Here is a 52,972-nt window from a genome sequence, read left to right as displayed (position 1 = left end):
CCCCAACCAGTCCGTGGCCAGTTAGGGACCAGGCCACACAGCTAGAGGTAAGCAGCAGGCGAGCGAGCATGCACAAGCAAGGTATCTAGGTTGTGTGTTCTCCTCCTCCACCCCCTCCCCCCAGGGTGGAAAAATTGTCTTCCACCAAACTGCAGCCTGGTTCCCAAAAATTTGGGGGCTGCTCTTTTCCAGTTCCCCCTGGGACTGACATGCACACAGAATGACTAACTCAGTGGTTCTCAACCTATGGGTCGGGACCCCATTTGGGGTCAAACGACCATTTCACGGGGGTCGCCAAACAATGCAGTCCGCCATTTTTTTCCCCCTTTTCCTTAGCTGTGCTACTCCCTTTTATTCTATTGGCTTTTGAAAGCCAATAGAAGAGAGTCTCTTGAATAGAGTCTAATTTTATTGGCTTTCAAAAGCCAATAGGAATTGTCCAGGCTGTCTCTGCCCTGCTGAGCCCGCCAAAAGTCCCATTCTGCAAACGGTGCTGCACCAGTTGAGCAGTCCTCGACTTATGACCGGTTGAGTAGTCCTCGACTTACGACCGGTGTGGGGGTCGCGGCATTAAAAAGGTTGAGAACCACTGGACTAACTGCTCAGAAATATCCCTGCCATCAAAATGGCCCAGGACTGGGCTAGAACTATATAAAGTTAGGTTTTATTAAAGTTTTTAATCTTTTAAAAATTTAAATTAATAATTTTCTCCTTTCTAATGCCTTCATTTCTGAGACGAAATGAGAAAAACTCTGCAAATCAAAGCAAATCAGTGCTCCTCTGGTTACTTCTTTCTCTATTAACCAATCAAATGCTCCAGAAATCTGCAGGTAGGGGGAAAAAAATGGAATAATCTGGAGTGGGAAAGAGCTGGCCAAAAAACTGAATAGGCTAATTGCATAGGGCAACTCTGCAATTGTCAACAATTATCTTTGTGTCTCAGCTTCCAATACCATGAAATGAAACTAGCAGGCTAAGAATTATGACAGGGATGTTACAATGTACCTGGAGGTAATCAACTGAGGAAGGCAGTTCTAGCTTTAAAGTTCATTTAAAATGGAGATGACAGGATTGAGCAGAGCTAAATGAGATCTCCTTGGAGGCTGCAGTTCAGCCAAACTGTGGCTCAAATGTTGGCAAACCGAGGCCTCTGCCGGCAAAAGATAAAAAGACATATGAGAAAATGGCTTATAGGCACCCTGGTCTCACTGTAGCTTCCTGCAGGGTAAAAATCCATGGGAGGATGTGTCATCCTTCCAGCTAATCACCAAACTAGCAAGCCAGATGTAATGCAGGCTGGTTACTTCTGTTCATCCTATAAGTAGTATTATACTAGAACTGTTGGGAGGAGGCTGGTGAAAAGATTGCAAAACGCTCCACAACCACACCAGGCCTTTGAGTGGGCATCATAACATGGAAGAACCCAAAATGTATACTTCAATATTTGAAATTATCAGAGTGGGCAATACTTAACACCCAGGAATGTAAAACTAGTTTGTTAAAAATAGCCAAATCGTCATTTTCCTCAGGTCAGTTTCCATTCCCTAGACCAGGGGTAGGCAACCTTGGCTCTTTTATGACTCATGGACTTCAGCTCCCAGAATTCCCGAGCCAGCTATGCTGGGAGTTGAAGTCCATGAGTCATAAAAGAGCCAAGGTTGCCTCCCCCTGCCCTAGACCATTGGCTTTAATGGAGAAGAATGTATGTTGATCTATGGTGTAGCAAAACACAGAACTCAAATCAGCCTTGTCCCCTTAGAGGTCTCTGAAGTTTAGATGACCTAAGCCAGGGTTCCCCAACCCCCAGTCTGTGGACTGGTACTGGGCCACGGCATGCCAGCAACCGGTCCGCACAAACAAGCAAAGCCCCATCCGCGAGATGCAGGCAGCACACAAAACCACACACTCTCTGGCCCGTGGAAAAACCTCTCTCCATGGAACCAGTCCCTGGTGCGCAAAAGGTTGGGGAACTCTGACCTAAACAGTCTAAAGGAATAAGCAAAATAATTGAGAAAAAAGGAGGACACTTGTCAGCCCATGTCTAGGTTGTTGAAGCTTAACAAACCAGCAAAAGAATGCACTTAAAGGACTCTGATTCCAATAAGGAAAGTCAAAGGCGTCAACGTAGTGGGAAAACTCTGGCTTTTGAACACCTTCAATGAATACCTTCCCCACCATCAATCATGTCCTGTGCAGTGCTGTCATTGCTCTCCCTCTTTTATGTTGTGAAGTCAATCTCTCCCCAGCCACTTCCTCTTTTCCTTTCAAAACAGTAAAGGTTTTTGACCCAGGGTCCAGGGAACTAACCAGAGCAGACTGGACAATGCGGATCATCCAGTCTGTGTAATTGATAGAGTTGGACACTTGGGTCCTGGAAATCATCATCATCGTCATCTCACTATTAATGGATTTGGAGATGGAGTGGGAGGAATCTGAAAAGTTAAAAAAAAAAAAAAAGAGGTTTATTCTAGTTCTCTCATATACCAGTGGAGGAAAGAGTCCTATAACAATCCAAAGAATTCATCTGGGAACTAGGCTGAAATATAAACAAAATCTATTTATCTCCAGTAGGGTTATTGTATGTTGATCTAGCATCTATTGACCAATGGAACCCACTGCTTAGAAATACATCTTTTCTCAGCTATGCAAGAATAAAAACTTCACAACCTTGAACATTGAAATGGTTCGGTTCAAGAGGAAGCATCCTTTTGATTGTCATGAAAAGAGTCGGCTTTTAAAAGATGACAGCATTTTAACTGGTCGATGCTCTTTTGCTCTCAGTAACACAGTCGCTTTTTGCTGCAGCCTTATGTCAGGAATCACACTTTGAGTCATTCTACCTGGGGCATCAGAAGATGTATGTTGAAGATTTACAACAGAACTAATGAAAAGGGTGGTTGCTTTAGTATAGAAATGGGAGCAAACACTTTTCAACTTCTGTATTTATTTTTTTTTTACTGGTGGTATCCAACATACATGTCAAGACCAAAATCCAGGATTCACCCAAACGGAATTTATAGCTTTATGACTGGGCTACCGCCCTTCTTGCTCTGATAATAATATTATTAGAAATGTTTTTTACTAATAACTCAGCCATTTCATCGCATGAACCTAATGCCTCCTTTGTGAGGGATACTGGGCCTCACAAAGTTGCTTCTGAAATCACGTCTACATTCGAAACTGAATTACAGAATTCATTACCACAGGTTGCAGTGATGGCCACTGCCAAGTTCATTCCACTGAAGAGCTATTCAAAAGTTATAGGACTTAATGGATGCTTGCTAATTCAAAAGAAGCAGACCTCAAATACCATCTCTCGGGTAGTGACAGTAGATGTGAGCAATTTTCTTCTGGTTGATGCTTGCTAGGCTCTCGAATCAATCTGGCTGGCCACTCTGGGACCCAAAATGTTGGACTAAATGATCTTTGGCTCTGTCCAGGCTGGCTCCTCAGTGCCCATGGACGAGTCATTTGCTCTGGTCTATAAAGCATCCTTCAACTCTATTTTATGGAATGCTAGAATGAGGCTGAAAAGCAGCCATTCTTCTAATGCCAGATGAAGCTCTGATCCAAAGTGGGTATGGCAGAGAGCAAAGGCCGGGCTAGATATTTCCATCAGACAAGGCATTCAACTAATTGAATCTCTCTTGCCTGCTCACTGAGGCGCAAAGGTGTGGGAGGCTGAAAGGCCTCCATCACTCAGTCGCAGCATTGGAAATCAATAGGTCATTCCTCCCTCCTCTACCTCCGCTCGTTATAAACTTGAAGGCTGAAGGTTCGGGGGAAAATTCATTGAGTCTTTGGTTATTTGGACTCACAGGGACCCACACAAGCAGAAGTGACAGGAAAAGTTAGGTTCCCTCCTTCAAAATCAGATGACTTTCAGCAAAACTACTCAGTACAAAAGAACAAGAAACAGAAATGAGAACGATTAAACCATTGTTCAGAGTAACATATTTCAGTTGCAACATGGCAGAAGTGGGTCAGGTAAGATGAACCTGTTGCACCTGATCAACCAAGCTCACGTGCCTTTTGCAACAGAAGAGATGGTGGGAGGGGGGGAGATTGACAGCAGCTTGCTAAGTCACAGTTTGGCATGAGTTTGAAACCCCAACAGCCGTCATTCTTTTATCTGAAAAAAGTTTTCAAAGCTTCAGAATCTCCCATTTCCCACTGACCACTTGCACAACAACTGCTAGGTGGCCCCTCCTATAAATAAAGGTAGCGATAAAGTAAAAAAATGCAACTGCTACTATTGGTTATCTAGGTACATTACAGACCTACATATACCCTACTTTGTCTCCTTCTCCTAGGCCTAGAGCTTCTTTCCAACTGACCAGAAATCTTGGCCTTAAAGTAATATTTGCCTGGTCATTTTCCAACTGATATTTCTCTGTCTGCATTCTCAGCTGGATACCATGTCTTTAGCACCAGTCAGAATGCAAACCAAAACATGTACCATTTTAAAGTCCTGGTTCGAATCCAAGTGACTTCAGCCCTGAACCAGAGCTGCTTTCTGACCAATTCCTCAATTTTAAGAGGAGACAGGCACAACTTGTTCTTTTCCACACCAAGAAATGCTACCTGGGCCTATTGAATTTTCCCAGGGAAGGTGGGTGAAAATTGAGTCTGGTTTCTTCTAAAAAAAATCAAATCAAAAATAGGATGGAAAGAACATAAGCATCTTCCTTTTCTAAAAAGATGAAAGTAGGCGAGTTGTCTGTTTCTACAGATGATTGGCAAGGACCACAGCTTTCCTGAATTAGACTTCTAGCACTGAAAAAGAATCCAAAATTCACCGCATCCCAAACACCAAACTCCAGCCAAAGCAGGAAAGCTACTGCTTTAGTATTCCTGGTAGATCGCCCTCCACTTTGGAGCAACAAGACTTGTCATTCATTCCCTGTTGGATAGAAGTAGGGACCAGCTGGGCTTCTTCTGGTGCAGCTATCCTGCCTTTTCCTGGCTTAACAGAAGCCTTCCAGTTCTCAGCTGGTTGCATATACTTGGTTTCCATCTCCTCCACCCAATCAGTGCTCCATTCCCACACAGGAAGGGGATGTGATCCAAGCCTCTGTTGCACTTCTTCTGAGCTCTTCATGGGAGCCTGGGGATGCAGGAGGCCATCCAGAGGAGATACAGGAGGCAAAAAACCTGCAGAGGAGAAGAGAATAGGCACATGATCACCACCTAAGCATCAGAAGATAAGAAGTGGAGCTTCCAAGAGCCCCAAAGTACCGTGAAAACTGTGATGTGAAGCCATGTCCTTTAGATTAGAATGGAGAGAGAGCCAAATCTTCTCTCCACCATGAAGCTTATGGATTGATTGACAACATGCTGCTATCTCTCAGCTCAGGCAGGATATTGCAAGTGCAAAATTAGTATGTCCACCACCTTGAGCTTCTGGAGGACATAAAAGCAACAAATAACTATAATGGCCCATTATAGCACAGGCGAAGCTTCAACTGTCTGCGTAAGTGCACCCAGGGGAAACACATGGTGTGTACAGAAATAGGCACTATTTTGTTTAGCCTTCAACAATCCAGTGACCTCAGGACTGCAAGTCCCAACATTCCCAGCCAGAGATGCTTTAGAACACTCTAGCTAATTTGCAAGGTTGACCAGAATTTTTGGAATAATTCCTGGAATGGGGGAAGGGCTAAATGTATGGAATATTTTGGGTGACCACGAATAGTTCCTCTATTTCTAAGGAGTGTTTCATGCAGAACATAAATTTATGTCAGCGAAAAGGCAAAAAAGAGAGAGAGAAAAAAAACCCACTGCAAAGTACCTTGAGTATCTTTAATGGATTCCAAATGGATATATGTGTGCATTTCAAGGAAATGATCAACAGGGTAAAATTCAAGTCACAATTAATTTATAGCTAGCAAATTACAGATGCCTGAGGCTTTCAGTTCATGCTTCCATTCCATTGATGGCCTCCTGTCTGCAGCTGAACATCAATTGGATGCCATCATGTATTATTATTATTTGTTTCATTTTCCTTTGTTTGGGCTGTGCGTAAACATGTGGACCAATCCATTGTTAATATATAGATGGAAAGACAATGATGCACTTTTCTGCAATTTGCAATACAGTTCTTGGCCCAGCAAGGGGAAAAAAAAAAAACAGGCACATTTGTGCTTTCAGGGAAAGGTGATTATAGAAAAAGTTACTTTAATATTTCCCCAGTTATTTCTCAAGTTACAAAGATATGGAAGCAGCAAGGCAAAGGAGATTAAAATGGAACCCCTGAAATTGCAATGGGTTGAAAAAGAGAGTGATCTAATGTCTTCTGAAAATGCAGCTAGTTCAGGTGATCCTGTCTAAAGTGGTTCTGGATAAAGAGACATTCAAAGGTTGAAACCCCTCATCCCCCCCCCCCTGGAAATTTCAAATTGCCCTGATCCTAAATCCTTTTTTGTTTTGCACTGCAGGAATTGGAACACAAAATACAGGAATCTGGTTGTGAGATAGAGAGGGCTATAAGGATCAAGCAGCTTAAGGCTGGATGACAAAGAGGGACCTGGCTGAGTAACTGACAGAGCCGGGAAAAGCTTCAAAGGAATCAATTAGAGAAGATGGAAATCTCATCTTAGTCTTTGAGGGACGGTACATAGGAGCAGCCAGCTGGCTGTTTTGCTCCAGGACTGCATATTTGTACCTGGAAGCCTTTTTGGTTTTTTTGCTCCTTCTCCTTCTTCTGAATTTGCCTTTTTTTTTTTTTTTTTTTTTTTTTTTTTTTTTGCTTCCTTGCTTGTGCCATCACTTTGGCATTCTCAGCTACACAATATGTAGAAGGAGAGAGGGGGGAAAAAAACCCAAAGCAAAATCCTTATTCTAACAGCAACAGAGAATTACTGCAGTGATAAATCAAGTTCTGCTTTCCCGGCTGCCTACATTATTATCAGGAACAGAGATTGAATGGAAGTGCCCAGACCTGAACAGAAGATACCATATAAATCAAATCTTCTGTCCTTTCTAGAGCACACACACACACACACACACACACACACACACAAACCCACTCCATTTCGCTCTCCCAAAGACCATCCTTGGGCAGGTCAAGGGAACTGACTCTGCTTCCACACTTGTAGGAAAAGGGGGGAAAGATCCTGGTTTCACCTGCCAATATCTTGGGCCACCAAGTTAACTAACAATTAATGGTGTTGCAACAACTGGCAAGGATCTCAATTTTATTTAACTGAACCGAACCAAAGTGCATTGAAATGTTTTACTTCTCAACAAGTTGCAAATCTTCAGCTTTTCTAGCACAAGAGAAGCCATATCTCTGTTGATAATCCAGCCTCGGTGATTCACGCTGGGTAAGAAGCCAGAAAACTTGCTTTCTGCTGGGTTTCTTTATCCTAATATTGTTGTGACTGACAGATAATGATTCTTCAGAATTTCAAGCAGGAGATTTATCTTAGATCCCCCTGGATGCAAAGTAAGTGCGCTTCGATCAAGCTTTCCTCCAATCCTTCATTCTGCTCTTGTTTTCTAGCACTTTTAACTTCTTTGAAAAAAAAAAAAAATGAATGCCATGCAGAAAACTTCTGAAAATGTTTTCCACTAGTTCTCATCCCTTAGATGAAAGTGAGCTTGCTTTTGACATTTTTTTTCAAAGGAACAGAGAGGGATGGTGAATTTCCTAGGACTGGAATTTGTTATTTTCTCACTTAGCAATGAAATGGACTAGAAATGAAACGTTCTGTTTTGCAATGGTCAATCTGCCACCCTGGATTTCCATACCTTCATTTTTTAAAAAAAATGAAAAAAAAAATATTATGAATGATGTCTTCTTAGAATTTTTGTTTTGCAGATTTTGTTTGTTTGTTTGTTTGTTTGTTTGTTTTAGATTTAGGGAACTTCAGAGAGTTGGAGGATGGATAATAGCAAAGCACCCTAGAGAAGCATCCTCCCCCCATCTCCAACCGTAATGTCTGGTCAAAAATATCACCAAGAGAAGTGGAAAAGTAGTTCTCAGTCCTATGGGGATTAAAATAGGAAAGAAGAAGCTTGTTTCTTAGGCACACAATTAGCACAGTCCAAAATTTAAAAGCGGAATGCTAGGATTAGCGTTTGAACTGGAAATGTGCTGAAGGCACATTCTGGAATCCCAGATGACCAAGGCATCATGCTCAATAGTAGTAACTGTGAGAGGGACTTCGGAGTCCTAGTAGACAATCACCTAAATATGAGCCAGCAGTGTGCTGCAGCTGCCAAAAAGGCCAACACAGTGCTAGGCTGCATTAACAGAGGGATAGAATCAGGTGAAGTATTAATGCCACTCTACAATGCCTTGGTAAGGCCACACTTGGAATACTGCATCCAGTTTTGGTCACCACGATGTAAAAAAGATGTTGAGACTCTAGAAAGAGTACAGAGAAGAGCAACAAAGATGATTAGGGGACTGGAGGCTAAAACATATAAGGAACGGTTGCGAGAATTGGGTATGTCTAGTTTAACGAAGAGAAGGACAAGGGGGGACATGAGAGCAGTATTCCAATATCTCAGGGGCTGCCATAAAGAAGAGGGAGTCAAGCTATTTTCCAAAGCACCTGAAAGCAGGACAAGAAGCAACGGGTGGAAACTAATCAAGGAGAGAAGCAACCTAGAACTTCCTGACAGTGAGAACAATTAATCAATGGAACAGCCTGCCTCCAGAAGCAGTAAATGCTCCAACACTGGAAGTTTTTAAGAAGAGACTGGACAGCCATTTATCCGAAATGGTGTAGGGTTTCCTGCCTGAGCAGAGGGTTGAACTAGATGACCTCCAAGGTTCCTTCCAACTTTACTACTATTACTAAGGAGGTCTGCTCCACAGACTCACCAACTTTGCAAGTATATATCTCTTGTCCTGTAATGGAGCACAGATAACATTCAAACAGAGTTTGGGGGTTCCCTCCAATGTGATCAAGGGAAGAGCCAGAGGCTATTACCTGTCAAAGGTCTGTCAGCTTCCTTCTTGGTCAGCCCAAAGCAGAAACTGTCCACTGCCACTGCCAGGGCTTGAGCAAAATTGGCATCTAAGAGGAAGGAACCATCTGAAGAGCTGACCAGGCTGCAGCGAGTGCTGGTGCCATTGTCCTCTGAAACAGATCCCCAGCCATTCACCAGGGAGCCTCCAAGGGAAGCCTCGTCTTCACTCAGGCTGGATGATGGAGTTTGACAGGAAGTGTGGAAGAATTTGGTGGATGAACAGGGACCTTCCACCATGTTGGGATCCTCATCTTCATCCAGCGCCTCATTTTCCAGCAGCTCAATGGCCAGAGGACCACAGATATATCCATAGCTATGGGATGGAAAGAGGATGTGGGAAGTAGTTGAGTCACTGTCATCCGGCTCCCTTGGAAGAAAGGGGGGACAATGCTGGTGTTAGAACCTGAATAATAATGACAATAATAGCAACAGCAGCAATAGCACTTAGACTTATATACCGCTTCACAGTGCTTTATAGTCCTCTCTAAGTGGTTTACAGAGTCCATATATTGCCCCCAACAGTCTGGGTCCTCATTTTACTGACCTCAGAAGGATGAAAGGCTGAGTCAACCTTGAACCAGTCAGGATCAAACTCCTGGCAGTGAGCAGTGAGTTAGCCTGCAATAATGCATTCTAACCACTGGGTCACCACAGCAGCCACAACAATTGCCCCAGCAAATGAACAAAGCAAAATCCCAAAATAACTGGAGCACCTCTTGAATACCGTCACTGACATTGAAAAAAAAATCAGTCAATTGCAAAAGGCATCTTTACTTAGAACAGCTTTTATCCTGCCACAATATCTTTGAACACCAACTTCTGAGAGCAACATTGGTCTAGTGCAGGTCCTTGGATAAGACTCGATAGATGGATAACAATGCCAAATCCAGTCTAAACATCTGCCTGATTGGGCCGCAAACCATAATAGCCAAAGCAGTAGCTACAACAGCTGCACTAGCAAATGAACAAAATTAGGGCAAAGAGTTCAGCATCCGATGAGGAAAGGCACTAAATGTGTTCTGGCACTGATTACAGTTTCTAAAAATGGCAAATGGATGGTGATGGGGCCTGCAGTGAATGCTGAGAGGGGAATTGCTAATTTTCATCCTTGCAGCAACCTGAGCTCAAACTTCAATCCATCGTTGTTGTTTTTTAATCCGGTCATAAACTAGCAAATAAAACAAGAAAATCGCAATTCATTAGGGTCAAAAGAAAAAAAATGCACTGTGTTGTAATACCACTGCATCAAGATTCATAACAAAATATAAACAAACAAACAAACAAGCACCCTGTGAATGCATCAGAAAAATAAAAGCTTCCAACTCTTCAATCAGAACTGAAGAAGCGTCTTCGATGAGAAGCGAAACATTTTCAAGGGAAAAAACCACCAAAGTCCAGTTGCCTTTTGGAAAAGCACCTTTGGGACAACCATGACCTGGATGATTGAGAGTCTTCATAGACATTTTCAAAGGAGGGCAGCCAAGTTAGAGGAAGAGATTTCAGCCTGGAAATGCTATAGTTGTATCCATCTGACTGCTCTTTAGAAGGCCAGATCCTGAAGGTGAAACTCAAGTACTTTGGCCACCTAATGAGAAGGAAGGACTCCCTGGAGAAGAGCCTAATGCTGGGAAAGATTGAGGGCAATAGAAGAAGGGAACGACAGAGAATGAGGTGGCTGGAGGGAGTCACTGAAGCAGTGAGCTTAAATGGACTCCAGAAGATGGTAGAGGACAGGAAGACCTGGAGGAACGGGGTTGCGATGGGTCGGACATGACTTCGCAACTAACAACATCATCCACCTATGATGGCAGTCATCACCAGAGAAAGAGGACTTTTCTGTGGCAAATCTTTCTTGCAGCTTTTCCACCACCATTTCTGATGTTGTCAATTAAAAGGATCCCTAACACACACACACACACACACACACACACACACACACCAGTTTCAGACAGGATAAGGGGTGTAGTAGTGAAGGGAAGCAGATGGAACCATCTCCTTCTTCCCACTTAATTGCTGGAGGTCTTCAGCCAGTGGTGAAGAAGGAACACACATCACTCCATGTGATGAGTTGTTTGGATTCATTCTGTCACAACTCCAAGAGTTAAACAACAGAAAATATAAGAAAGGAAAATCTGTTGTGCGTCTGTCTCCCATCAAACTGCCCAGTCATTTTCTCTCATGCAAGCCCAGACGAACTGAATGGATTAGGGATGTGTGTGTGTGAGTGTGTGTGTTGCTTATCTACAAAAATGGAATGAAACAATCCACAGCAGGTTACAGTGCTAACAAACAGCCTTAAGGGTTACTTGCTACTCCGATTATTTATTCTGTCCATACCAAGACTTTCCACCAACATACACTGCCATTAAAGTCATGCCATTAAAAGTCATGCTATTAAAAAGTACTATAGTAAGTACTTTGAAATCTTTTTTTTTTTTCCTTAAAAATTGTACCCTTTTTGCTATGGATCCTGGGCACAAACCCTCCTGACTAATGCTGTCCTTAAAAGCTTTATTGGAAAAATAATAATGTTTTTATTATATTGTCTGCTTAATCATCTTCATTTTGCCAATTGCTTTCTTTAGTCAATGCTGCCCAATAAATAACTGGTAAGCTGAGAAAGAATTTAACCTTTCTACTAAGCATGCATGATCTCTTAAACCAGTGTTTCTTAACTGGAAAATATGTGGACTTCAACTCCCAGAATTCCCAAGCCACCATACCGGCTAACTGGGGGAAGGGAATCTGGGAGTTGAAGTCCATGCATCTCCTAGTTGACAAGGTTGAAAAACACTGTCTTAAGCAAATGCAAATAATCCCATGCTAGAGACTGGCCACAGATCTCCATAGAAATAACATTGCTGTTTACTGTACTGAAGAGAGGAGAAATGTAGGTGAAAATGCTGGCTCAGCTACCGAGACCCAGAAAGGAAAACCAATATTATAGAGGACTATTTTGGCTAGCAACCATGTGAGAGTCTGGATTCCTCATCAGCTCAGTTAAAATACAAGGTCACCGAGGATGTTAAATTAACAAGATGGATGCCACTTAAACAAGGACATGTTGTTCTTCACTTCATTTCTTTATTTAGAAAATGTACAGGGCCACCCTTCTTCAATAAATAACTCTGCGAGGCTGGTCATCAAGACAGAAGAAAAAAAAACCTGCATGATAAAACTCTATAGAACAAAACAAAACTGCAATTAAAAGAATAAACAAAATATAACAAAGGCTTCGCACGACTAACCAACAAGATAAGAACGTACATATTTTTTTCCACTAACACCGTGACCGTAATTTCTGGGATAATCCATAGTTGAATACTCCTCAATATTTCTCTCATTGGAAAAGACTCTGATGTTGGGAAAGACGGAAGGCAAGAGGAGAAAGGGAGGATGAAGATGAGATGATGAGAGGATGATTAGAGAGTGTCTTAATTAGAGAGTGTCTTGATTAGATAGTGTCATTGACGCATTAGGCAAACTCTAGGAGACAGTGGAGGACAGTGGGGCCTGGCATGCTATGCTCCACAGGGTCACAAAGAGTCCGACACAACTTAGCAATTTAACAACAACAACAGTGTTTCTACATTTCAATCTAATTCACTCCATAATCATCTTGCTGTTCTGGTAAGGAAACCTTACCACTTACGGTACTCCACTTATTTATTTATTTATTTATTTATTTATTTATTTATTTATTTATTTATTTATTTATGAGACTTATATACCGCTTATGGAGCTGGGTATGGAAGACTTACAGAGTCCTATCCCCATTACCTTTCTTTAACAGGTAAATGTATTAGTTCACTTTAAATGTGGTAGAGAAATCCACCCAACGTGAGGGCCTTTGCTGAAGTAGAACCCGCTGGATATTTGCCCCCAAATCCCACCTAGAAAGAAAGAGCCCATCGCTCTTTTCATTCTGACCTAGGAGATCTTCAGTTCCTAGGTTCCAGACCTAACAAAGAATCCCACAAAATCCAAGTTAAAAGTTATTAGGTATTTCAGTCATCAAGGGAGGCATTTGCATAGCAACCAAATCCTCTCTCCCCCTGTCTTACCAATCTATAGGGCACAATATATGTATGAATAACTGTCTGCTGGGGTTTTTCACCACTCCATAACCACAGCTCAGATCTGACATTTTTGTCACCAGCCCTGAATGCAACTGCCTCCAGATCAAACACTGCACTCAACCCACATCCTGCCCTAAAGTTTTCAGAAATAGCAGACTAGCATTAAAAGAAGGTGTGGCGAATGCTCCAGAAAGCCCACCTCAGAGGTAAGGGGGACCACAAAGGCTTCCAAGACTGGGCCTATCCTCCTGAACACAAAAGGGGCAAACAAGTTGATGCAGATCTGCTTGTGTTGTGTCTCAGTACTTGGCCATGTGGAATTCTTCAAGACTTTGGGGTGAGGGACCAAGCCACAGATTTTTGCAACTCGTTCCAAAAAAATGTTTGGAATAAGAATAATGTGTTAAAATAAAATATTAGTTTTCTTATTGGGCAGTTGTATTTTGGAGACTGTAGATTGTAATGTAGTAAGGTAATTTAATGTAAAAAGAGCTCTGAGCGTGGTTGATCAAGTACCTCTCTTTTTTGCGGGTGCTCTGGAACTTCTGTTGCAAATGGATTGCACATATCCAGCGTAGAAAGAACACTTAGCCCAAGAACTCTAAGCAACTCTGGCTTCATAATGGCTTGGATTTCAGAACTGTGTTATTTTAAAATCCAGTTCTGCCTACTTACATGGATGCTTTGGATGGTGGCATCTACAGGCAGATGAGCACAAAAGATTGTCTCTGAAATTTCCATCATCCATGAGAAATTCATTAAAGCAGCCCATTTCCTACAACTGTATAGTAGAAGGAATGTAAAACTCCATGGCAGTGTTTTTCAACTGTGACAGCCTGAAGAGGTGTGAACTTCAAATCCCAGAATTCCCTAGCCAGCATGCTTTGGCTGAGGAATTCTGGGGGTTGACCTCCACACCTCTTCATGATGCTGAGGTTGAGAAACACTGGTCTATACGGGAGATGGAATGGGAAATCACAGACACAATAACTAATAGTAAGTCTTCTAATAGTTATAGTTCTATTAAATTGCAGGGGCAGTAGCAGAACACTAAAATGGGTGTTTTGCAGTAAAACTAAGTTAAGCATTTGGAATAGCTTTTGAATGCTTAGGCTACAACTTTAACAAGATTTTTTTTCTCTCGCATAAATCACTTAGCTTGTCCCTGCAGAAGATAGAGTTTTATATTTTTCAAAACTAAAATAACCCTGCCACTTCAGGCACAAAGGAAGTATACTAGTACATTTTTCTGTGCCTCAAGAGGAGATGTGGCTTGGAATGTCACAGGCGCCCAGAATCAGCTGAAGATTGTTAAACATTGCCGGAAACATTAAGTTGGCAGCCGTTAGCCTGCCTAGGGTTTACAAAGAGCTGTAATTATCTCAGTGGAGTCACTGTGCTTCCCATAAAATCTGCTACTTCGTGTCACAGCCCGTTACCAAAGTGTAAGGACTCAGCCTTATGGGACAAGCTTCCTCAAACCACCAAAGCAGCAGTTATTGGACATTTGTTTCAGCAGTTGGTAGGCTGGAGCTGGGGCTTTATGAGGTCTTTGGGTCTCCATGGAGTCTTGCCTGTCTACAAGGCGAAGTCCCAAAAGTGCTTTTTCAAAAGGCAACTGGACTTTATTTGTTTTTGCTTGAAGATGTTTCACTTCTCATCCAAGAAGCTTCTTGGGTTCTGACTGAATAGTGGAGAATGGAAGGATTTATATTCCTTGCAGTCATCTGGTCATTAGTATTCTTTCTGAGAGTCATTGAAGCTACTTGGAGGTTTACCTGTGCCCTCAGGGTCAGCTCAATAGTGCAAATGGGTGTGGAACCTTCTTAGAACTGAAGGTTCTGTATTGTAAATACTCATATTTACAACCATGACCTGGATGACTGAGAATCTCCATAGACATACAAGTTGAAGAGAAAGAGGCATAGAATCAGACCGGGATGTGGCCAATATTCACGGATAATCCTGAAGCCACAAGGCCAGATGTACCACTGACCACCTCTGCATTCTTTCATTAGGAAGAGCTTGACTCAACCACTACTTTGTGTTGAGAATGTTAAAGAATAACCAAGTTTCAATTTTAATATTTGCAGAGTTTCCATTTATGATTTCCATTTTTTTCTGACTATAAATACATATATAAATGGAATCTGCATGTAGGCACGTAACTGGGAATTAAAAATAACCTAAAAATTTATAGCATGCAAAAAAGGAGAACATATTGGGCAAAATAATACATTAAAATAAATATGCCATATGCCATCTTATGTGCACTTGTTTAAAAATAAAGCTCTTGAAGCAAAAATAGAATGATTCAAAATTAGGATTAGATGAAGGGGACACGGACGGAATACTAAATCTGAAAGATGCATCAAACTCCATGTTTCTAAACGCAAGGGGCCTACTGTTTAGGGTCTAGGACAATTCCCATGGCCAACTCAGCACAGGAACTCCACATGGCCAACTTGCCATGGCCAACTCACTGTGGCCAACTCACTGTGGGACAACTCTCCATAGCCAATTCAACACAGGACAACTCACCACAAAACAAGGACAGGACACTAACATCAAAGAAATGGGGGAATAGAATAATTAAAGAAACGATACAAAATGAAATGTGAATGACAAAAATTAAAATATTTTTTTTAAATTATTTTAAATACTTAAATTGAATTGTTGAATTGTCCCACCACACGTTGTCCTGCCTTGAGTTGGCCGTGGTGAGCTGACCATGGCGAATTGGTCTCATCAAGTTGTCCCATGCTGGACTATGCCTGTTCTCACATAAACTCTTCATACTGAACGTTGAACTTTAATGTTTGGTAGATGTTTACCTTTGACAATCAGTTTCTGTGCTGAGTTCTAGGTATTCTGCTACCTCTTCTGGGGTAAGAACTGTTTCCTGGTCATCGCTGAGAGATAGAGGGACTGAAACTCCAGAAAGCTGGTTGTAAGGCAAGGTGGGGAAGGATTGGTTTTCATCTGGAGACTCTTTGATCGTCTTCACAGAATCCTTATCCAACTGCTGATTCATGAGGTCCTCTGGAGGATCAAGATAGCATGTACAGGAGCACCTGAGAAACAGACAGTAAATAACTGGCAAATAATTTCTCTCTTTAAATCAATGACAAAACAACAAGTCAAAATATGACAAAAGAGGCCATTTCTCTATGCTTTCAGCTAATTTTGTTTTGAAGAGTATACATACACGTTTTGGTGCATGTGAGTGGGAATTGTAGAATTTGTGGTCTTGATTACAAACCTGAGGGTCCCAGGGAAGACTGATCTAGCATCTTAGAGTCCGGATTCCCTTCAAGTCCTCTCACTTATGAGCATTTGAATACTAGTAACTTAGAAATGTGAACATTTTTCATACTCCTTTTCTCCTCAGGGGTGGCACGATGGCTCAGTGGTTAAGATGCTGGTCTTGTCAGCTGGAAAGTCGACAGCCCAGGTTTGAGACCCGAGCATTGCACAATGGGGTGAGCTCCCGTTACTTGCCCCAGCTCCTGCTCACCTAGCAGTTTGAAAGCATACGAATGCGAGTAGATAAATAGGTACCACTTTGATGGAAGGGTAGCAGAGCTCCGTGATGTCATGCTGGCCACATGACTACAGAAAGGTCATGCTGGCTCAATGACCTTGAAATGGAGGTGAGCACTGCCCCTAGAGTTGGCAACAACTAGCGGAGTAAAATATGCAGGGACTCCTTTACCTTTACTCCTTCCCAGCATATCAAGCTAGGTAGCAACCACCTGACAGTGTATCCAGCCTACCATTTTCACCTCCTTGGCCCAGTTACATATTTATAGCAGATTTCCTGAACTGAAGATCTCTCTTTTACAAGTCTGCCAGGAGTGAGTGATTTCAGAATGGGAAGTGTGCCTGGCTGAGGAATTCTGGGAGTTGAAGTCCACAAGTCATAAAAGGGCCACATTTGAAGACCCCTGGGCTACACCATCACTTGTAAAGCTGTCCCTCAGCCCTTCTCTCTATCTCTCCCTACCCCTAAAGAGCAAAGTTAGCAACAGCCTTTGTCACTTGCACGTCAGTACATTGTGCCTGCCACCTTACACAAACCTGAAACAAGCACCTTAAAAATAACATTCCTGTGTGAAGTCCAATAAAAGGTTCCAGGTGTTGCCACAGTTCTATTCTCAAAGAACTGGAAATGATACTTTTCCAGTTACGCATTTCATTTACGTTGTTAGGAATATAGAATAACAGAGTGGGAAGGGACCTTGGAGGTCATCTAGTCCAACTCCCTGCTCAGGCAGGAGACCCTATACCATTTCAGACAAATGGCTGTCCAGTCTCTTCTTGAAAACCTCCAGTATTGGAGCAACCCACAACCCACAGGCAAGTCATTCCACTGATTAATTGTTCTAACTGTCACGAAATTTCTCCTCAGTTCTAGATTGGTTCTCTCCTTGATTTCCATCCATTAGATCTCAGAACTTAAAAGTCAGCATCTTGCTGGCTCACATAATGATGGGCAGCGGTGAAGATCATTCAGGCAACATAGACACTACCAGGCTGCTGTTATTACCTAGAAGTCATCTACTTGTTCTAACAAAACAAAACAAACATACCACTTAGTTGAGCAGGCAGACTGGGTAGCACAAAACCTATTCAAATTTCAGCTACAGCTGTCAACTTACATTCCAAGGGACATCACACAGATATCCACTCAACAAGACAATTGTTAGAGGAAATTAAAATGAGTCTGCTTCATCCTTAAGACACCTCTCTCTCTGCTCAAGCCTGTCTCTGGATATTTGTTGCTTGTCTTGAGTTTAGCAACATTATATGAATGCTTCTATTGGATTTTATGTAATTGCTTAACTCATGCTTTATATTTTTACTTGGTACATCACAAAGGATTTATGCTAACCATAAGTGACTTAGAAAGATTTTTAAATCAATAAATAAAATTAAGTAACTCCATTTCCTCTCTGCTACAAAATGCTGCAGTGTCAGAAAGCCAGAGGAGATGGGGCAGAGTCACTAAGAGGCAGCAGTATGTTCACTTCTAAACATCTTCTAGACAGTTTTAGAGAGAGGAGCAATCAAAATAGCTGTGACGCTTCTGTTCACATACCCTTTCTGTATATTAGAAGTATAGTTTTTAGGTTCTTACATTCAACACTCCCCTAATATTATGTGTTCTTAAATAGAAAGAAGTTTTTAAAAAGGAACTCCCATCATTCAATCTAACAATTATAACAGAATAACAGAGTTGGAAGGGATCTTGGGGGTCTTCTAATCCATCCACCCTAATAATATCTATTAGGGCAGAAAGTTCTAGTCTGGCAAGATTGCCATTAGACGTAGACTAATAAAGGAGGAGGAGGGTAGAATAACATGTTTTCAATCCAACTGGTCTTCACATCATAGACCTAGTGTAACACTGTGGATCTAAATTGCCTTAATGAGACAAAACATTCACTTGGAAATGGCCATCGCAGAATTTACACATGTAAGACAGATACCATGCTTTGTAAATAGAGAAGCAAGATGTAGAATCATGTTGACTTATTCTGTTTAACCTATATAATCCTAATCAGATATATAGACAGTGGAATTCATCCATCCAGCTCAGAGATTAGTTCCATACTCAACCAGCTCTTTGGGCAAGCAAACATATTTTGCCTGCTGAACAAAAGGGGCAAGCGTTTTATGTGAAATAGGATCTGTCCCCCTTTTTCTCTTACTTAAGTGTATCTGTAATCTTGGGATCATCTGAACTAGTGGACTTATCAACCTTTTCTTCTCCATGACCAGAAAGCAAAGTTTGGGACATGCGCAGCAGCCTGATGTCAAAGATAGGAGAAACCCCAGGAAATGTACCTCTGTCACTCCCATTACACAAGCCCTACTCTGCTCTCCTTTGCAACCAAATGAATTTTCAATAGAGTGGTCAATTATTGTGTAATTGCCCATAAATTTAGAATGACACCAAAATTATTTCATGCAAGATCCAAGGGCAACGTTTTTCTCTACATAAATGTGGGAATTCAAAGGGGCAGCAAAAAGAAAAAAGGATGGAGTCAGCTGATATTTCACTAATGGATTGATTTACACGCCTGGAATGATAATTGCCCATTTACTTAAATAGCTGGGCACTTGAACAGAGGGCTGCCCCGTCCAATGAGAAATGTTCCCTTCTAGCCAGGCAAGGATTCATCCCATGATTTGTAGCTTTTTAAGTGCAAAATAGGGAGACAGGATACTTGGGATTCATTTCCCAACCACATTTGTCCCTGCCACCCTGATGATCCATCATAAGGGGTGCCTGTGAATAATATGCAAAATATGTAGATTTGCCTACTTGGTGCTAGAGGAAGTAGCAGGCAATTTATTCTAACATCTGGCACAACCAGAAGATGAGTCAGCATAGGGTGAACTCTGGGTTTGCTGCAAGGTGGCTCTCTATCAAAAGTTAGATGAGAAGCAGAAAAGATGCTGTTCAGCAAGGAGTTGCAAGCCAGCCACCATCTTGTTAATTCTCACCTGAGCTTTCTTCAAGTATCATGAGCAAAACAGTGGAGTTGAAGTATTGGGTCATCAGTTGTTAGCCTAACTCAGATGTGTCAAACTCGCAATGTCACGTGATGTGTCGTGACGTATTGTGACTTTCCCCCCATTGCCGGCAATGGGGTAGGCACGGTTTTGGTGTGATGCATCCAGTTCATGGGCCAGCAATTTGACACCCGTGGCCTAACTGACTGGGAGGAAAAGTGTTTTAAAAACAATGTCTTCTTAGTGCTCTTTAACAGTTATTAACAGAATAACAGAGCTGGAATGGATCTTGGAGGTCTTCTAGTCCAACTCCCTGCTCAGAGCTTGGTTGTTTGCATGTAGATGTTTCATTACCAAACTAGGAAACATCGTGATTAGGGGACTGGAGGCTAAAACGTATAAGGAACGGTTGCTGGAATTGGATATGTCTAGTTTAATGAAGAGAAGGACGAGGGGGGACAGGATAGCAGTGTGCCAATATCTCAGGGGCTGCCACAAAGAAGAGGGAGTGAAGCTATTCTCCAAAGCGCCTGAAGGCAGGACAAGAAACTAACCAGAGAGAGAAGCAACCTAGAACTAAGGAGAAACTTCCTGACAGTTAGAACAATTAATCAGTGGAACAATCTGCCTCCAGAAGCGGTGAATGCTCCAACGCTGGAAGTTTTTAAGAAGAGACTGGACAGTCATTTGTCTGAAATGGTATAGGGTTTCCTGCTTGAGCAGGACTAGATGACCTCCAAGGTCCCTTCCAGCTTTATTATTATTATTAGTGCCAGTGAGTGTGAGGTTTGCTCCCTGTATGTACGGTAGCTTGCCTGCCAATGTTGGTAGGGATGTGGGTTTCTCCTTGATTAGCTCCTCCTCCTTATCAGGGAGAAAACAACGCCCTCCACAACACTGGTAGTAGGGTAAGCCACTGTATATACAAGGAGCTAACCCCACACTTACTAACACTGATGATGTTACCTAGTTAACTAATGAAACATCTGCAGGCAAACCACCAAGTTCAGAGAGCACCGGGGATTCCCATAATTTAACCCTGACCTATATATATTCACTTCTATTGATATCTTGATTTAATTCAAGTTCTTTTTTTAAAAAAATATTAATGTTGGTACTTGGTTTAAAAATGCAATCCGTAATATTTAGGATCCTGCTTCAGAGCATTCATTAATTGCTGTGAGTTCTACACTGCTCCAGTCTGAGATAATCCAGCATTTCTGAGGTTTACATCCTCTTAATGTACTATACAAGGTAGAACGAGGATTGCAGAAAGAGGCTCTGAGATTAAGATAAACAACCCAAACATTCAGATCCCGTCTTACTCTTGCTTGGTGCTGGAATCTTGGACAGCTTGGAAACCGGGTGGGACAGGAGGAGGCGGTGGCAGTGAAGTGCCGTTTTGTGAACTGCACAGCGAGAACTTTGAAGAGCTGTGGGTTTTTAGCACCTTTCTTGCCCTCCCTAAGAAGGAACAAAAAGAGAGAGAGAGAAAAAAGATCAACAAACTGCAACTTTTCCCACCATCCTCGCTTCACATTTGTCAGCTGGCTCAAACAATCAGCTCCCTTGCTGATATCCAAATCAAAATATACCCTTCCACTTTCGTGTCTTTAAATCATTACTATTATTCATGTATAATGGACTTTTTCCAAAATGATCAAAATGAGCAGTGCGCAATGGCTTAAAACAGTTTTGAAAAGGAGTAAACAATACAGGACCCCATACAATAATAACAACAGGTTGGGAAACACACACACACACACACACACACACACACACACTCATTGGAGAAGCACATAAATTGGTTTGCTTCCTTTCCACCTGCAGCAAATGAGAGATGAGCCAACTTGTAGAAAACGGCAAACGTATTTCCCTCTGAAAGTCTCATTAAATAGTCACCCAAAGCCTCTCTGGGTGGGTAGATCCAATCCAGATCAGGATAAATCTCATGAGTCCATCAAAGAAAGAAGAGGAGAGGTTCAAATAAATGCCAACTGGGTTTTGGACAAGCTGATCAGGCACATCATTTTCTGTAGCGATGGGGAAAAGATTAAAACCATAACACCTTATAGCATTACTCACAAGCTGGTTTTTACCATTAGGCGTCTTCTGTACGTCACAATTGTACAGAAGATGCCCATAGAGGCTCAAGAAATGGAAGGAAACATAGTTCAGGCTATAACTTATCTGTCATTGCTTGCTTGTTTGCTAAAGCAGATACAGTACCTTCCTTGATTTTTAAACCAGGGGACTCTCCCCTCATCCCACCCCACTCCCCAGATCAGTCCTGTCACAAATCAGGTCCATTATGTGCTCAGTTCTGGACTTCAGCAGGTAACTGGTGCTAAACAAGTTTTAAATCAAAAGAAGGAGAAGAAAAGAATGTGAGTCGTGCCTCGTGAAGGTTTTCTTTGCTTGTGACATTTAGGCTGAAATCACACATGCATTTTTAAACTGCTTTAATTAGCACTCCTACATGTCAATTAAGGTGTGTTGTCACCGTTTCCAAGTTCTGTTATCCCTGTTTTAGAAGGCACCAGGAAAAGATATTCCCTTGGCTATTCTACACCAGATGCTGACCCCAGATGCTTCATTACCTGCCCAGCCCTCGTGCAACACCCTGATGCAGTCCCCCGAGTATGTTTCAAATTGGTGTTAATTGCTGCTGTCTTCTCTCCCTATCTTTCTACTGGTCATCTACATAAACAAGGTCAAGGGAAAACCCTGTCAGTTTCCCTGGACAAGAAAGAAGGAGCTTGTTGGTAGAAGTCTGCACCAATGACAACGTCTGACAATGTTCTTCAACCATGTTTGGAACTGGAATGGGAGACAATCTAGGCTCAGCACTTGTTTACACAGCTAGCTGTCCTCCAAATGTCCAGACTGGAGCTCCTAAGAAGCAGATGGAAGTTGGGACTTCTCTTAGGTTCTCTCTAACACTGATTTGTCCCAGGTTATAAATGCAAAAAAAAAAAAAAAAAAAAAGCAGCAGTAACAAAAACATTACAACCTTGAAAACTAGAATAGTAAAGAGCAGATCAAAGAGAAAGAGAAATTTACTCATGACTCATGGAGTCATGCTGGCTCAGGAACTCTGGGAGTTGAAGCCCACAAGTCATGAAAGGGCCACCATTCCCTATCCCTGGTCTAAGGGATTGCTTCTCTTGTTATGAACCTGACTGTCCATTTACATATGCAGATGGTGATGGTGTCCTCTCAACACCAAGCTAATTCGTATCATCTACAGAAGATAATGCAGAAGATCTTTTCCAGTGTCCTTCCCAAACTATGGATTCTACCCTCTTGCCCTCTTGAGTATTCTTTCCGAAGGAAAAAAATAGTCATCTTCTAAGGAAATACATTTGTGAATACAAGCCCGAGACATTTCCTTAGCTTGCTTATCGGCAGAAGGAAATAAAATATGAAATATGTTAAATGGCGTGTGTAGGCAGGCAACTAGTATTAGAGCAATGATTTGGTCCACTCTGCTGCTTCTGACTGGGCTTTTGATTTGGCACCAGATTACTCAAAGAAGCACTTTCCTCTCTTCCTGGCTGCCCTTGGAACTCATCAACAGAGACCTTTTTAATCTGCCCCTTGCATCAGTGGGTCAGTAAAAAGTGGATCACCCTTTTTATAATGGCCCTAAAGTGCATCTGGGGAGGGTTCGCCAGCTTTGTTTTAGCTTTTCAACAAAACTCTGAAGATTCTATTATTCTTGTTGATTTAGGAACCACTCACTTTCTCATATCATTATCCTGATGGACTCTTTGGATCTTACCCTTAAATGCATCTTAAACATAATTTGGATTTGTCATTGTCTTCTTCATGGATGGATGGACAAACAGCCCAAAGTCACCCAGTTGGCTCCCGTGCCTAAGGTGGGATTAGAACTGGATCTCCTACTCCCACTCCAGCAACTTAACCATCATACCACCCTTCCTGCAACCTGAAAGAGTAAATTGCAAGGGCAGCTTTATTGCATGATTATCCTGCAAATAGAAACTGGTCTTTCATCGGGGCATTTGAGCACTTTGAGAGCACACACAATACAAACCAGCTATTTACAACTATTTGTAAAGCCCTTTTGGGAGTCACACCATCCAATACTTTCTCCCAGAATATCCAACTTGGCCAGATCGGCTGCTCATCATAGACACAACTTCATGAATAACTGAGAAGGATCTATGGACACAGGATACTTGGGAAAGATGTGATGGAGACCTTGCACATAAATTACAAGGAAAGTCCTCATCAGCAATAATGCCGGTGCCTCATTAAGCATTTGAAAGGGCTTCTGAGTGGCCTCTTGGTTGGAGAATCAACTTCTCAGCTCAAGGCTCATCTGGCAATGGGAATCCCATAATGAAGCAATGGCAGCAAAGCACAGAAGTACACAAGGAGTTGCATATATTTAGCACCAGAGCAGACTATATAAACACACTGTTCAAATAGTACCTAATAGTCTTACTTTCGGTTTTAGAGCTCTTTAAAGCTGAACTATTGAGAATCGGGCCAGTATTTAAACACCAGAGTTCAACAAACATTAAAGAGAAAGAAACCTTGGTTTTTTTCAGAGAATACAAGCTTTGCATTTAGATATATTCAAAAAATCTCATGCATTTTTTGCTTCCTGATCATTTTCTTTGGGTGTAGGTAGTAAAGGAAAGCCTTCCTTCCTTCCTTTCATCCATCCATCCATCCATCCATCCATCCATCCAACATATCAAGAACTGATTATCACCTTGGTTTTTTCAGAGAATACAAGCTTTGCATTTAGATATGTTCAACAATCCCATGGAATTTTTGCTTCCTGATCATTTTCTTTTGGTGTAGATAATAAAGGAAAGTCTTCCTCCTTCCCTCCCTCCCTCCCTCCCTCCCTCCCTCCCTCCCTCCCTTCCTTCCTTCCTTCCTTCCATCCATCCATCCAACCAACATATCAAGAACTGATTATCATGAATGGCCTACATATCACTGGCACTTGTGTTCTTGAGGGATATAGGTAGATGTCCTGTACAGTTAACTACCTAGCATTCTTCAGTCATCTTGACTTTCCTTGAATGAGCATCTTTCTTGGAGACTTTTTCTAGTCAGGTAGCAGAAGGTAGCAAGGGAAGCAATAGATGGATGGATGGATGGATGGATGGAAGTCCTTGATCACCTTGCAACAATGAAAGTAGCACAAAAACAATCTGAGAATGAGGTAAAGAAATAGAAACTGCTTTCATATCCTCTCCCACATGCTGTCAAAGATTCAGGAGAAAAAAAAGTGGTTGCCTGATCAATCCAGAATTGACCATTAAGCAAAGTAAACACATGCTTAGGGCACCAGGAAGGAAGCAAAGCACCACAGAAATTAGTTCTCCTGCCCTTACTTTTTTCACTGCAATGCTCAACTTTGGTTTTCAGCATTTATTGAAGAAGATTAATAGAAAAAGCGGCTTCTCTATAGGTAAAATCACATGGAGATATAGTAATAAAGCATCCAGGGTACCAGAATGAATAAAAAAACATTTGATGAGCCTGAGTTTAAAATTATTTTTCTCTCCTGCCTCTTCAAAAGAAGCATTAAAGAGAAAAAAAGTCCTGTCATCCTTTTCTGTTAAAATATTTCCAGTTGAATCTAAGACAACCCTCCTATTTAAAAGAAAGAAAGAAAGAAAGAAAGAAAGAAAGAAAGAAAGAAAGAAAGAAAGAAAGAAAGAAAGAAAGAATTTTTGGGGAAAGCTGAGCTTTCACTGAATATCCAGTGATGCTCTGCTGCTCTCTGCTGGAATGTAGAGAGAGAGAGAATCAGCTTAGAAGGGCACCCCGTAAGAAGAATGCTTACAAAAACAAGAAATGAGATGGCATTATTTTAAAAGTCTGCCAAACCAATCCCACCACCGTATCTTTACTTGAACTAGCCAACAGCTTTGCAGAGTTTCAGAATTTTAAATCAGGTTGCAAAGCACTAAAGCCAGGGGTGACTGTAGGAAAAATTAGAAGTATGCCAAATATGACTTTTCTTACCATTTTTTAAATTTTTCCCACTTAAACTTGGTTGTTTAGCCATGAAAACCCAGCTGGTTTTCATGGCTAAAGTTGGACTAGAATTCACAGTCTCCTGGTGATTGGGTCAGAATCACCCAGACAACTTCCATGCCTAAGGCAGGATTAGAATTCACAGTCTCCTGGTAATTGGCCCAAGATCATCCAGCTGGCTTTCATGGGACTAGAATGTATGGTCTCCCAGTTTTTAGCCTGATGTCTTAACCACTAGACCAAGCTGGTTCTATCACGCATACATTCATTTTCTTACCCCATGCACATACATACACTACGCACCCCAATTTTCTAGAACAAAGCATTCTTCCATGTTGTTAAAACTAACATCAGTTAATAATGGGTAACTTAGAAATAAAGTTAACCGTTATAACATGTAGGTTGTGGTACATCACTTTGCAATCTCAGGAGTTTTTCTAAGCCATCTTTTAAGCTGGAAAACCATACCACCAAATTTAGGGAAAACATTTGGAAAGACAGTTGGGTTTTACTTTGCCTTTTGGTTCCCTGACTACAACCAGGCTAGTGGTTCTGTTGCACCCATCAGAAGCGGGGCTCATTGCCCTGGCCTTCTCTCTGAGCAGCTTCTCTCTGGCAAGAGGTGAAAAGTAATCTTTCTCCAATAACAAAGCTTGTATCCGGAATGCAAATTCCCTTCCATTTTTTCCAGAAGGCGTAGGTGAAAATGAAATATTAAAGACCATATTAAGGGGCATGTCAAACTTTCTCTTTGAGCAAATTGCTTTCTGAAATACTAACTGCTCCTTTTCTCCCCTCTTTGCCTCTTGTGAGATTTAAAAGGTGCCCATTCTCTCAGCAGATGGAAAGGGAGGAATAGGGGACAGAAAGGGGATAGGTAATTGTAAAAGCTTACATCTGTCGGGATCTAAGTGTTTAAAGAGATCTCACCTGGAAGAACTAAGTGCCTATTATACCTGATTATGTCCCTAAGCAACAGAGGGCAAACACATGAGCCAAGGACCACGTTAAATGCATTGTCCTCAGTCCCTACCATATTCATGTTACTTCTTCCCATATATGAGCAGAATGAGCCGTGATGGCGCAGTGGTTAGAATGCAGTACTGCAGGCTAACTCACTGCTCACTCCAGGAGTTCGATCCTGAACGGCTCAAGGTTGATTCAGCCTTCCATCCTTCCGAGGTCAGTAAAATGTGGACCCAGATTGTTGGGGGCAATACGCTGACTCTGTAAACCACTTAGAGCAGATTCTTAAGCACTGTGAAGTGGTATATAAGTCTAAGTGCTATTGCTATTGCTATATATAATACTTGAAGAGGACTCTGCCTAGCCTTCTATCTTACCGAGATCAGTTCAAGCAAGTCATGACAATGTCTTAGAAATCAAACAGTGGATTCCAGTCTAACAAAATGTTTACAACGGATTGGATTTTTGCCCCAAACCATGAAGCAAAAGTTTCTTCTCCTACCATGGACTCTTGGATGCTTTCCAGAACTAACAACACTTCTTGGGCTACTAGCGTTGCTCCAATCTGCTGAGAATCCCGATGGGGACATGGGTGTGCTGTGCACCTGTTGCAGCTCTGAAAGAGAAAGGGATGTTTATGAGAGTATGTGCTTGTCAGATCAATCTGAATTCAAGCCGTTACAATGATCAACCATTGGTCAACCTAGGATGATCCAGATACTGAAGTTATTACTTGTCCAGGAAGATACTCCAAGTCCTAAATCTGATGGGTCAGAGGAAACTGCTGCCTATGAAACTGAAAATTTGGGGTCCACACCTGTTGACACTCAGCACTGTCAGAGGAGCATGAGCTACTTCAGTCAAATTGCATATGGTCCACAACGAGGTGAAAAAGCCTTCAATGAAATGTAATAGATGGGCACAGGCTAGCCAGCCCTTACGAACACATTCCTGCCAAATGTCAGATGGTATGCATTTCAAGGTCCCACCAAAGCTTCTATGGAGCTTTGAGCATAAGAAATGGGGGTGTGTATCATTTCTATGCAATCATGTCAATAAATGCATGTTTCTGAGTAGGCATATACCTTTATGGGTCCTACACATGCACAAATCTTACTCCCTTGAAGGCTCTGACATGGTAGAGATGACCATGAAAACCAAAGCTGTAACAGGCTCCCCAGATAGAGATGCTCTTTGAGCTGCCAAGTTAATTTCCGAGGGACTCAGTCCTTGCTGTGTCCTTAACAGAGGCGACGCTTCGCTCTGCATCGCTCCTGGCAATTAGCAGCTGCAGCAAGCAAATGAGGCTTTCTATTACATTCCACAAAAGCCATGGCATTAAATCTGTACCTGAACTTTGGAGATAATTCAATTAGGCCCCCTTGCAAAGAGGAAGCAGAGGGGAGAGATACAACAGCCAAGGGGAGTCAGGGGTTTTCCCATCTCCTGGCTACCCGCAGGAATTCGATTGACATTTAGACCGGTGCCCTTCTTCCTTTCATGATCTTGTGGGCAAAGGCAACAATCAGTGAAAGCACCTCTGACTTTTTGAATTGAACGAGACTTCTCGCAGAATCCTAACTGGCTCAAGAAGTGAAAGGACAGGAAGCAGATAATAAGGATTTCATTTCCCCAATGGAGAGATGCCTAGTGTATGGGCATCCCTCCCACAAAGATCTGCATTGGCACCAAAGCTTTTTCACTTATCTGGAGCTGAGCAGCTGCAGTAATTAAGTTGCAGATGATATCAACTTATTTGGGGCAGTAAAAGAGAAGGGAAAGAGTGCAAAAACCTCCCAAGGGGATGGAAAATGGCTGATTAGTTCAATGCAATGTAAAGTCACGCACATTTGATTAAAAGAAACCTCTCAATTTCAGACGCATACTAATGGAATCTAAGACGGCAACAGTGATTGGCCACAAAAGGGATATTGGAGCTATGGTGTAGAAGTAAATGTAGATGACAGTCCAATGCATAGCCTTAATGGGAAAAACAACAGGCACATTTCACTCTAGGAAGGAAATTGAAATGAGAACTAACATAGCAATGGCCTTCAATAATAATAATAATAATAAAAAGTTGGAAGGGAGGTCACCTAGTCCAACCCGCTGCTCAGGCAGGAAACCCTATACCATTTCAGACAAATGGCTGTCCAGTCTCTTCTTTAAAACCTCCACCTTTAAAGTGTTGGAGCATTCACCACTTCTGGAGGCAGGTTGTTCCACTGGTTAATTATTCTAACTGTCAGGAAGTTTCTCCTTAGTTCTAGGTTGCTTCTCTCCTTGATTAGTTTCCATCCGTTGCTTCTTGTCCTGCCCTCAGGTGCTTTGGAGAATAGCTTGACTCCTCTTCTTTGGGGCAGCCCCTGAGATATTGGAAGTCTGCTATTATGTCCCCCCTCGTCCTTCTCTTCGTTAAACTAGACATACCCAATTCCGTCCCTTATATGTTTTAGCCTCCAGTTCCCTCATCATCTTTCTTGCTGTTCTCTGTACTCTTTCTAGAGTCTCAACATCTTTTTACTGTGATGAGATTGTAGCTGGAATGACATTTCTGATCATTACACCTCAAAAAGCATATTGTAGAGTTTGACAGGGGTACAGAAAAAGACATTGAAGTTTATTTGGGGCTACAGCAGATATTCTATGAGGAAATACTGTAGCATTAAGTCTCTAGGCGAAAAATGACATTAACCATATATAAAATCCTACATACGTGAAAAGATGGATAGATAAATCTCACCGGCTCAAGGTTGACTCAGCCTTCCATCCTTCTGGGGTAGGTAAAATGAGGACCCAGATTGTTGGGGCCAATGTAAATATATATATATATATATACATTGCTTACTGGTGTACACCGCTTAGAGAGTGCTTGCACTTAAAGCGGTATATAAGTCTCATAAATAAATAAATAAATATGTTTCAGAATCTGGGATCATCAACTGAATCTGAACTGGCAAGATTTGGACTGCTATTTTAGAAAAATGTTTATTCATTTGCAAAACTGGTATATTGATCCCATCATTAGGTAGATGGAGGTGGTGATAGATACCAGTTTTGATTTCTTTCAAGGAAGCTTCTGCTAGAGATTTATCAATAGCCAGCTTAAGATAAGTGTCAGTTATTTGGTGAATGGGCTTTGCCTTACCCTTTTTGTCATATCTGGCCCAGGAGCCTCTGATGGTACGATTTGGGGAGAGAGAACCAGCTGCCTTCCATGGCCCTTGTTGAGTTCTTCCTTGGCCACTGGCACGATCAGTCCTCAGGTTCTGAGTACCGTGAGACATGAGCTCACCAGCTTGTGTTAATGCCATGCTTTGTAGGTTGGGATTGGAAAGGTATGGCAGAGAACTGTAGAAGGTCTTGAGATCTTTTGCTGGAAGGTTCACGCGGAAAGCTCCATATGGGCTACTGTTGCTGCTATCAGGCACCAAAGGAACAGTCTGGATTCGTGACCCTTGACTCTGCCTATCAAAGGACACCGCTGTGGGGATGAAGACACACAAGGCAAAAAGAGTTGCATGTGATTTTCTGACTTTGCAGTCAAATCCCTACATTAGTGAACAACTAATTGGCAGAATTGATAAGGCCCAATCCAAACTGTACAAGGCATTTACAAAAATGAGGAGAAGGTCAAAGAATGCAGGGTAGACCAGAAGAAGATGAAGAGACAACATGAAAGACACACTACAACAACTTGAGCAAGATAGCGAGGAGGAGGAGCAGGAGGAGGAGGAGGAGGAGGAGGAGGAGGAGGAGGAGGAGGAGGAAGAAGAAGAAGAAGAAGAAGAAGAAGAAGAAGAAGAAGAAGAAGAAGAAGAAGAAGAAGAAGAAGAAGAAGAAGAAGAAGAAGAAGAAGAAGAAGAAGAAGAAGATGAAGAAGAAGAAGAAGAAGAAGAAGAAGAAGAAGAAGAAGAAGAAGAAGAAGAAGAAGAAGAAGAAGAAGAAGAAGAAGAAGAAGAAGAAGAAAATGTATACTGGATTTGTGGAGTTCTTGGCTGTCTTTGGATTCCATCCATAGAAGTTGGCTACTGAGGCTGCTGCTGGTACTATAATTTTTGGAACCAGATGTGGATTTCCATGTATTTGAAAGCCAAGGGGAATCACTGGAGTCTACCCTATAGTTGAGGGGAAAACACATATAACTTCACTTACATGGTTCAGGATGATAGTTTTGACAGTTATTTCTTGCCCGGCCAAAGGAAAATAACCTAACATCAGAACAACCTGTTATCATAATAAGAGACAGATGTAAACCAGGCTTCCTTTCCCAAAGAGACTACTGTCCAGCACATTGAATAGCAGAGAGAACAAACATACACAACAATTAAACAATCATTTTACTGTAAGCAGGACAGACATTGATAAGAAGTAGTTGCTGGAATTCTATCATAATGGCTCTTAACTTTTCTTCAGTAAAACTACTTTTTTTAGAAGTTTCTGGATCCTTGTGCATTTCTTTAACTGTTTTTTTATCTAGTCTGCTAGGCAGAAGTTTGACAAGAGGATGAGTCATGAAATTAAATGCTGTATCTTCATCAATAGTTTGGCCATAAATGTCTGCAATATTTCTTTATTTATGCCCAGGAAACTGCTAAATTATAAAAAGTGTATGACATCTGTTTTAACTCTCAGGTTACATTGGATAATGACCAAGGTTCTCCAGTTGCATGATTGGGGAGAAGTCTCATAAATTTACCCTGATTTAACTTTACAAAAACAGAACAAAACAAAATTTAGAATCTTGTCTTTTCCCCAAAAACAGGACCAGCCATAACTCATTCCTGCCCTCCCTCTTAATAGCATCATACATTTTTTTGACCCCAGGAATAAATACTCAGAAGGAAACAAGCATCCAGAATCCTTAACATTTTCAACTATCCCTTACCTGTGTTTGATGATGGTGTCATCGCTTGCATTCCGGTACAGTCCTGAAAAGAAGGAAGTGTAGACTAAGATGCTGTGGCTCCCGTGTTCTTATTAACAGTATGTTTATGATGTTTGTGTCATGGCTGAGAACAGTGCTCTCTGCTATTTGGAATAAAGCCTCCTTTTCAAGTATAAATAACATTTTATCTGCAGGCCATCCATACATTTCCTCCTGTGGCATCTCTTATGTAGAAAGAGGTAATTAGTCAAGGAATTTCAGAAAACAACAGGCATTGGTGAGACATTTAATCCTTTCTTTGCACTCTCCACTGCAGATAATTCTCCAACACTTCTAAGTGGCATTTTTCCCTTCTATGGTTCCAAAGGCATCTACGGAAATGCTAATCTTTGACTGACCTTTGTGAGCACTGACTGTATAATAATAATAATAGTAATAATAATAATAGTAATAATAATAATAGTAATAATAATAATAATAATAATAATAATAAAGGTGGAAGGGACTTTGGAGGTCATCTAGTCCAACCCCCTGCTCAGGCAGGAAACCCTATACCAGTGCTTCTCAACATTTGTGTGACGGCGACCCCCGTCACACAAACGTTCTGCGCATGCACGGCGGCGCCCCCACGCGCGGTGCGCATGCACGGCGCCGCGAAAAATGGCGGATTGCCACCTTTGGCGACCCCCCAAAAATGGTCGATCGACCCCAAATGGGGTCGCGACCCATAGGTTGAGAACCGCTGCCCTATACCATTTCGGACAAATGGCTGTCCAGTCTCTTCTTAAAAACTTCCAGTGTTGGAGCATTCACCACTTCTAGAGGCAGGTTGTTCCACTGGTTAATTGTTCTAACTGTCAGGAAGTTTCTCCTTAGTTCTAGGTTGCTTCTCTCCTTGATTAGTTTCCACCTGTTGCTTCTCGTCCTGCCTTCAGGCGCCTTGGAGAATAGCTTGACTCCCTCTTCTTTGGGGCAGCCCCTGAGATATTGGAAGACTGCTATCATGTCCCCCCTCATCCTTCTCTTCGTTAAACTAGACATACCCAATTCTAGCAACCGTTCCTTATATGTTTTAGCCTCCATTCCCCTGATCATCTTTGTTGCTCTTCTCTGTACTCTTTCTAGTCTCAACATCCTTTTTACATCGTGATGACCAAAACTGGATGCAGTATTCCAAGTGTGGCCTTACCAAGGCCTTGTAAAGTGGTATTAACACTTCACGTGATCTTGATTCTATCCCTCTGTTAATGCAGCCCAGCACTGTGCTGGCTTTTTTGGTAGCTGCAGCACACGGCTGGCTCATCTTTAGGTCTGACCAAAGCCAAAGGCAGCCTCCCTTACCTTCTCCAAGGGCGTACCGTCGTCCTCCACTGAACTGCCTGGCTTGTTGCTGGCAGACGTAAACCGCCAGCACCATCAGCATGACCCAGAGTGCCGAACCAACGCTGGCAATAAAGACAGGCTGACGCACGACTTCCAGCAAGTAGTTAGCTGACAGAAAGTCTGCGGTCTTTGCCATCTTCTCCACCATGGGGTCTGGAATGAAATAAGTTCAGGGGATCAATCAATCTGAATAGAGCTGGAAGGGACCTTGGAGGCCTTTTAGTCCAGCCCCCTGCTCAAGCAGGAGACCCTATACCATTTCAGAGAAGTGACCGTCTAGTCTCTTCTTAAAAACTTCCAGTGTTGGAGCCCCCACAACTTCTGGAGGCAGGTTGTTCCACTGGTTAATTGTCCTCACTGTTAGGAAGCTTCTCCTTAAATCCAGGTTGCTTCTCTCCTTGATTAATTTCCATCCATTGTTTCTTGTCTTGCCTTCTGGTGCTTTGGTAAATAAGCTGACCCTTTCCTCTTTGTGGCAGCCTCTCAAATACTGGAATACCACTATCATGTCACTCCTAGTCCTTCTTTTCTCTAGACTAGCCAAACCCAAATTCTGCAACTGTTCTTCATATGTTTTTGTCTCCAGGCCCTTAATCATCTTAGTTGCTCTTCTTTGTCCCCCCCCTTTTTTTGATGGAACGCTGTAATTTCCATTGCTTAAGCAAGGCAGTTGACAAGTGAGTCCTGCCCAATTTTACAACCTTTTTGCCATGGTTGCTAAGCGAATCACGGCAGCTGTTGAGCGGATCATGCAATTAATCCAATAAATCTGGCTTCCCCTTTTGACTTTGCTTGTCGGAAGCTGGCTAGGAAGATTGTAATTGGAAATCACATGATCCTGGAATGCTGCAACCATCATCAAGAGGCGCCAGTTGCCAAGTGCCCGAAATTTGACAACGAGACCATTGGAATTCTGCTATGGTTGTAAGTGAGGGACAGGTTGTGAGTCATTTTTTCAGTGCCGTAACTCTGAACAGTTGCTAAATGAATGGCTGTAAGTCAAGAGCCATTCTTGTAGCTGGCACATTTCATATTAGCATCACATCTGCCATTTTTAATTATTAAAATGTGGCCTCTACAAGGATGCCCTCAAAGGGTGCCCTACTATGTAGACGTTACCGTAAAATAAGAAAAGTGCAAGGAGACAATGTCCAAAATGCAGTTATCTACGTCTCAAAGAATGATAAAATAGCAAGTTCTGACCTGCAGTAACGCATACAGGATTGCTGGCTACTCCAACACCTGCTCCATTGACTGCGGCTATCTTCACACAGTATTTATGCCCACTTGGGAGTCCTGTTGTCTCCAGGTTATGTGCGTCTCCATCTACTGTCCTGTTAAATCCTGGATGAGTTTCATTGCCAAGGAACCAGATCTGGGGAGGGAAAAAAGGCAAGAGACAAAGGTAGCTTTTCTGGATCACATAAAGCAGGTTATTTTCTGAAGAATGATGGTGCTTAAACCTCTGGGAGGCCCAAAGCTGCTGAAACAACGTGTTCAGCAGCTCCATCCAGTCTGACACATGGTGAGGAAAGAGTTGTAGCTCATTAGCTTTTGGAGGACCATCAGATCCTTCCCGCTTCGCAAATAGATTTTATTTTAGCCAAGCTAAAATAACAAGCAAATTTTACATTTAAAAAGAAATGTTATTATCGGAATGGGACAACTCACTGCAGCCAATTCGCTGTGGCCAACTTGCTGTGGGACAACTCACTGCAGGGCAATTTAACCATTGGATTTAATTATTGAAAATAAATAAAAAAAATATTTTAATTTTTGTCATTCACATTTCATTCTGTCTCTGGCATCCGTTCTTTAATGGCTCTATTCCACCATTTCTTTGATATTAATGTAATTCTTGTCCCGCAGTGAGTTGGCCAGGGCAAGTTGTTCCACAGTGAGTTGGCCATGGTGTGTTGACCGTGGTGAGTTGGCTGTAGTGAATTTCCATAGACTCATATGGCCTGCTTTACATGTATAACTGCACAGAGCAAAGCAAAAAGAAACAAAACAACACAACACATCTTGCTTTCCTTCCTATAAAGACATTCATGGTCAAGATTCCAAACGCTCCGCTCCTTAACATCTTTTGCATCATCCTCCTCTGAGGTTGCTTCCATTCGTCAACATCTCCTCAGTATTCAATAACTAAACACCATACCTGATAAGCCTTAATAATGCCGTTGTGGGTGTCTGGGAGAGGGGGCTCCCAGTGAATGATCACAGTGCTATTCCCAGCTCTGGACAGAGTGATGCTGATGATTTGTGGAGCAGCACTTGGCACTGCAGGAAAGAGACAGCATTAGTTGGAAAGTGTACGGAGACTCTCAATCATGCAGGTCATGGTTGCCCCAAAGATGCTTTTCCAAAGGGCAGTTGGACTTTCTTGGGTTTTTTCCCCCTTGAATATGTTTCGCTTCTCATCTAAGAAGCTTCTTGAATGAGAAGTGAAGAATTTTTGAGAAAAAACAGAAACAAAAAAAAGTCCAGTTGTCTTTTGGAAAAGCACATTTCAGACACTAGTTCAGTGGTTCTCAACCTTTTTAATGCCGCGACCCCCCCCAACCGGTCGTAAGTCGAGGACTACTCAACCGGTCGTAAGTCGAGGACTACTCAACTGGTGCAGCACCATTTGCAGAATGGGACTTTTGGCGGGCTCAGCAGGGCAGAGACAGCCTGGACAATTCCTATTGGCTTTTGAAAGCCAATAGAATTATACTCTATTCAAGAGAGTCTATTCTATTGGCTTTCAAAAGCCAATAGAATAAAAGGGAGTAGCACAGCTAAGGAAAAGGGGGAAAAAAATGGCGGACTGCGTTGTTTGGCGACCCCCGTGAAATGGTCGTTCGACCCCAAATGGGGTCCCGACCCACAGGTTGAGAACCACTGCACTAGTTGAAAATATTTAGCAGGAGCAAGACCACCCATGCCTTACGTTGTTTGGGAACATGAGGCTCTTCCATCACTTCATGTCTATTCTGATGCTGCTTGTTTCTTCAACCACCCAATGCTTCTCCAATAGGTCCAGGGGGAAAGGTGAAGAAATTTCAGATCATCTTTGCCCATAAGAGTAATAACCTCCCACCCACCCAAAAAAATCTAGCTCTGCTACCTCCCATTCAAGGCCAGCTTGAATCAAAGCAGGAGAAAGAAAATGAGAAGAAAAAGAAAGAGGCTGGACCCACAGCTTTGAAGTGTGGGCTCGTATTTTTTTCCAAAATTTAGTATAGTTTTTAAACTAAAACATTTTCCCTGCAAGCTATTAAATTAACAACATCGGTCAAAACATGGGGATAAGTCTTCGCACCTTCCTCTGGGATGTACAGTTGTCTCACGTTGCTGTCTATCCCATGGATCTTCCCCAAATATGGTCGCACCTTGAATTCATACTTGTAACCTCGTTCAAGTCCAGGAATAATTGTCTGCTGGTCTCTTGGGACATCCCATTCAGCCCAGTGTGCTTTCGCGGGCAGCAGAGAACGATAGAACACCTTGTAAGCTTCTATGGGTTGGGAAGTTGGGGTAACCTTCAAGCAATATAGTAATTGGAAATGTGCTTTGGTGAGTACATTTCAATTCCTAGAAATCAGGCATATAGTTAGGATGATATATATTTCTTCTGGATCAGAAGAACATTTTTTAATGCTGTAAGCCATCTGGAGTCACCATTTGTGAGTTGGGTGGCCATATAGAAGAAAAGGAAGGAAGGAAGGAAGGAAGGAAGGAAGGAAGGAAGGAAGGAAGGAAGGAAGGAAGGAAGGAAGGAAGGAAGGAAGGAAGGAAGGAAGGAAGGGGATAGGGAAAGGAAGGGAAGGGAGCTTGTACAGACAAAGGAGGGTACTGCCAAGCAAAAAATGAAAGCAAAATGGGAGCTAAACCAGAATCTTCACCCTAGTTTTGAATTATGAAACATTTGGAATGTTAACCCAAAGTTCTGAATTTAAAATTTGATATGGAGCCAATACTATTGACACAGAATCTGGCTGAAAAATGCCATGTGCAAACAGTGAAATACGATGATTCAAAACCCTTTGAAATAAAAAAAAAAAATGGTGATGAAGAACACCTAAAAAAAAGAAAGGGAAATTGAGAATATAAAGTGAATTATTGCAAGCAAGAGCTGTGAGGATTTGCACAATTAGGATTAGAATTATTGTTGCGAATCTAATTGGTCTATGAAGTGGATGAATAATATATTTGTTTGGGGAGACTCCTGTCCTGCCAAAGAAGAATTTCATTGTTTTTTTATATATATATCCCTCCCTCCCTCTCTTGCATCCTGATTTTTTTCAAATTATTTATTTATTATATTTATCTGCCTTGGGCTACATAACTCTTCTTAGGAACTATTGCTCTGTTTCTCATTTGTTACCCTCTGATCATGTCTGGATCCTTCCATTGCTTTATTGTTTATAAATGTACTCACCAACCTAAAAATAGTTCGAGTCCATTCTCTTTATAGAAACAGGTATGTTAATTAAAGTCATTTAAAATCATAACTCCTCCCCATCAAGAATATCTAGATTTTGAACTATCACCCTTTGGTATTCTTAACTCACCTTCCAATGCAGATGGGCAGCTGGAGCAGAGGGGACAATGGTTACATTTACCAGACAAACTCTGGTATCCATCAGCTCCTTTGGAACATCTTTTGACCTGTTCCAGTCCTTCTGCCTGGGATCTAGTGGATCTAAAGGCCAGAAAAGAAACCCAAAAGATATATGCTATGTGAACCTCAACTTTAAAATACTTGAAGGACATCCCAAAGGCAACTGAAGGCAACTGAACTTTCTTTGTTTTTTCCTTGAAGAAAAAAACAATTCTGAGAATTGTTGAGAAAGTGCCTAACAAACCACATAACTGCAAGGAATATAAATTCTTCATTTCTCCACCACTCAGTCAGGACTGAAGAAGCTCCTTGGGTGAGAAGTGAAACATTTTCAAGGGGAAAAAAACCCAAAGAAAGTCCAGTTGCATTTTGAAAAATCACTTTTGGGACAGCCATGACCTGGGTGACTGAGAATCTCCATAGATACTTGAAGGACAACAATACCAATGGTTTCCTTGCATTTGGATGTGACCTGGCCTTATTTTAGTGGACAGTGGACAGCTTAGGACAACATGAAGCCTTTAATCTAATTTCATATGGTCCATTGCCTACTTTTAACAACCTCAGCCCCCCACCCACACACACCCCTGACTCTTGTAAAAGCTCTTTGTCCTCTTCTCCCCTCCCCCATTCATTATTCAGCTTTTAACAGATTACCCTTAAATAATCCGTGTATCCCTGCTCTAAAGGAATTCATTGTAGAATTAAGTCATCATTCAGTGGTTCATCTGGGGAAAAAAATGTTAGCTTTTTATTGTAGCTGGAAATAACCTTGTTGTGGGATAGGGGGCTGTTTTTCCTAAGAACCAGATAGTGGACTTTGGTAAGTGCTTGTGAAGGAATACCTCTGGCTCTTACTCAGCAGGGGCCTTCTTCTTTTTTCTTGCGGGCCTTGTAGAGAAAGTTGCTCACCTTCCACAGTTAAAGATGCCTTAGCAAATATAGTCCCTCCGTGGCTGTAGGCAGCACAGATATATTTCCCAGTATCACACATTGTCAGGTGGTGAATCTGAAGGACATTTTCTTGGTCTACTTCATACCTGTGAGGAAACGTCCAGAATTCTCAGTTGGCCACAGTGTCCTTATTTACATTAAAAAAAAAAAAAAAACAGATTGATTCCTCCCCTCCCAATTTCCTAGGAATTCTTTCAAAAACTCAATAATACATTGTGTGAATCTCCTCCATTCCTAGGAATACTTAAAAAAAATAGATAATGCATTGAATGGCAATGTTATGTGGTCCCCCATGAATCTGCACATTTCTCAAACTTCACTGGACATCTCCTAAGACATATTAATAAGTGATATAGAATATAGCAATAGCATTTAGGTCTTCCATATCGCTCCAAAGCATTCTCTGGGTGTCAAAGAATTATTATGCATATTGTCCCCAACAATCTGGGTCCTCATTTTACCGACCTCAGAAGAATGGATGGCTGGGTCAATCTTGAGCTGGTCAGAATCAAACTTCAGGCTATAGGCAGAGTTTGCCAGCAATACTACATTCCAACCATTGCAGTACCAGGACTCTAAAGATACAAAGTGGTGTGGAGGGGGGGCACCCTCTAATTTTATTCATGCTTGCACAAATTGATGAAGATTTCTATCAAGGAGTAAGGCTTCCTTAGAAGAAGTCTGGAGAGCTGTACGACACCTCATTTTTTGCATTTGTTGCATTTGTTAAAAAGCTCTCTGGACTCTCTTATTTTGCTTGCTGTGAATTTTGGTTTGTTCGTTTGTTCGTTCTGTATTGTAGTAACTTTCTGATCTGATCTTCTTAAACATTCCTGATCTTACAAAGAAACAGCAGGGATGTGTGGAATGAAACTGACAATAATACTCAGCATTGTTTTCTCCAGTGAAGTTTGCTTGATGACATATCTCACCACACAATTTACCTTTCAGAATTCTTGTGAGAATAGAATAGCAAAGGAAAAATCTCTAAATTTCTTGAGAGATGAATGATGATGATGATGAAGATGATGATGATGGTGGTGATGAGAAAGTAAACAGGACCAGTCCTGCCTAACACCATTTTTTACATATGAACCTATTCAACAAGAGTTAGGTACCCGAAGGGCAAAGCATGAGAATTATATCCAGCCACGGTGGTGGATTCTGAAGAATATTTGTAGAATCATTGGTCTCACCTACAACTCTAAAGACGAATTGGAGAATTGGAACTCCACTAGAAAGTTATACTTGCCTCCCTGAAGGGAGATCTCCATCTTCTTTATACCACTGCACAACAAGTTTTGGGTCTCCACGGATTCCACAAATGAACTGAACGCTGCTGCCAACACTGGCTACAACATCACTGGGTTTCCGAATGAATGTTGGCCTATCTACAATGGAAGAAGCAGAGTGTTTCCTCAATCCCATTTGGGCAACCTGACAGTCATCAATGTCAGTAAGTGCCACCTCAAGGAGATGTTTATCCATTGTTCCAAGCTATCTTAAAGAATGGTCCTCCGAGTGCAAAGCCAAGGCTAGGTGAACTCTAATCATTGTGGACTTTCTTACCCAAGACAGTGACTGTGGCTGCTCTGCTCTCTTGCTCCCCTGCTTGATTGACAGCCAGACATGTATATGTTCCTGCATCACTCTTCTGAGCATAGGCTACCAGAAGTTTTTCTTTGGAGAACTGCAGAAATAGAGGGGGGGGGGAGGAAAGACTGGAATATCAGAGGAGACAATGACCTTGCTAGAGAATTGAAGAAAAGAACCTCCCCGTTTTTCTATGTCTTGGGGAAGGAAAGTTTAGGATTTAGCAATCTCTCTCTCTCTCTCTCTATTTTCAAAATTAGAAAAACACAATCTATTATTTAAGGTTGCACAATCTCCAAAGTTGCCTCAGTAGCCTCTCCCAAAACTGCCTTTGTCTTAACATGTTGTGTGGATCAGACTATTGCTTTAAACCAGTGGTTCTCAACCTGTGGGTCGGGACCCCATTTGGGGTCGAACAACCATTTCACGGGGGTCTCCAAACAACGCAGTCTGCCATTTTTTCCCCTTTTCCTTAGCTGTGCTACTCCCTTTTATTCTATTGGCTTTTGAAAGCCATAGAATAGACTCTCTTGAATAGAGTCTAATTCTATTGGCTTTCAAAAGCCAATAGGAATTGTCCAGGCTGTCTCTGCCCTGCTGAGCCCGCCAAAAGTCCCATTCTGCAAATGGTGCTGCACCAGTTGAGTAGTCCTCGACTTACGACCGGTTGAGTAGTCCTCGACTTACGACTGGTTGGGGGGTCATGGCATTAAAAAGATTGAGAACCACTGCTTTAAACCATCTATGAGGGCATCATTTATTACATAAAGAAAGCCATGGTGTTTTGTTAACTTGTGCTTATAGTTCGTACGCTGTGATAACGCAACCACTGAAACCCCATTGATTTCTATATGTCTACTATAACTGTTAATCATGACTAATTTGTCCCACTGACTTCAAGAAGTTGCAGGATCCAATCTGGGCCAGTCACCAGGACCAGAGGTTCAGTCTTCTGAGCTTTCAGAGACTCATGCTGGAGGCCATCTTCTCTCTACCCAGAATGTGTCCTTTGGGCTATTCTATGCATAGTATTTATATGGTGCTTGTTGTGTTTAGCTTTTTAGTTGTTGATTGGGATGTTGATGGCTGGCTATTAAGTCTCTAAGCTACTTAAATCTAGATGCTGCTTAAAATAAGTAGTAAGTACTAATTGGGCTACCTTGTAATGGCCATTTTCTGGGCTTATGGGCACTCCATTCTTCTTCCATGAGACGATGGGCTCAGGATGTCCCAGTGGAGGCACACACTGCAACAACCACGGTTCCCCAATTGTCACCTTCAAGTCATTAGGATGAAGTCGGAATTCCTCTTCTAGGACTACAAAGAAACAAAAGCGTCCAAAACCAATTTTTGATAGGTGGATTTTCATCCTTCCACCCCATTTTTAGTTCATTCTCAGAAACTCGTAGAAGAATAACGATGTTGACCTCAGCGGCCAAGTAACTGGAATAAGCCTTCCAAGACTGTCATTGGATTCCAGAATTGTTTCTTATCAGTTGAGAATGACCCTGTAGGCAATGATGATATCCAGCGAGCTTCATTTTTTTTAACTTTGAAAAAAAATGGCAAAAATATAACAACTATCACAAGATTAATTGGTACCCAAAATTAATTCCACAGGGCCATCCTGTTTTAATCCTAAAGAGATATAGTTCCTGTCACTTGATAGTAGAGCTTGAGGCTTTTGGACATTTGATGTTTTTAAATACATTTGGTATGTATTTATACATAATAATTAATCATGCTTTATGCTAACCATATCTTATTGAGTAAGATCCAATGAATTATGTTAACACAGACATTTTGGAAATCAGGGTTCATGGCTTGAAATTTGTGTACATCAGGCTATCATGGTTAGCATAGCAAACCATGGCTTAGCGCACTTAAGATGCAATCAACTGACTTTGTCCTTAACATTGGGATGAGCCTTTCTGGAGAGATAAATTCCTTTCAGTGAACCCTCTAAAAAGACTACCTCACTGGAGGTCCTCCTCACAACATCCTGTAGTAATGAAATAAGAGCTGGAGTAGCTGTTGATGGGAAAATGCTTTAGTTGGTTTGTCTCCCTTAAAGATAATAATTGCCTTGACAGCCTGAACTGGGAAGGCAATCTGAATGCAAAACCCTGCAGAGAGGAAAAACAAGGAATTCTTTATCCTTTGCCATTCAGCCTTTACAATGTTGCCTGTTTCCTGCATTTGTTCCCCATGGAGGATGTGAATCTTTTGTGATACAATCAAAACTCCAGGAGATGAGTCAAATGCTTACTTGCAGGGTTCCTACCTTCGGATATTATTCTTCCTAGATATTTTTAGACCAGCCGGAGGTTTTAAAAATCATCTTAATTAAAAAGAGAAGTTAAACGGAAGCAAGTATACCGAAAAGCAAAGCAGGAATGTCCAGCATGATTTTTATATTCAAGAATGCCTTTGGCCCTCACATAAATCTCCTGGGTATTTTTAGAAAGTAACTGACTGCTTCGATCTATGTCACTGGTGGCAAACCTATGGCACGCATGCTAGAGGCGGCACGCGGAGCCCTCTCTGTGGGCACGCACTATCACCCCAGCACACATGGTCTCTAAAAGTTTGCCATCACTGGCCTAAGGCCAGCCAGCCTGGAGCCGCCATTGGGGAGCCCACCGTCCCACCCACCAGAGACCCCCTGGATCTCCCCCAACCCTGCCCTGCCCGGCTCCCACAGGTGTCCTCCCCATAAGCAACATCGAGGTGGCCACGCCCACCCCGGCCATGCCCAACCAGTCTGCCATGACTACTGCGGCCACACCCATCCAGTGGCCACACCCACCCACTCTGCCACGCCCACTGTAGCTGCACCCACCAAGTGGGCCACACCCACCCGACACCTGGTGATACATAAGTGAATTTTGGGTTGCAGTTTGGGCACTCAGCCTCTAAAAGGTTCGCTATCACTGATCTATGTTTTGTTTGGAAAAGCACTCAGGAAAAAAAAGAGAGAGAGAGAAATGGCTTTCTAGAGCAGTGGTCCCCAACCTTTCCGGCTTTGTGGACTGGCAATAGGGGGAGGGAGAGGAAATGGTTCTGTTCAAGTGACAGGCATACACACATGCAGCTCCATTTGTAATAATAGATTGTCAAGGTTGAGAAACATTTCGGACTAAACTTCTGATAATGTGGAATAATGAACAATCACTAAAATAATGATGTGTCTGCATAATAACTGGAATAGTGCTGTGTTAGTAGTATGTGACTAACCTAATGCGCATTGCACTTGGATACAATGTATGTAGCAAACTCTCCATTGTATACCCGTGAGAAACGAACCTAATGTATTATAATGTGTATTTCAATGTGTATTCCTTTGTTCCTGAGAAAAAAGGAAAGTATAAAACTGAAGCCTGAACCCACCCTTGGGGTTCAGAATTGCTTGTTGCTATTGCTTCTGAACCTGTATAATAAATCTCTCTGCTAAAACTCTCTGGAATTCTTAAGAGTCCTTTCGTTTTCCACAAGACTGAGGGCAAAGCAAAACCTCTGCATCTGAGTAACCATTACACAAAAAGTTAGTACTCCCAACGTTTTTTTAAGGATTTAACCCAGGGGTCTCCAAACTTGGCAACTTTAAGACTTGTGGACTTCAACTTCCAGTATTCCTCAGCCAGCATGATTTAGCCAATATTTGAGACAGCTGAAAAGTGCCACTTCAAAAAAAAAAAAGTCTGGATACATGAAACAGTGTTCTTGTATCTGCTCTCTGAAATACTCCAGCCTAGGATCCACCCATCCCAGTTTTCACACATTTGTAGCCAATTTGCTCAGAGGGAGATTCACACTTCTAGCAAAATGCCAAAACAACATCTACTTCCCTGCTGATTTTGTTTGAAAGGGGCGCATCAAGAAGGAAGCTGGAGGAAGGAAAATGCCACCATTGCTGACTCCTGGAGCACCTGTTTGGCATCCTTTCCTGGCTCGGCCTGACAGCCAGCCAGAGAGGGCAGTTCACTGCGAGAAATGTACCAAAAAGGCAGCCTTTTCTGGCACACTTGATTGAGCCTGGCTAGCAGAAGCATCTCCCAAGCCATCTTTACTTGTATGAATATTTATAGCTGACAAACACCACCGTGAGCCTTCGTGACGGACCACGGGAGCTGAAGGGAATCTGATCAGTAATGAAGTGTTAATTGGAGAGTCTCCAGGCCTGCTTATTAAAGAGGAATTCTAATTGCATTAATAATTTGAGCTGCACAACTCTACAGGGAAGACATTTTCGATGCCAAGGTGGAGAGAAAACGTTGCGGACTGAGAAAAGGCATGGGATGTTTGGCATCCAGCCCTTATCTCATATATGATTGTGTTTAGTTGCAAGGAAACAAAAAAGTATGATAGCTTAGTGCACAGAGACCCACAGACATGTACACACACACACACACACACACACACAGAGAGAGAGAAAGAGAGAGAGAGAGAGAGAGAGAGAGAATACATCCCATATCTTGTGTTCCAATTATTCTTTTAATTATTTTCTTTCAACTGATTTATCTTATTATTATTCTTGATGCATTGCTTACTCTCTCCCTGAGGCCTCTGCATCATTTATTTATTTATTTCTACAGAAATTGCTACCTTGTTTTCTTCATTCCAAAATGGGGGGGGGAAACAACCCACAACGTGGCTCATAAAACTTAAAGCAAATTTTTTTTTACAAAAAAAAGCCACATAAACAAAATAGATGTTTTATTTTATTAGCCACATGAAAGAAATCTGAAAAAGCAACCTGCTCAAATAAAGACGTGGAGAGAGCAAACTGATTCCACTGAAGAACCGAATTCAAAGTTCGTTTCATTTTAAGCAGGATGGCAAATCCTCTCTTGAAGCAGAGAGTTCCACGTGCAGGGCCTGGACACAAAAAGCATCTTCCTGTGGCTTAACAATGACCCAGAAGGGAAATGCAAATGAGATGCAAAAATGAACAAATATTTTAATTAGCCAGCTCCCAAGTTCTCTAGCGAAGTGAAAAAGCTTTTAATGGCTTGTCTTAGGATTTCGAAGTCAACATGTTCCATAAGCACAGAATCCTCCTGGCTGCAGATTGGCAGAGCTTAATTGAGAACAGAAAGAGGCTGGCTGTATAATTTGTTTTTTTTTTCTTTTTTCTTTTTAATACCTCGACTTTCTCCCCAGAAAGGGGGGTTTAGGTTCTGTGCACCTTCTGCCTGATTCTAATCTCTTTTAGTACCTTTGGATCTCAAAAACCTCGAAGGTTAGGGAAAAAAAAAATACCATGCAAACCTGGGAATAGGGAGGGCCAAATCTGATGCTGGATTTCTTAGGACAGGATTCTGCCTCGGGGAACACTGAGATTGAAGGTGACAACTTGAATAGAACGGAACAGAATTTCCTGTCCCTAAAACACTCGGATGCATAAAATTTACTTATTTGCTTGTTTATGGAATATATGTGCTGCTCATCTCACCGTCCAAATCCATTATCCTAACTAATATTGATTAGTCAGCTAGATGGAACAGATTTGTCAGCCAGATTGCTCCGCATCTTACGTATCCTGTTGCAGAATTTAGCCACACTTAAAGAGATAAGAGGCATTGGAATCTGACAGTTAAGAGGTTTAAACAGAACAGATCAGTGTCTCCAGGATATTTAATTAAATGTGGAATTAGCAACTCACAGCAAGGGTCGGGCATAAATGGAGAGCACAGTAAGGCACGTGAGATGGTTTGGATAGCTCCTTCACCATATGGGCAGACTCAGGATTTGAATGCAATCCCTTTGTATCTCCTCCCTAAAACCTCTGATGTGTCAAACTGTGTCAGGATCATGGCCCAGCTTAGTTTAGGAGCAGTGATTTGATTTAAGTATCCAGCAGGTCGGTAGGAAATGTGAGGGCTACTTAAAAAAAATTATCTTTGGGGAAGGACATGAAGTCTGCTTGATTGCCGGTATTCTTGAGATGCTGCTTGATTGCCTCTCTTGTATGTTCTTGCCCCAGCATGCACACTTAAATTAAGGAAATGCCCCAAAGTTCCAGTTTCTTGTGTATCTCTGTGGCCCAGGAAGAAACGAATTGGTAATGGAATGCATGGGTGACCTTGAGGAAAGGGAAGAAGGGGTGCTGCCTAAGGAAACATCAGAGAAGAAAGACCGGAGCCCCCAGTGGCTAAACGGTCAGAGAAAGAAACTTAGGAAGGATCCACCCTAATGGAGCAAGCAGCTGAAAGTGGAGGTTGGGAAGTTTGTACTTTCAGACTTGCAAGTTTGATGTTGGCCTCCCCAGGTAAACTGGACAGGTAACTTGACTAGGTGAGCTAAATCTACTTTATTGCAGAATCATGCAAGCCTAAAAGTACAAACTTCCCTGCCCTCCTATTTTAACTGCTTGCTTTATTGAGACAGGGGGTTGGACTCAATGACCTCCAAGGTCCCTTCCAACTTTTTTATTATTATTATTATGGATCATCGCACAGTCAGCCAGATGTTCAGACTGGATTTGGCATTTTGTCTACCTATCGAGTCATTATTATTATTATTATTATTATTATGTCCTTGGCCTGCACACTTTCTGATTGTGAGCTATGCTGCCTCTTATATAATAATAATAATAATAATAATAATAATAATAATAATAATAATAATAATAATAATAATGTTGGAAAGGACCTTGGAGGTCATCTAGTCCAACTCCTGCTCAGGCAGGAAACCCTATATACCATTTCAGACAAATGGATGTCCAGTCTCTTCTTAAAGACTTCCACTGTTGGAGCATTCACAGCTTCTGGAGGCAGGTTGTTCCACTGGGTAATTGTTCTGACTGTCAGGAAGTTTCTCCTTAGTTCTAAATTGCTTCTCTCTTTGGTTAGTTTCCATCCGTTGCTTCTTGTCCTGCCTTCAGGCGCCTTGGAGAATAGCTTGACTCCCTCTTCTTTGTGGCAGCCCCTGAGATAGTGGAACACAGCTATCATGTCTCCCTTTGTCCTTCTCTTCATTAGACTAAACCATTATCTGACCGTTTCATTTGTCCCGTCTCCCAAGGTCTTTCCCACATATATCATTACAGGATAACTGGAGGAGGAGGAGGAGGAGGAGGAGGAGGAGGAGGAGGAGGAGGAGCTTAAGGAAGCAGCTGAACGAGTTTGTGGGATGTTCTGCTGTCCAACATGCATTTTATCACCACAACCTGCTCTCTTTGCCAACCTCTTGAGAGGGAGAGGGAGGGGAAGGTAACCATTAGGTAACTGGGTGGATCCTTCCTAAGTTTCTTTCTCTGACCATTAAGGCACAGGGGATTCCTGCTGCAGTTTCCTAGGCATCACCTCCTCTCCCCTTTCTTCAAGGTCGCCCATGCATTCCATTACAAGGAGAGGAACCTGAAATAAATGGCCAACCACGGCAGTTGAGACATAGCTGTCTCTTTGTCCTGGCTAAGACAATACAGAAAGGACAGTAGTATCCCTTCATACTGAATAGGCTCAAAGAAACAAGCTCAGCACAAAGTGCTGGGATGAGGGGTAAACAAGGCTTCTTCCTGAAGGTTACTACTATTGCAAATTCCCCAAGATCTTTCAGTGCCTTACCTTCTAAATAGAGCGATGCATTCTTACTCATGGCTTTACCCAGGTGGTTCCTGGCCAGGCAATGGTACACCCCCTCGTCTGATTTTCCCTTCTCCTGGCTGAGGCGGAGGAAGAAGAGCGACCCATCTGGGAGGAGGGTAGGCTGGGCAGTAGCATCATCTTTGCTGGGTTTCACGTACTTTCCGTTGCGATACCACTCAATGGCGGGAGCTGGGTTCCCATCAGCACGACAGTTCATGGTGGCGGGTTGATCCTTACGCACCACAAGATTGGAAGGGTGGTCAAGAATCTGGGGGGCAAATTCCATGGAGCGAGACTTTGAACCTGGAAGAAGGAGAAAGGGGGAGAGGAAGCAGAAATATGCTCACTGATCTGGTTTTCCCCCTCCCCAGCCAATCTTTCACCTTTGACTTGCTCTACTTTTTGCTGTCAAGGTTATTACCATCCTCTCCTCTGTGTTATGGCTTTGCAATTGCTAGAGTCCCATTGTGGTGGCCCTCTCTGTGCCTCTGTTAATCTAAATGGGAAGAGCTGGGATGTGTTTTTTGTTTCTTGCTAATCTTCAGTTTTTCCTCCTTTAACAGGGTGATGAGTATGACAATGACCGAAACCATGTTAAGATCTTGTAAGAAGAGAGAAAGCTTCACCTCTGAACAGTTGCTGATGAGAGGTAAGAGCTTTTAACTAGAGCTGTGATGGCAAACCTTTTAGAGACCGAGTGCCCAAAAATCAGCCCCCACCCTGCCCGCTCCGCCCCCTGCTCCATCCACCTTACCCTGCCCACCCCACGCTCCACCCCCACCCCACCCACCCACAGGGCCACCCACCACCTCCACAGCCCACCACAGCAGATCACCCAGGTGGCCCTGCAGTGCCATGGTGGCCACCCCCTGTGCCCTGCAACATCATCTGCATGCAATGGGACATGGGGGGCATGGGGGGAGGCAGGGCTGGGGTGACAGCACATGTGCCCACAGAGAAGGCAATGAGTGCCACCTCTGGCATGCGTGCCATAGCTTCGCCACCACTGAACTAGAGTTTGATAGTGGGGGGGGGTAGAGGACAGGAGATAGGAACTCTCTGAAGAAGTTATGGACCAAGTACCTCCATAACCTATGAATTACGGAATAGCCAGACTGCTGCCTGTCTAACTTGCTTCACAGGGTTATAATGAAGTTAGATGTAGGAGATAAACAGGCTGAGCCCAAGGGAGGGGTCAAGCACATCATCAGTCTTGAATCCTTTCACGCTCACAATAGATCTAAGCCCTACCCATAGCTGACTCTTGTCTACTGTCAATTTGCCTTGACCATTAGTAGTTCAGATTCTTGTAGAAAGCTTTAGCATACAATAAACCTGTATTCATCTGAAGCACTCTGGCTCCTGATTTCTTACACTTGACATGAAATGTTAAAAGATCATGGATGCACCCTTGAATAAAACAGAGAAAAGTAGAGTACCCTTATAAGAAAGCTACAGAGGAGGTCCTGAGATAGCAACTGTGTTTTTAGTATTCTAAAGTATAAGCAGTGGGGGGATTCAGCCAGTTCACACCAGTTTGGCAGAAACGGTAGCTAATTTTTTTGTTGCCCAGGCCCAGAATGGACTTCCGGAAGAGAACTGGTTGTTCACATATTTGAATCCCTCCACTGAGTATAAGTATTATTAAACAACAATCATTTTAAAAAAAAAGAAATACACATCTTTAGCCTTCAAGCATCAGAATTTATAAAACTTCCCTTCATCTTCCACCATTTCGTATGTACAATGATATTCTATGAATATGAATTCTCGGAGAGTCCAACTCATTGTTATCACACACGGTCATTCTTCTGGAACTTCCTCTGCAAAGCTTCCTGACAATGTCACCTTGAAGGAGACTGAGAGCCATGGACCACCAGTCACAATGAAAAGTCTCATGGGTCTTTCAAATACAATAGGCTCTCTCTGTTCCTCTGGTCCAGGTGCAGCTAACTTTCCTAATCACGACTTCATAAAAATTGTCCTTAAGCCTATCACAGTGCTTAAAATGACCTCTCTTTTTTTTTTAAAGCCATCTTTGCTTTTCTTTCTTGGCAATAATATGGTGAGAAGGAAATAGCAGTTCTGTTTGCTAAAAGTATAGGACAAACCCATGCGTACCTATGTGTCTCTCTGTGTATATGTGCATGTATATCTGTAAATTTTGCTCAGGTCCTAGGCCACAGCACATATATACTGACAGACAAGCAGACGGAAAAAGTAGTAATCTAAATGCTTTTACTTAGTTCATGTAAAGATAAATAACTTTTTACGTCAATCTAGTACCTGGGCCTTGAACAGAAGCATGGGAATAATGCACCTGAGACAAATCCTGAATTTTTGAGTTGTAGAATCATCTTGCTCTAAAGAATATAGAAAGACTCTTTTATCAGACTCCAAAGCTTAGTATCAGCCTTGTGAGGTAATGCAGACAAGAAGCACATACACAAGTTCCAGCTCTAACTTTATTGTAATTTTACATTAACAGAATCTTGCAAGCCTGGAAGTACAGACTGCCTCTTGTCTATTGTCTAATCTGCAGCTTTTCCTCCTGTCTCCTAGGATAGCAATAGCATTTGGACTTATATACTACTTCACAGTGCTTTACAGCCCTCTCTAAGTGGTTTACAGAGTCGGCATATGGCCCCCAACAATCTGGGTCCTCCTTTAGATTCAGATAGATTAGATAGATAGATAGATAGATAGATAGATAGATAGATAGATAGATAGATAGGTAGGTAGGTAGGTAGGTAGGTAGGTAGGTAGGTAGGCAGGCAGGCAGGCAGGCAGGCAGGCAGGCAGGCAGGCAGGCAGGCAGGCAGGCAGGCAGACAGACTATAGCAATAGCGCTTAGATGTATATTTCATTTCACACTGCTTTACAGCCCTCTCTAAGCAGTTTACAGAGTCAGCCTATTACCCCCAACAATCTGGGTCCTCAATTTACTGACCTAGAAAGGATGGAAGGCTGAGTCAACCTCAAGCTGGTGAGACTCGAACAGCAAAACTGTTGGCAGTCGGCAGTCAGCAGAAGTAGCCTGCAGTACTGCATTCTAATCATTGTGCCACCGTGACTCAAGATCATGCCCACATATCATTACAAATAAGGAGAAGAAGCAAATGAGTTATTTTCATAAATCCAAAATAAATCAAATTGGTTAAATTTGCTTGGCTAATTCAACAAAGTTTGCTGCCTGAAATAAATACCTAGGTGGGGCCCTATCTGTAGTCCGTGAACAAATCTAACTGGAAACAAGCAATGAATCAGGATCCTGATCCCACTTAGCCTAGTAGGCAGTTTTAGTTAAAGGGTATGAAAATTATGTGTACAGGACGTGCTGTCTTTTAATTAAAAAAAAATCCAGAGAAATATACAAAGCCAATCATAGTTTTCCCACTAGTACAAATATGCAACTTCCATCTGTCAAATGATCATGCTGGTAATGTGAAATAAACTCCAGCTAAGCTAATATAATTTTGGTTTGGTGTATTGTATCAACACACCAAACTGGACTGGAGGCTAAAATGTATGAAGAACGGTTGCAGGAATTGGGTACGTCTAGTTTAATGAAAAGAAGGACTAGGAGTGATATGAAAACAGTGTTCCAATATTTGAGGGGCTGCCACAAAGAAGAGGGGGTCAATCTATTTGCCAAAGCACCAGAAGGCTGGATAAGAAGCAAGGAACAGAAACTAACCAAAGAGAGAAGCAACCTAGAACTAAGGAGAAATATCCTGACAATTAGAACAATTAATCAGTGGAACAACTTGGCTCCAGAAATTGTGGGGGCTCCATCATTGGAGGTTTTAAAGACGAGATTGGACAACCACTTGTCTGAAATGGTACATAGGGTTTCCTACCTAAGCAGGGGGTTGGACTAGAAGACCTCCAAGGTCCTTTCCAACTGTGTTATTCTGTATTCTAATCTATAAACCACAGTCAGTGAATTTGTGTAATAGGTGAACACAGCTAATGCAAAGTAGTTGTTCTAGAACCATGTGTTAATCAAACCACCATTTTGCAATCACTGATCCTCTTCCATGCAACCAAACTGCAAGTATTATTTTTGCTGGTTTTAGAATTGCTGAAATCTAAGCTAATTTGCCTTAGGAAGTACTGGATTTTTGTAACGCTCAAGATATTAAAAACTTGTTTTTTGTGGTAGGAAAAGAAACAACAGATGGCAAGGGGCTGCCATCTCTGCTTCCTGCTGAGCACCGGTTTATGGATTGCAAGGGCCCAGATGCCACAAATATATAATGCCCCGGATACAGCAAATTTAAATGCAAAGCATCCAAAATAGCACAGAACAATTGATTCGGAACTGAAATTATTCTACTTCATATCTATAACAGTAAAGAAACTCTTTGAAACCAAAAGCACCTGTAAGCACCAGTTGCATCAAGGGAGAACAAATCCTCTGGCGCTGCTATTAGTAATGCAAGTAAATTTAAGAGGTGTTTGGAGCTACTCAGCTCTCCAAACTCCCCAAAATTCCAGATTATGGGACTCGGAGAGCCTTCTTCTCATCTTACAGCCAAATCTTAAACACGTTGATTCAGGAGCAAGGATAAGAGAGGATTCTTTTTGCAGATCTATGAGATTCTACCATGAGATCTGCCCACTCACCTTCCATTAATAGAAGCAATGCCCAAATCCAGAACCTTGTGGATTCAATGTACCTTCGTCTTGACATAGTTGCCTAATTGTTGTGCAGCTCCAGAGAACCTGGCACCCAAAGAGAGTCACTGGATGGGACCCTGCTCAGTGCCACTCCATTGTACCCCCAGAACTTTTAGGTTGTTTAATCCCACGCACATCACATGCACAAAAGGTTTCGCCCACTGCAGTCAGCTCTCCTCAAGCTGACCTCCTCCCAATTAACGGTGTGTCCATGTACGTATATTTTTCTTTTTCTGGCTACAGGACACAGGAAGGGGTGGTACTGGGTGTGAATTTTAGCTACAGCTATCTTCCAACTTCAGTTTGAAAGCACAGCTGCTTAAAAATGACACTTTGGCAGACAGCAGAAGCATTCTCGTTTCTTCCTGCTTCACAGTGGGACCCTGTCCTATTTTTAAACAGAAAAAAAATAACTTTTCTTCAAGCAGATTGTTTTACTCTAGTCTCTTCCCCTTCCCATGTCCCTTTCTTCAATTATTTCTACTTCAATCCGGCCTTGTGCTTATAGACCAAACAATACTGTGAAAATACAAATGGTTTTGGTAGCACAATGGGCGCTAATCATCAAGCTAAGCCAACGTAAAAATCCGAACTATAATTTCATACCTTCCTTCCCAAAATCTGGATTCTCCTTATTTTACTAAAAGTATAGTAGGCATTTACAATACAGTAGACATGTGATGAGACTAAGACA

The 52,972-nt window shown here is 42.1% G+C and overlaps 1 protein-coding gene across 1 annotated transcript; it reads right to left on the bottom strand.

The window, feature by feature from the left end:
* Positions 1-2,927: 2,927 nt before the first annotated feature.
* Positions 2,928-52,494, bottom strand: ROBO4 (roundabout guidance receptor 4). Its single transcript, XM_039356521.1, has 19 exons — positions 52,225-52,494; positions 47,575-47,898; positions 41,166-41,323; positions 39,983-40,103; positions 39,666-39,804; positions 38,372-38,499; positions 37,410-37,540; positions 36,158-36,377; positions 35,012-35,133; positions 34,054-34,225; positions 32,809-33,003; positions 31,468-31,510; positions 30,558-30,697; positions 29,728-30,063; positions 27,082-27,195; positions 20,909-21,047; positions 15,896-16,135; positions 8,943-9,349; positions 2,928-5,154 (listed from the first exon to the last, which is right to left on the bottom strand). Exons 1-19 carry the CDS (start codon positions 52,289-52,291, stop codon positions 4,838-4,840), a joined length of 3,513 nt encoding a protein of 1,170 aa, XP_039212455.1. The 5' UTR covers positions 52,292-52,494; the 3' UTR covers positions 2,928-4,837.
* Positions 52,495-52,972: the final 478 nt, after the last annotated feature.

The sequence above is a fragment of the Crotalus tigris genome, unplaced genomic scaffold, assembly GCF_016545835.1.
Source record: "Crotalus tigris isolate CLP2741 ecotype Arizona unplaced genomic scaffold, ASM1654583v1 scf7180000018825.4774228, whole genome shotgun sequence".
NCBI lineage: Eukaryota > Metazoa > Chordata > Lepidosauria > Squamata > Viperidae > Crotalus > Crotalus tigris.
Note: the sequence above shows the minus strand (reverse complement) of the source record. Positions and strands in the feature narration are given on the sequence as shown.

Bases quoted from the DNA above. Each gene is read 5' to 3' on its own strand.
- ROBO4 (XM_039356521.1), bottom strand. From the start codon at position 52,291: ATGTCAAGACGAAGGTACATTGAATCCACAAGGTTCTGGATTTGGGCA. The intron at 36,378-37,409 runs GTGAGTTAAGAA...TATTGCTTGAAG, and splicing joins CTGCCCATCTGCATTGGAAG to GTTACCCCAACTTCCCAACC. The intron at 27,196-29,727 runs GTAAGGCAAAGC...TTTCTCTTTCAG, and splicing joins GGCCAGATATGACAAAAAGG to AGCTGCAACAGGTGCACAGC.